Genomic DNA, 72,089 nt, shown 5'->3' with positions numbered 1-72,089 from the left:
GCATCAAAGGAATTATGTTTTCTTCCATTATGAAAGACATGTACATATTTTAGAATTTAAAGATAAATCTGAAAATGTATCACTACAATGTTATGAATAAATGCAAGTCATTAGCAGGCACAAAAATGACATCCAAAAAGTCAGAAAGAATAAAAATAAGTATAAACATTTCTGATTTTATTTACTAAATACAGTAAGGAATCAGGCTGTCATTACTGGGACTGAGCTAAGAGGTTATAAATCTTTAACCTCTTGGTAGCCATCTGACTGTACTGACTGCACGAATTGTCTTAACCAGTTGCAGTGGACAAGACAGTTCTGTGGATATTCATTTATACCTCTCCACACACTGGCAAGTCAATTATTCCCCACCTTTCCTTCAAAGTTGCTTTAAATAACTGAAGATTTTGGGTATTCTTAAACCAAGATAATTATAATCCACAGAGAATCTATCCAATGCTGCTCCAAGCCAGAGAGCTAAATCATAGTTACATTTTATGTCCCTATGTTCTTATGATCATATCTAAATTGTAACTGGGGCATAATAAATTCATCTTCTAAACTGACTCTGCTTTCTCTGTCTCTCATATTCATTTCTTGGAAAATTCTAGTGTTTTCAATCTACTTTTAAGTTTTTTGTTTTGTTTAGTAATCTTTGAGAATTCAGCTTACTTAATATTTAATTACATACTAGATGTAACTCATAGAATGTTATTCCAGAATAAATGCTCATTATTGTACCCAAAGGTAACGAATACCCCAATCTTGGTGCTGTTCCACAATGATAATGTCCAGCAGAACTTAGCATCACACTGTTTAAGACAATCATATAATATGTGTTAATAAGAAATACCAGTGTAAACAAAATATTATCCTTCTCTGTACCTGATTCATACTTCCCTCATTAAATTGGACTTCAGCAAGTTATTACTGAGATTAAATGGGGCTAGAGGACTGGCCTTGTATATCTGTCAACCAAGAATGACTTTTAATTGTTAAAGGATTGTAAATACTAGCCAGGAAAAATACTTGACTATAAGACATGAAATATTTGTTGCTGTCTTATTTTTCGTAGAAAGCTTGCTGAACTTTGCATTAATCTTTTAGGATTACAGTGAATTCTAGAATTCTGGGACAGTCGTTTTTATTGGCTATGATATTTATTAAGAAAGGCTGCCAAGAAATTAGGATCTCTAGTTTCAGAGTGGTACACAAATCTCCAGAACAGCAAAGGCCATGGAGAGAGCTTTAGTTGTAAAAATATAAGATAGATGTAATTGATGTACTGTACATGGAGATCAAGAACCAAGGTAAGGAATTTTGACCCATAGTGATCTGCTAAGATTCTTATGCTGCCTCCAGTAGACAAAGACAGACAGAGCATTAGGCTTTTAAATGGTGTACAGTCAGAAAATATCAACAGTGTGTTAGCAAAAAGTTGATAGTACCAAAGAAAAAAATTGCAAACTTTCATGTAGGTTATGAAAAGGAGTAAGATTTTAAATGAACATAACACATATTAAACGGAAGGTAATTGTCCTGGAGAGGTCTCTTACAAACCCAAGCAAATACATTCATTTATTTTGTCTTTTATAAATTTTCAAACAATAATTTATAGTTTTTAGTATGCAAGTTCTATTAAATGCATATTTAAGTATCTTATATTTTTAATGAAATTATAATTGTCTTCCTAGTCTTCTATTATACAGCTCTTAAACACTAGTATTTATTTAACTTTTGGTTTGGGGTTTGCATTTCCACTTTGAACATGTTTTCTACCATGGCCCAAACTGGGCTTGAACTCAGGATCCTGCTACTTCTGCCTCCTGAGTTCTGGGATTATAGGCATATCTGTACATCTATGAATTATATTGTCTCATTTAACAGATTACCTAAGATTTATATATAATATATGTATTAAATTATTTTTCAAAATAATTATTTTTTTAACTTTAACAAAAGACTATTAACTAAATTATTAAAGAGAAATAGCAGAAAATTGGCATGCTTTCACTTTTCCTGAACTTAAGTGGTGTAAGAGGTACTTCTGTAATTGTGTTGTTTTTATTGGTTGAATAAAGAAACTGCCTTGACCTTTTGATAGGGCAGCCCTTAGGTGGACAGGGTAGACAGAACAGAATGCTGAGAAGAAGGGAAGTGTGGGAGATGCCATGGTTCTTCTGCCCAAGATGGACGCTGGTTAGACTCATGCCAGTAAGCCACCGTCAAGTGATGATACACAGTAATGGAGATGGGTTAAACTAATATGTGAGAGTTAGCCAATAAGAGGCTAGAGATAATGGGCCAGACATTGTTTAAATGAATACAGTTTCTGTGTAATTATTTCAGGGCTAAGCTAGCTCGGCATCAGGACATAGCCTGCCGCTCCTCCTACTATGCTAAAGCAGTAAGATACATATATATACGTATATGTGCACAGACACACACACACACATATGTATGAATCACACCCACACATATATAGTAGAGTTGGACAGGTGGCACTCCTCAACTGTTAAGTGCACTTGCACAAAGGGCCTGGGTTCATTTCCCAGCACATGGAGACTCACTCTGTCTGTAGTACCAGTTATTAAGATCCATCACCCTCTCTAGTCTCTTTGGGAATTGCACACACATAGTACAGAGACATTACATGCAGGCTAAATATCCATATACATTTTTTTTTTTTTCGAGACAGGGTTTCTCCGTAGCTTTTTTGGTTCCGGTCCTGGAACTAGCTCCAGGCTGGCCTCGAACTCACAGAGATCCGCCTGCCTCTGCCTCCCGAGTGCTGGGATTAAAGGCGTGCGCCACCACCGCCTGGCTTCCATATACATTTTTAAAAGATTACTTTAATACGTTCTGTGTGAAATTACTGCTGATTCTTTTCTAGATAATTGCTAGACTTTTTTCATCAAAGTTTTCTCAGAGTAGATATTTTTATTAGGTGTTTCTTTCAATAAGAGCTCATACTTTGGACAGATGTGTCTGACTCTGATTAGATTAGGTAACCCTCTTGCATCAGCCTCGTAAGTGGATAGAGTGCCAGCTGAGCAAAGTTACACTTTTCTTGATCTTTTGCATTTCCTAATTTTAGTTTCTGCAGTTTTTCAGCTTCAATGTTTAATTTATGAATTATTTACAAGTATGATTTATTTAGAAAAATGTTACTGTATTTCTAAATGAAATATGCCTGCTGTTATTCTGGTCTAGCTGAATTCACTATAGGCAGAGTTCATATGTTTCAGTGTGTCAACTATTTTAGATTTGTTGAGATGAAAATACCAGGGAATTTCCTCTTGGTAAATATTCCATTTGCACACATAAAGCTGTATTCTATTTTTCTCAGTGAAGTAGTCTATATTATGGAGTAATCCGTCCTTTGATCTGGGAAATGAATTGACAAGGCTCTCAAACGATGCCTGAAACTACAGTTAGTGTCAAAACTTATAACTTAAATACTGTATTTTTCTTTGAGATAATCTATCAATGACACAATTTTAATTCATATAGGATACAAATAAGATACTAAAAATGATAATAAAACAGTACAATGTTATTAAAGTGAAATAGGATAGCTTAAACATAAGGATTATGATTTCTCAAGAATTTATTTGATGTACAACACCCACATTAACTGACCCATAACAGATAGTGTATCCAGTGTGAATACGCTTGACAAAACTATTTCATACTACAGGTGAGATGGAGAAGGCAAAATAAATGTTCATCGTTCTACTAGGATTTAGGTGATTATAACCTATTATTATTCATTTCAGGAATTTTGCAGTTCATATTTTTGATACATGGTAGATAGAGGCAAATAAAGCTATTTGACAATGAATTTATAAGTAAGCAAGATCCTTTGTACCATTTGAGACTTTGGTTCATTTTCTACAAAGCAGTTCTATAAATCACCAAAGAGAGGGTGAATGAGAAAGACATCCATTAAACTTATGTTGGAATGCTTGCTCCCCAAATGGCAAAACTATTTGGTGGAGGATTAAAAGGTGTGGTATTATTGGAGAAAGTGTGTCACTGGGTGTGAGCTTGGAGGTTTCAGAAGACTCACACCAATCCCAGTCTTCGTCTGCATCCTCTTAACATTTTAAGATGTGAACTCTAAAACACTGTTTCTGGTTAATGCTTGCCTGCCTGCCTGCTACCAAGCTCCCTGTGATGATAATCTTGGGCTCTAACATGGAACCATAAGGCCCAAACTGAGTACTTTCTTGTATGAGTAGGATTGGTCATGGTGTTTTTATCACATCAATAAAAATGTAACTAAGACTGATGTCTATAAAGTTGGTGATTAGAAATGAAAATGTGTATTTCTTTTCAGTCTTATGAGCTTTCATTGTATATGCATCTTTGGTAACATATAAACATGGACTAGGATATGTTCTACATGAATTGGTCTATCTTATTTGAATTAATTGAATGTTTTTGATTAATTTAATAAATACTTATATGATATATTTTTATTTACTTACTTTTTATTTCTCTTTCAGATTTTATCTTTAAAAATGCAACATAGAATTGAAGCCTGCATTTTTATCATACTGTAGGCAGAGAATGCTCGTTGCTTCCCAGCCACCCAGACCCAAAATAATTGCCCAAACTGTATTAATTTTAATACTGTTTGTCCAATAGCTTAAGCATATTTCAATCTAGCTCTTACATATTAAATTATTTTGTATTTCACCACGAAGCTCGTGGTTTAACAGCAAGTTCCAGGGTTGGGTATCTTCTCTGGTCTGTATGGCGTCTCCCTGACTACACCTACTATCTCCTCCTCTATCTGCTTGAAATTCCTGTTTTGCCCCATTCTGTGCTGCAATAGGCCCAAAGCATACAGAGGGAAATCCCATATCACCTCCCCTTTTCTTTCTAAATATAAAGGAAGATTTTAACTTTAATGTACTAAAATTACATATAACAAAACAGGTATCAAGAAAGAAATATAGTAATTATATCTGCTTTAACTTTTATCATAACTAAGGAAAACTGTAGTTATAACTATCTGATTTTTAAGTCCATCAAAGTCTCCAGAAAAATATATTACTTAGATAAATAGGAAGTGCATTGTAAGCAACTTCAAAAACTCTAGAATTGACAGAGACATCTCACTGCCTGGACAATCACCCAGAGTTCTTCTGTAACACATCCATCTTCACCCTACAGGCCCATAGTATCCAGCAGACTTTTCCAAGAAGCAGAAAATTTTAAAGATAGTTCAACATATATTGGCAGTTTGTCAGTCACTTTTTTTTTTTGAAATTCCTGCAGAATGTCAGAAGTAGGAACTGAGAAGGACTGTCTCACCATTATGGAAGTTCAGCAATCATTTTCTGTGAGTCTTGCGTGTCCAGTTCATACAATACAACATCAAATCCAAGCAAGAACAGTTTCTTGCTCAAATGGCTAGCAAACTCCATAAGGAGCCTCTTTGATGCCCATCATCGTCTTGAATGGATTGGTGCTTCCAGGAGCAGATCTGTCTAATTGTCATGAAAAGTACTAAGTTTTTAAAAACATTTAAATGCCATATTCTGTTAGTCTTTGATAGGTTTGAAGAATAACTGTTTCACTGAAATATATTTATATATATCTATAATAACATGACCACAGGCTTGACTATTATAGATAATTATTTATTAACCTATATTTCTCAATTACACATTACATTTTTAAATGAGCCACCCAAATATAATACCTTAATCAAGAGCAAAAATATACATATAACAAAATTGACTTTATTTTTTATTAATAAACCAAGATCCATAACAATACAAAGTATTTATCTCTGTAGCATATCCCCCTTTTAATGTAAAAAAAATTTATAAATATTATTTGGAGTTTTGAGCATAGTTCTTTCCAAACTGCTTTCTGATTTTTGTTGGGTGAAGTAATTTAAGGATTTTCAGAGGCTTTTCAGAGGACTTTCATCAATCAAACCACGTTAGCCTGGAAAGAATCTACAGGTTCTCATCTTCTGTGGAAACAAAGGCAGAACATGTTTTTCCAAAGCAACATACACATAGACCCAAATTTTGAAATCAAGATACCTTTAAAATATATATGTTATTTTAAATTAGCAGCCCATACAATGAAATATTTCTCTGTACATATCTCAATCGCAGTCAAAAATTTCAAAAAGAAAAAACCACAATAGTATACATAATTTAGACTCTCTGTGTATATTCTATCTTTATATGCCTTATTTTTCTTTACACTTTTAATCTATGGTTGTCTGTACTGTGTCTCTTAAAAGACTTTTTTATTTAAAAAAACATTTACTTCTTTTTATAACTGTCTATATTGTCTTTCTTCTCTATCTCAAGTCTAAGTACATTTATCCAACACTGTGACCCATTTAGAAGTCTTTTCCATCTGAATTTCTCTTTATTGTGTATCTGAAATCTTTTTATAGCAAAACACATTTTAAAATAGTAAGCTGTGTCATCGCCATGGCCTTGTCTATTACCTCCCCTTCAGTCGGACTTTTAACATGGCAGAGGTAATTCACTGACGACAGCTCTGGGACTGCCAGAAGGAAGCCGCATTCATGGGCATGGTTTCAGCTACTTTCCTTCAGACCCTAAGTGGGCACACAAGGCATGCAGATCTAAAGTGGGAGGCAGGCATCAGTCCCAAACATTTTCTTCTGTATGTTCAGAATCCTCAGAGTTTTTAAAAGTTTTATATGTTCATAGCTTGGTTGTTTTCTATGGTTTCATTTGTTTCTTTTTCTAATTTCAGTTCATTTTTTTAATATTTCTTAAGACAAGGCCACAATTGCAGCAGGTTATTCATGAAGTTAAGCAAGCCTCCTATCTCTGCCTCCTAAGTACTGGAATATTAGGTGAACCAATTTAACTAGTCAACTTTTCAGCTTTACTGGGATAGTTTTCACAAGACCTCATCATGATTGTTTATAAACTTCCAGAATATGGTTCTTCGTATATTGCATAAATTCTGTAAATCTGTATTTTCAGAGTACTTGTTCTGGATATCACAATTCACAAATGTCACATGTCACAATACAAGGGTAATGGCATTGCCCCACTTCAGTAGACTTATGGAAACCTAACTTTCAGTATGGTCCCTGTACCTTCTCTATTTCAATAGCTTCATATCCAGTACCTGATGGTGTTGGCATTCTTATTCCATTATCAAACATATTGCATATAAATAATGTTAAAAAGTTCAACTACATTTCTGCTCTTTCTGTTTTTTCCCATTATGATCATCCCCCTCCCCTTTTTAAATGTAATCTCTTTTTAATGTAATCTCTTTTCTCTCTGAAGAACTTGTTTTAGTCTTCATTTAAGGAAAAGTGTAATTGTAACAAAATGCTTCCATATTTTGTTTGTTTTGCTTTATTTTAATTTGAGAATGATTTATCTCTCCTTAATTATTAAGGAGATGGAATTCACTTCTGTCAGCTCTTTACTTCTATCAGTTGAAAAATGTGTAGCTTTCTTGTATCCTCCATGGTCTCTTGAAGCTTCCAATGTCATTCAAAGTGTGCTCCAAATAACGCACAGGACCATTCCTCCATTGCTGTTTTCAGAACTGTCTCCAGTTTTCATTTTAATACTGAAATGTATTACATACATTTCTTTGGTCTTATGTAGAGTTTCCTTAACTTATTTCATAGTTTTATCATCTTTCACTAAAATAAAGATGGTTTTGAAAAATACCTTTTTGGCTTTGCAGTATTTCTTTCCTGGAATTCGGAGGTACATCGATCCTTTATCATCTTTGTTCCTTTCGTTTCTGTTGCATTAATTTTAAGTTGTTTGTTCATGGCAGAACAAGGTGAGAATAAATGAGTCTACTTAACATGGTGAAGCATGATTATTTTCTTATGTATTTGAAATACTTTTGTTAAGTATATCTCAGTTTCAGAAAGTTAAACAATATATTTTTAAGGTAATATAACAATAAGGGTATTAAATACAATGTATCTGGCCTGGATATGTGTGCTAATGGTATTTAGCTTGTTATTCAAAGAAATTTTTGTCAGTAAGGCCAAACATCCTTTAGTTTATTGTTTATCTCTAAAGCAACCAGGCATGACAAAAGAATAGTAAATTTAGAGACCCACTCATAATAATACTCATGTTCACAGAATTCCTAGTCTGTAAAGATATTTTTATTTGATTCACTGAGGAGATTAGTACTGTTAGTGGCTTTTTTAAAAAAGTCAACTCTATGATGTTCACTGGGACTGGATATCCATCACTGTCTTATGTACTATTTGATTTTGCTTTTGTTGTTGTTTGTTTTTGTCTTAATAAATAATTCAGTGTTAGAATTAACTGTTCTCTAAACATATAAACTCACACCACGTAAAAACATACCAGATGAAGGGCTGAAAAGATAATTCAACAGCAGATACATTGATAGTACTATATGTTTTCTTTCCAAATGCACTAAATATACATACACATACATAAATACGCATGTATGCATACATACATACATACATACATATATCTGAATGTAGTAGTTCATGCCTTTAGTTCCCGTAATCATGAGGCAGAAGACAGTGGATATCTGTGAGTTTGAGTAGACAAAACTAATCGATATAGAGAGTGACAAATACATACATACATACATACATACATACATACATACATATATCTGAATGTAGTAGTTCATGCCTTTAGTTCCTGTAATCATGAGGCAGAAGACAGTGGATATCTGTGAGTTTGAGTAGACAAAACTAATCGATATAGAGAGTGACAAATACATACATACATACATACATACATACATATATCTGAATGTAGTAGTTCATGCCTTTAGTTCCTGTAATCATGAGGCAGAAGACAGTGGATATCTGTGAGTTTGAGTAGACAAAACTAATCGATATAGAGAGTGACAAGACAGCTGGAGTTTCCTCTACCCCGCCTCAAAATGCATGTGTGTGTGTACAAAAGTCATGGAAATATATAGACATAAAATTTATTTTGTATTACCTTTTATTTATGTTCTTAACACACACAAATAGAGAGAGAGCATATATACATACATATACATGAGGCTTATACAAACACAGAGAACACATATGAAAGGTATCTCAAAATATACTTTCATCTCAAAAGAAAAGCATAAACTCTAATATCGCAGGATGAAAATAAATTACAAACATGGTTTTTAAAAGATGTGCAATGATGCATTTTATCCTTTAGAAGCCTTGTCCTATCTAATGATATCTGTTTTAAAGTCTCACAATGGCAACTTCATACAAATATTTCCAAAAATCAAAAAGCCTTTCAAACAAGTGAATAAAATTCAGGTATAGAAAATACTGGCTATTTTAATTTGAGGTTGTAATTATATTTTGTTCATGGGCCTTACTTCAAATAAGATGAAATCTATCTACTCTTGTAACTTGTAACCATTTACGTTATATATAGATTTAGATTTAGAAGAAATGACATTTTATAGAAAAAGTAATTCTGGTTTCCTTATAAACTGATTGATGAACAGGATAGAAATTAACTTGTTATAGCAGGATTTAATGTTTCAAAGCTATACATTTTAACACTGGTTGTAAAAAGGAAGTTAACTTTATATGTACATAATGCATTTTTATGGACCTACCAGATATATGAAATAAGTTCTTTCTTTTAAATTGCAATTCCAAAATCATTCTGAAACTACTTTGCTTTGTTCATTAAACATTAGTATCCTTATTGACTATTGGTTTTGAAAACATTACATAGCTTGGATTTACTTAAAATTTCATCTACTTTAGCCTGCAATTCATTTTTTTAGTAATCTCATGTTTGTGCAATCATCTTTGTAATCTCATTTTGAATATTACCACATCTTAAAAGTTCTTTATTTTGCACATTTGCGCATCTAGTATAAGTAGCCATTATACTGATTTCTGGATAGATAACCTTCAATTATCTATTAATATACTAAAACAAAATACGTTTGTGTGTGTGATTGAAGTCCATCATGTGATAGCATAAATTGGTAATACCTTTGTGCTATGTTATAGCTTTGTTGTATGATTATGTAATCCACTCAGTAATTCATAAGCTGATCAAAATTTTGAATGAGAGTTTATCAATGTTATACTTATCTTACTAAGAAACTAATACATTGATGTACAGGGTAGTTATACCATGATACAATTGAGCATTCAGTTTCTCATCTACTTGCATGTTGCTTGGCCCTAGTGTCTTCCTCAGAGGAGGGGGTGAGAAGGTGCAATGTCAAAGTCTCAGACACTGGGAGTCAGGTAGAAGGCACACAGCAGACTTATTTAACAATGGGAAAAAAGCTTATAAACCCTCCCAGCCCTCAGAGGTTCTGATCCATTGACAGTTGACAACATGTGGTCATCCCTCATTGGCCAGGCATGATCAGGACCTCTGACAGCACCTGTTGCTAGGCACTCAGGAAATAAAATCACTTGTTTGTACTTCATTGGCTAGGCATTATCTTGACCTCTGACAACACCAGGCAGACTCCAGGTTTGCTGCTTTTTTTTTTTTTTTTTTTTTTTTTTTGGACTTGTAGGCCTTAAATTTCTACATATCCACCCTTTCTTGGGTGCTCAGTGGTTGGCAGAGTTCATTGCTCAGGCCTTTTTAACCCTGCCTCAGGAGGGCTCAGCAACTGAACTGTGTCTGTCACAGATTGGCCTGTTGAAAAGCTCTTACCCATCATTGACTATGAGACTTTGAAAAGCATTCATTCCTGGGGAGCTGCCAGGGTTGGGGTACTAGGCAGTAACCTTTTGAATTACAGATAGCCAAATGTGCATAACTCCATATGGAGGATTGTGAGAAGGATGCCTAAGAGCTATTAACACCTGAAGAGCCACCTTTTTTGTTGTCTGCCGATGTCGAGTCTGAAGCAGAGGACATTTAAAGAGAATAAGGATTAACAATACCACCCCACCAATTAGTGCATTTGTGAGCACCCAGGAGGAATCCAACAGCCCTTTTATATTATGCCAGATTTTTTCAAGAAATGCAGAGTCGAAGACTAAATCAATTTGTTTGTGTGGACATTGAAGGCAAGAAAGGGGAATATATACAGTGCCCATCCTGATTATTCCCTCTATGGTGGGAGCAGGCTGATCTTGGCCAGGCATACATCTCTTACCATGTCCCATATTGGCATCGTGGCAGTCTGAAGAAAAACACAAGCATACGCTCTTCCACAGGTTAGCATAGGGACTGGCAGCTACTACTGGAGAGAGATAGGATCTCTTCATCACCAGGGGCAGGGTATGTTCTTTGGCAGAGAAAACCAGTGCTTGTAAATTGGGTTGAGTCCCTTGTCATCAAAGCTGAGAAATTTCATGTAGAAAATGACCTCTGTTAAGGCCAGATGAGGATCTCTCCCAGCCTTTGGTGAGATAGTACTTGTCAACAGCTCATTAATAGTTCTGTTGGTCTTCTCCACAATGGCTTGTCCCTGTGAAAAATGCCAATGGTATAGAGAATCTTTTGGGACCCCAGAAAGCCATTGAATTGTTGAGAGACATAGGCAGGGGCATACATGTAGGCACATAGATATACTTAAAATGTAATAATATTCTACAGAATATATATATGTATATATATATATGTCACATCTATCACCATTCTATCTATTGTCTATCATCTATCTACCTATCTGTATATCATCTATTTATCTATCACCTATCTTTCATCTATCCATTTATGTTTTCTACATATCAGTTTTCCCCATTAGCCATATACCTCTCATCTTGTCTATCTATTTATCTGTCTATCTATCTATCTATCTATCTATCTATCTATCTATCTATCTATCTACCTATCTATTTTACTTCTCAGTCTCTCAATGTACACTTAAGTTGATTATCCAAAGAAAGGTACTAAAGTGTCAAAAAGTACTAAGGGGAGAAATAGAATTTGGGGGAAGTAACAGAGTTTTGATAATAATGGTTCCTAGAATTTTGGTTTTCTTCTGTTCCACACCAGGTGGCTCTTCTTAGATGAGACAGAAACTCTGGATTTTTCTTCTACTTGTTTGGTTTCAAAGTAGGAGAGAGCCATGTTCTAACTTCAAAGCCAGCTTTGATTTTCTATTGAGTTGGGACTACAACTTTTCTGAGAAGTAAAGACATATAGATGTTTAGGGAGTGATATCTAATATCTGACAGGTAGGTAATAGGGATCAGCCCTCTGAGTTTTTATTGGAATCTGAAAAGACAAGGGTACATGAGGGATGGAAATGGAGGATGGGGTTGTATGTGGCTGTATCTTGATTGGAAATATAGAGTCCTGCTAAGATCTTGGTTTTTGGCAAGTGGTTGTCAGTTTGATATTATATCCAAAATGATAGTATCTTATAAGCCATTCAGTCCAGGGATGTCCAGGAGATTAATTAGTCCTGTCCTGTCAGTCTCTAGAAGTGGTTTCCTAAGGAAGGAAATGGATAATGCTCCAACTAAAGGCATGTCACCAATCGAGGGCACCAGGATTACCCACCTTGTCCCATGAATCCAAATACTAGTCACACCAACTCAACAAAAATATTATTTCATCTCCAAATCAATCACAATTTCCTACAAAACTAATCTGAAAGTCAAGAATAACTTGTCTTTTATCTGCTTTTTCAATAGAAGCCTTAACACCATTGATCCTAAGGCACTGCTGACCCATGTTCACTTCTGTGAAGCGGAAGGTGCTGAGGTGGGCATTTGCTCCCCACACAGATGGTTCTAAGGTTTCTCAAAAGAGTTTCTCTATAATTTGAAAAATAAAAAGCCACATGGGCTTTACTATCTAATTTAGCCATTTACCTCTTTTGGAGTCTGGAAAATGAACCTAGGTGAGTAGATTTCAGGCACAAAAACCCAGGCACATGGCTTGCTCCAACAGGACCAACACATGGCACAGGCGGCTGACTCTGACGCCATGGCTCCAGCAACACAAGGCAAGAAACCCAAGCGCCAGCAGCATCCAACTGAAGATCAGCCCCCAGGTAACCGAGGGCATACACCTGCAGCAGCAACATGAAGTTGTGGCCACTGCTGCATCCACCAGCTACCAAGAGTCAAAGGGGACCAGGTGCTGTGAGGACACACTGGAACAGCCAGCTACAACCACTCTCTGCCATCCAGGCCCAAGGTCACACTGCTTGGACCACCCACCCAGTAGACTCGCTTATTTAACAACAGGGAAAAACTTTTAAATCCTCCCAGCATCAGGGCATTCGGATCCTTTGACAGTTGACATAGTGTGGGAACCCCTCACTGGCTAGACACTATCAGAACCTCTTACAGCGACTGTTGCTAGGCACTCAGTAAACACTGCATATTAGTCCTTCATTGGCTGGGTATTATCAGGACTTCGGACAGAGCCAGGCAGACTTCCAGGTTTGCTTCTTTAGGCTTTGTAGGCCTTAACTTCCTACACTTGCAAACACACACTTAATTTCTCTTATTGATGATAACCACAGCCATTAGAGTGGATGGTATACTGGTATCTAGTGATTTTAATCTGTATTTCTGTACTTAACCATTCATATATTGGTAAAATGTCTGTGTTAATATATCTGTTTTTTGAAGATGTATTATTTTGTTGTTTTTCTGGAGTCCTTTTTTGTCTAAAACAAAAGCTTCATCTTAAGCTTTAAAAACATTTTACTCGTAGAAAAATAATTTACATCAAAGTCACATGAACTAAATAACTCCTGTCAAAGTTATTGTTTATCAATAAGCTTTGAAGACTAAGTAATTAAACAAATTATGGAAATGTTATTTACTCCTTTAGAGATTCTGTCAATCATAATTTAATATGTTATAGCATGTAAGTAACATTCAACCATAATTTAAATTATAATTTATACTCAGTCTTGGAAAGAACAGCTTTATTTCTACATCCTCTAGACTTTTTAAAGGTCATTATGTGTCTGTAATTCTCTGTTCTTTTAGATCAGGAATGTAAGATCTTCCTGGAAATTTCCAAGCTTCCTCTTTCCTGGACTTAAATTTTCACAGCTATGCTCACAGTAGCCCCTCCGGAACACTGAGAGGGTGATGGTTGGAAGACAGCTTGCTCTCTGCCCTGAATTATTCACTTACCAACACTTTCAAAGAGACACATGCAAGCAAGATTTCATTTCCTTCAAAAAATTCTACTTTCTCTGTTTTTCCCCCTTCAATACAACATCTTTCTGCCTCATTTATTAGTACAAAACATTGAACTGCAGTTAATGCTAATTTTACTTTAAAATACAGAGAAGCACCTACCTCCATGGCACAATAAAGTAGAATCCATTAGATGTGAAAATAACTCAATTGTCTCTTTTTATTATATTGTATAAATACAGTAAAAAAAAAAGGCTTTACCTAATTTGTGAACTTACTCCTTGATCTTTTGCAGGTCTTCAGTAGTACCTCCTCTCAAATAGTCTATATCAGGTCTCAGATTCCTTCTCTGTTATCAAAAACTTAGTACTACAATTACAGCCCTACTTTACTACGTTGTTCATTTTTCATCTCTCAGACTGATTTCATCATCACCCATTGATATGCTAATATGTCTTGCTTTAACATGTTTTTAAAGTGTATGTGCTTTTCCTGATTTAACATCATTCTCCTAATCAAATATTCACTTAATATAAGAAACAGAGATAGCAGCATATATATGTATTCTCCTTCAGTTAGTTATGATCCTTTTGTTCATCTCAGTTGTTGTAATTAACTATTGATAACATCTTGCAAGCCCTACAAAACTATTATTAGCTTGTTACCTTTCGCTTAGAACCATGCCTTCTTTTATCATGACCCAAGGCATCGGAAATTAAGACAGAATGAATTATTTTCTGGCCTCACTAACTCTAAATATTAAGCATTATTAAACAGACTATAAAATCTTAGCCTCATAATTCCCCCAAATGAAGCTAGACAGACTATTTAAGCATCCTCTGTCACCATCTGCACCCCTCCGCCCAGCTATGCTTCTTAAAATAAAATGCTACAGAGACACCCATGATTTCTCTGTCTCTTCACAGCAGTGTCCACATTCACTGGTCTTCAAGTTTGGTAATGTGTGACTACTAAATAGTCTCTCATTTTCCTCTGTTGACATGCTTAAATTATTAGTTATCACGTTTGGTTATTGTTCTGAGTGTCTATTAGAAGCTTATTCAATTATAAAAAATAGAAACATGAAAATTCAAAACTCCAAGTTTCTTGAGCCTGGATTAATATTGTTCATTTTAGTTAGTATTGAATACAAAATTTAATTGAAATAGCATAATCCATTTTTAATGCCCTAAATCTTTTACAGCTAAAGAAAACTTTTTCCCCAAAGTGTATTTTGAGTCATGCTAACATTGTTCAAAGGCTTTTAATAATTTCCCTTTGAAGACTGTTCTTAAAACAAAAGTCTTTCAGGAGAGCTACAAAATGTCTCATTATATTAAGGTTATACAGCCCCTTTTTAATGTCTAATATCATGGGTTTTTCTTCTCTCCTTATCTTATCTCTTCATCTTTTCAGTTCCTACCCCAATATAATTCATGGCATCCAAATGAGCCCCGTAATTATAAAGGCTGAAATCTCTGCTGTAATTATGGATTGTTGAGTAAGAAATGAAGAGAATCACCTTGGAAAGAAGGTGAATGTTTGTTAGAGAAGAAAAATGGAATATAAGAGGGCACAGCTTCTTAGTTTAACTCTATTGTACATGTACACATTGGTGATAAAGTACTCCAAAGATTACCACTGTCTAGGGGATCTATTCTACCCAAGTGTTATGCATTTACAATAGAAAGCCGTCTAGGATGAGCAAGGTTAAAAGTGCTTCATTCAGAGAGTAAAAGGCTGTATTCTTAATTTGAATTTTATCTTTTTTTTTCAAGGCAGGAGGAGAAAATAATCGGAAATAGTTCATAAAATAAAGTACCAATGAAACTTCTTGAAGAAGATCATGTATAAATTAACCAGTTTGAGTTTATGGAGACAGAAGTCCTATGTAGTTTTATGCATGTTAATAACAGAATGAAGGAATTTAACACAGCATTTTCCTCACTCACTAAGATGAATGACCTTCAGGGTAGTATGGCCAATAAGTCTCGATTTTGTTTCAGTAACTACTCTGTGGCAGTATGCACTTGGCACTATACACTTCAAGGGATACAAAGCTTTTCATATTGCTATTACTTCAATGTATATGACTGAGTCGCCTTTTGTATAAAAACCACACTTCCATTTAAAATGAATGCACCTCGATCTGATAGAAATTTTCAGAATTGTATTAGAGTAAATTTGACTTCTTTATAAAATAATATAATTAATACCATGCCACTTAATAACAACCTCTGAAATATAATAAATGCATTAAAGATTTAAAACAAGTTTATAAGTATTTTATAAAATTTCCCTACAAATTAATTCATTCTATTTGTAAGTATATATATGTATATATATATGTATATATGTATATATATGTATATATATGTATATATGTATATATGTATATATGTATATATATGTATATATATGTATATATATGTATATATATGTATATATATGTGTATATATGTATATATATGTATATATATATTCGGTCAGTTGGCTGAAATATGACATGTTTTAATGAAGATAATTATGATTTTTTTCATTAGTAAGCCACCCAGATGTCAGTGGTTTGATGAAAAGTAATCTAATTTTGCCTTCATATAGTGCTGCATCTAGATTCTTTGGGCAAAGGTGGATGTTGGTTATTCTGTGATTCCGAAGACAGACTTTTCATTTTCTAGCTCTGGCTGCCATTCCCCTATATCCTTGAAATTCACTCCATCTATTGACAGAATAAAGACAAATGGAAAAAACCAAACTCTCCTTTTAAAAAAACGAACTAAGAAAATAAACCACGATTCTTCTAGTTAAGGTTTAAATTATCTACATTCCATTCACAAAACCAGATGCATGTCTGTACCCACTTCATTTCAGGGAGAAACCAGGAAGAGAAGCGACTCTGTAGCCACCTCAAGATAAAATCCCCTACTGTAGAATACAAAACACAGTTTTTTCTTCTCAGGAGTAACAGTAATGTCCATCAAACTCTTAATGCCATGTTTATTTCCACATCATTTCCAAATAAATAATATGTAAATAGCATTTAATTATAGTCTGTATTTAAATATTTACCCAATATGAACATTTTGCCTTGCAGATGTTTAATTGCAGTTCATTAATTGCTTACTGTGATATGATGGAGAGTACTCTCAAGAGCAATATCGTGATATAGTAGAACTATTTGCCTCCATTATAATGCAACATCAGTCTTATGAGTATTTGCCACCCCTCCCACTATGCTGTTATGACCTAGCATCTTTAAAGAGCACACAGGTTCCCAGCCTCATCAACTCAAGGATAAACACCCACATTCTCATTCAAAATATTTTGTTTGCCTTAATAATCATATGCATTACTTTTAATCTTTATCAAATTAATGAAAATTGTAGCAATAACAAAAGCTTATATTTCTTATTGTTTTTCTCATTCTTTTCATTAGCAAGTTTAATTAACTATAAATCTTTACTCTTTCTCAGTGTTTGCAAATACAATCTGTTTTACTGATTTTGTTAGTCTGTATAAAACAAAAGCTAAATTAAGCTAAATTTTAAAAGCCTGTGTTACAGGTCTCTCTTATATGTCTACAATTCAGGCTGTGAAAGGAAGAGAATGATCGTAAATTAGAGGTCATAGCGAGTTCCTCTCAGCCTTGGCCTATAGAGTTGGTGCTGTCCATCGTGGTTTTAACTAATAGTCATATTGTCAGTCTTCCTTCTACATGCTTACCTGTTTAGGTTTGCTCATTTTAAGAAAGGAACCAAAGAGTAAATTAAGTTTCTCCCGAACTTCAAGGAATAATTTGCACTCTAAATTAAAGAATGTAAGTCTATCAGTTGAAGAGAAGGAAGGAAGATTATATGAGCAAAGGTGTCAAGATCATGATGGAGAAACTCACAGAGACAGCTTACCAGAGCTACTTTGGATTGAGAGTGAGGAACTTGTCTAGGACCAAACTAGGCCCTCTGAATGTGGATGACAGTTGAGTGGTTTGGGCAGTCTTTGGTGCCACTGGTAGTAGAACCAGAATTTATCCCCAGTGAATGTACTGGCTTTTTAGAGCCCATTCCCTAAGAGGAATACCTTGTTTAGTCCCGATACAGAGGAAAAAGTCTAGGTTCTCCTTCAACTTGGTATGTCAGACTTTGTAGACTACACCATGGAAGGATTTACCCTTCCTGAAGAATGGATGGGAGGGGTTTAGTAGGGGGAGTGGAAGGAGGGAAGGGAGGGGTAGGTAACTGTGTTATGTAAAATGAAAAAAAAATAAACTTTTAAATTAATACTTTTTAAAAGATTGTAAATCTGTTTTGGGGAAGTAACAGTCATTTCCAGTCAGCCTTCTTCAGAGAGGATTCTTTTGCAGCAGAAAGTAGTTGATAAAGAAACACATAGCTGGCTGAAATGCTGAGAATAAGAGGTGGTGGAATAGCGGGCCCTAAAAGGATCATCTCTTTGTTGCAGAGGATGAGTCTGCATGAATATGAAAGCCAAACGATGGGGCAATGTGCAGCAAAAAGATGTCTTCTGGATACAACACAGCCCTTCTCCTCATGAAACCACTGTAGCTGTGGTTACCTGTGCAAGATGTACACTACCTGGAAGTAGCAGCATTTCTTCATGGAGAGGGGCTGAGACCCAGTCAAGGCTGTGGGGACTCTTGGCAGGTAATAGCTGCTGGATTAGGAGACACTAAGTTTTTCCTTAGGTGGTGTAACCGCCTTTTAAATACCTCTAATTAAGAACAAAGGATCAGACATGAAAAGAAGGTATGAAATTAGGAACTGTTGGAAAGAAGAAAGATTTCATTGGGAAATGGAGGAAGACGTAAAGGCAAGAAGGGGAGGCATGAAAATGACTAAACTTCATTATACGTGGGTAAAACTCTCAAAGAAAAACAAGTGGAAAAATTGTTTGAAATGTCCCTGTAACGCTTGCGCCTGAGTTACTCTCGGTACAGTTCACATGCCACTGTACCATCTGCCAGCCGAGCAAGGGCCTGGAGATTGAAAGAACACACAAGAGACCTGGGTCATTAGAAAGGAGATCGGCCGAATGCCGCTTTTTCAAATTTAGGAAAAATCTTACACACCTAGCTGCTGCACAAGGAATACCACCAAGACAGATGGGAAATTACCATGCCCAAGGCTCTATAGCTAACCACCCGGACGGCAGAGGGAGCACAGGAACAAACAGGATGTTTTAGCTGGCTGGCCAGAAACTGTCCTCAAGATGAACCCCAGGAGCAGGGGTAGATCCAGGGGCCCTACATGCCCGTTTTTTTTAAATGTGTTAATCTTCTGAATTTTGTATGTGTGGATGAAGATCTACTGTGTACTAGTAGAATTACACACTATAGCAATGCATTTAAGATTTCTTCCTTTAATTACAAATAAATGGTTACATCTATAAGTATTTAAATTTAGCGATACTTTTTAATATCTTTACATATGCAGTATTTTCTTTATAATTTAGTAAGTTCTTTTGACAAAAACTGAATCATGTCTGGTTTCCCATAAATTTGTTCCCTTGCCGGGCGGTGGTGGCGCACACCTTTAATCCCAGCACTTGGGAGGCAGAGGCAGGCGGATCTCTGTGAGTTCGAGTCCAGCCTGGTCTAGAAGAGCTAGTTCCAGGATAGGAAACAAAAAGCTACGGAGAAACCCTGTCTCGAAAAATCAAAAAAAAAAAAAATTTTTTTGTTCCCTTCCAGCTCTTTCTTGAAGAACTGAAAAGGGTTTAAGTACAGATATTTTTGTTATTTTTTTCTAGACCTGTTTAGTGGTCAGAAGTAGAAGAAAATTTGACTTTATATAATATTATATATTCATACCCTACTCATGTACATTCACATATTGAATATGAATATCATGTATTTTTAATTGCCCAAATTTGAAAACTTAAAATTTTTATGATAACAATATATATTTGTCTTTTGTTTTTTTGACAGAAACCATCATCCTCAAATCCAAGAAAAAGAATTAGAATACCCCCCAAATCACTCATTTGTTTTAACCCATATTTATTATCAGTTTCAAACCAATACTACTTATACTAATTTAGCCAAATAAAACTATTGAAAGTAGGCACATCTTTGTGTATGTTCTACCTACACGTCTCCATATTCTTAAATGGCGTTGCGCTGTCTACATTTTTGGAAAATGTACTCCACTCAGTTCTCTCCCTTTCATCCTTACCGACAAAGGGCTACATATTTAGCATTCATATGCTAAATATTCATATCAATATCAGTTGCCTTTTCACTATAGTGTTTCACTTCAGCTAAGCTCATTTGGATGTTCTTCAAGATGATACCTAGAAATTATTAATTTGATTCCTTGTATGTCAAAAACAACTTTTCTGTACATAGACTTAAAGACGGATCTTTTATGCTTATAAATTTTTTTTTTTTTTTGGTTTTTCGAGACAGGTTTTCTCTGTGGTTTTATGCTTATAAATTCTTGTCTCATATTTTATTCTATTGAATTATCTAACTTCTCTTGACTTAAAGTAGTGCTGTTTCAAATGTGTATGGTTATCCAATTTACTTTTGCCCTTTATAGGATACTTGCCTTGTTTGAATAAAATTCAATGGCCAATAATATCATGAGGCAAGATTGAACTCAAGTTCATAGCACATAACTCACATATACCTACTCAGCACTGACACTGAACCTGCTATGACCTATGTGTCTCTTCACAATACTTTTAGCCTGAACCTGCTGCTATACTCTTCAAGTGATTCTGACCACAGGCATGCTTTATCTGACTGAGTTCCACATCTGAAACTAGTATTGGAGTCTATAGTCTCCATTTGCAAGACCTGGCCTAGGGACAGAGTTTAACTGGATTGCCCCTGTTGTTTTGCAATGATCAGGCATTGAAACACAATGCAGAATGTTATTATGACATCTCTGTCCTGTGCTCCAGTGATCAGAAACTGTGCCTACGCTGTTTCCAAAAACTGGGGGGGGGGGTGTATACTGGAGGTAAAACTTATGCACAGTTGACTCCTAAGGATTACCTTACTTGTACTCTTTCTCAAGTGAAAAAAAAAAAAAAAAAAAAAAAAAAAACTCTTGCCTAATAAAATCATCTGAAGCTGGATAAGAGGTGATGGGAATATATTTCCTTTCTATCTTCATTAATACATCCCTTCCTATAATTATGCTGAACTCATATCCTGTGATCTCCCACATGATTTTCTTTTCTCTTCTAAAAAGAACATCCTGCATTTAGTTTGATGGTTCCATTGGTCTATCTCATGTAATAGTGTTTTCTAGGTTTGGCCTATGAAAACTAAAAGCAATCTTCACATTTTCTAAAGGACCAACAGAATAAACACTGGACATGGTAACATGAAAGGAGGCAGAACACTAGTATTAAGACCTAGTGCCTGTAATCCTACAGATACTGTATGGTACTCTGCACATTACCAAAAGATAAAAAAAAAAAAAAAAAACCCAGCTCCAAGTCCTTTCATCCATAAGAGTGATCCACCTGTAAGATACACTGGTACAGTAGTGGCACACAGTCTGTGAGAGTAACTAATCAATATCTGATTTTACTGAAGGCTCACTCAATACATAAGATGGCACCCATACCCAACACTGATTGGGCGCCAAGAAACTGAGACTAGATAGTTCAGGGACCTAGAGGAAAACTAAATACTGTTGTTGTGCAAGAAGATAATAAATGACTCTTAACATCATTCTGCTATACTCATAGAGCTGTGGCTTGCTCATTCATCATCAGAGATGCTTCCTCCAGCAGTAGATGGGATCAAATACAGAGATTCACGGCCAGATGATAGACAGAGAATGAGAGATCCTTGAAGACTCAGCCTGAAAATGGATTATATCTATCAAGTTCCTTCTACTAGGACACATGGAACACTATTGGAAGTGGAAGTAGATGGGGTTTAAGGGGCAGCGGAGATGGGGGACATCAAAGAATCAGGGTCTCGTAGATACTACCCGACTGGTACACATATGAACTCACAGAAAATATTATTGAGTAGAATTTTCTAATCCCTGCAATTTTGTTATTTCCTAGCTAGTTCAATTATTCTTTATTCTTTTCTTTCTCTTCTGGTCATATTAGGGACTTGTTGATTTTTTGATATTGATATGATTAATCCTTTCCTTTCCTTCTAAGACATTTTATTTCTTTTGTATGTTCTCAGGGGCTCTCACAAGTGGCTTCTGTGTATTAGATTCTTTTAAGTATCTTACGCACTTAAGTAGGTTTGGTCATAAATTATGTTTGCTCATGTAGGCCTAATCTACCCATCAGTTTTTCAACTTGTTTAAATAGGTAGTCATCTTGGCCGAGAGTTATTTAATATGGGGGCCTGCAATATACTATTCTGTATTTTTCTTGATTTGAAGGTTTCTGTTGAAAGTCCCAGTGATCCTCCAGTGTATATGTATTTGTGGGTTTACATTTTTCTCTTGCATCTTTTAACCTCATTTCTTTGTTTTGTAGTTTGAGTTTTTGACTATGAAATTTCACAGAGAAATTCTCCTGAGGTTTTTATAAGGGATTGTGTTAGTTGTAGTGCTGCAGGGATATCCTGACTTTATCAGGAAGCCAGGATATACTTAGAGATGCAATAGGACAGCTCTGGAGGCTAGAAGGGCAAAAGGACAGCTCTGCCCTAGAGGATAGAGCCGCAATAGAACAGGTCTGGAGGGGTAGAGCCACAGTAGGAAAGCTCAGCTGTGGAGGAAATGTATCCTGAATATCAAGAAGTCAGGCTACCTGAAGCTGGTATGCAGTGGGGGATGGTCTCCCCACAGGATATAGGGATCCTGCTCTTCTCCTGGAGACCCGCTACAGCTGAGTTCTGATCTATTCTCCCTTAAGGGAACCATCTAGTAGAGATATCTGCTTTTCTTCTGGACCAAAATGTTTCTTCTTTTGATAACACTCTGCAAAAGGGAAGCTGACCCCCCCACCCCCCACCACCCACCACCCGCCTGCGGAAGTGTAGCAATCTCTTGTTACTTTTTCCTTCCTGACTTTGCACAGCCCCCTAAAGGAGTGTCCTAGCAAGGTTCTTCAGTTCTGCTCCGCCTTGCTGAGGTCCCCTAGGGAGCATCTCAGCAAAGTTTTTCAGCTCAGTTTCCTAATGGACACCCTAGCCAGGTTCTTCTGCTCTGCACTGGTGGATGAATGTCATCCAAAACTCTTTTGAGCAAAAGATTTATCTGAGAAGGAGGAGTCCAGGAGAGTGGCTGCCTCTGCCAGGGAGGGATTAAAGGCAGCCTCATGTGGCATCCTTTAACTGAAGAAGTAGAGAGGCTTCTACAGGGCTTCTTAGGGGTGAAGTTTTCTTCTACAGGGCTTCTTAGGGGTGGAGTTTTCCTAGGGAGAAGGGAGGTTGGTTAGATTTTCCCTGGTCAGTCAGTTTAACTGGTCAGAGGCAGAGGTGGCTCTGACTTCATGGTCAAACTTTCAATGATCCTTTTTAACTGTTTGACTCTAATCTTAGGGCCAGACCATATTTCTTTCACTGGCTGTGATTCTAGAGACAAAGTGTGTTTCTTTGACACTAGTTTCAGAGCCAAAGTCCTTTAGTCCTGGTTTCAGGGATAAAGATGTTTATCTCCTTGGCTCAGGTCTCAAATACAGGGTGTGTTTCTTTCTCTGACTCTGGGTTTTGAGTCTGGGTGCTGCTCAGTGATTAGTTGGTTTCCTGCTTCAGCTATCTCTTTTAACCTACAGTTGTGCCTAAAAGGGTTTCTAAATTCCTTGTACTTGTATGTCAATTTCTTTTCCTTTGTTTGATAAATTTTTTTCTATTGTTTAATAGATTTTCTGCATCTTAGCTCCTTCATCTACCCCATGGGATACCATGTTTGTTCTCTTCTGCATCTTTCAGATGTCTTGGAGGTTGTGGTCATACCTACTTGCTTTTTGTTTACTGGTGTTTGGTTGCCTGTTTGCTTTCTGCTTTTAGTGATAACTAAATGTGGAATTTACACTGCTCTTATTTTCTGTCCCTGATATTCTCTTTCAATAGATCTAATGTGATATTTTCAACTCTATATTTTATTTGATTGGGCTTTTCAGCACTAACGTCTGTTTAGGTTTTTTTTCTCAAGATCTCAGTTTCATTGCTGAATTTCTCTTCCGTGTCAGTGTCTTTCTCTTTGTACTATTAACTTTACTGTGGACATTTTGAATTGATTTCTTTTCTTTATTCAGTTTTGTATATGTTTCATCTTTGAAATCACCTAATATTTTTGAAGTGAATTTTTTGATTCTTGGTCTGACTTTACAACAATCTCAGTATCTTTGAATTTTGAAATTAAGGAGTAATAATTTCTTAGAGACCTTCTGCTGTCTTGCTTTTTTGTGTTTCTGTATTATGATTATTGTATCTGCTGTACTGAATATCTCTTAAGATTTTATGAGTATTATAGTAAGCAGCCTACTCTTCAGGGGACATTCTTAGTAGCATTAAGGGAGAAGAAAACTAACTATTGCAACACCAAGACCAAAATGAACATCACCTAGACAAACAATTCAATAAATTGAAGCCAACTCATGCACTATCAGTGACTATAAGACAGAAAAATACAAAAATATCTACAGAGAATGTGTGCTATGAAATTATATTTTATTTAAATAAATGAAGTTAAGGGAGACTTGGGGAACAGAAAGGGAAGAATAATTATGGTCAAATTAAGAAAGGGTAAAAAAGAGTGGGAAGAATATTATAATAATAATAAAAGAAATAAGAGTGTTTTTTTTAATTCTTATTTTTCAAAAATAAGAAACTAAATTGAAAATTTATAATTATAAAAATAAAATTTTCTTTAAAGTAAAAATAAAGTAAAACTTAAAAACCACATAGTAAAAATATCCAAATTATAAAAATTACATGATTTGAAAGCAAAGAACCAGATCAGAGATTAAAGCTGTTTGCTACTCAATCTGTGATTCCGCGGTTCCATATCTATATTCCATCATGCATGCAGAGAAATAAATTTCAAATTTCATCTTCAAATCTCAAAACTGAATACTCTCACACTTCAGCAGGCAACTTCCATACATATGCTTAATAATAACCATAGGTTTTCCTAAAACAATGATTTTAACATGTTCAAAGTACTATGAGAGCCATTTTTAAATCAAAATACTTGTTCTTCTAGATTGTGTGTCAGGATCAAGTGTTATACTTGTGCCCTCCATTGTTCTCTATGCACTGGAATGCAAGCCGGTGCTTGATATCTAAGTCAGGTGATATCTGAAGTGAAGAAGTAAAGGTTTTCTATCCAAATAATAATAATGACTTCTTCAATCACCTCTACAAACAGTGATAAATGGGCAATTGTCAAGACAGTGAGCTATTCAGTTAATTTGCATGTGGTTCTCATTTACTTACCCAGTAGGGTTGTTTTTTGCAAAGTTACCAGATTAACTTTGAATAATTGACAGCATTCTCCAGCTGCCTCAGTTTAAAATAATAGTAATAAATGAGGATTTTGACAACTGCTTTCTAAAGTCTCATTTCTCTTGTACATCAAACAGAATATGCTAAATAAACTTAAAGCAATATTTAAATTGATTCTATGCTATGTGGAATTTGCAATTTTGAGATTATGTGTGATCTCAGAAGAATCATAAATTATTATTTGAGTGATGGATGCTTTTTTATTTAAACATTATTTATTCTCTTGGCTTAAAATTGCTTTCAATAAATTGCATGTTAACTACAATGCACACGAAATTTGAGGTGCTGTTTTTATTTAAAATAGGGAAGGTAAAGTTTAAAATACTTGTTAGCTATGTGCCTTGTCAAACTAGACATGTGATCTTTGATTTAATAACTGTATTTGTAAATGAACTGATTGAGTTAGTCCCCAAGAGAATGGCGTTTGGAATGGGAACCGTGATAGACAAGTTTGTGTAAATAAGTGTGGAGGCTCTACTGTAGTATCTTTAGAATTGCTAGGTGGTACCATATGGAGTGATAATACTCTGCCCAAGACCATAAAGTAATCCAAACCTTATTACCAAGCATGAGAACACATCCTTCAAGTTGTTGGTCAGTAGAATCCAAGAGATTCTCAAAATATTAAATCACTGCTTGGTCCATTAGTTCTAGCTTTTTATTGTCTAACTCTTATGTTAATTTAACACATTTCTATTAATCCATATATTGCCACATAACTGTGGCATACCCGGTAAAGTTCCCAGCATCTGTCTCTGGTGGCTTCATGGTCTCTGCCTTATTCATCCCATGCAATAGGCCAAGTCAATTTCTTTATTCATTAACCAATAAAGACAACACATAGACAGGAGGATCTCCCATACCCAAGGGAGTCTCAGTGAAGAGATTACCCTGATAATAATGAACTATGAGTTTATCTATGGGCAAATGTCTTGGTTGTTAGTTTATTTAGAAGGGTCCAGACCACTGGGGTCAGAACCATCCCTAGGCAGGTGGTTCTGGGCTTTATAGGAAAGCTAGCTAAGCATGGCCCTATGAAAAAGTAACATTCTTTTATAATTTCTGCTGTACTTCTTTAACTATGAGTAAGTTACCCGATGAGAATTAATAGCAAAGAGACCTGTTTTTGATGTCCTCTTTGACTTTCTGTCCTTACTTTTCTCAGTGATAGACTGTGACCTGAACGTATAAGCTAAATAAATATGTTCCTCTTCTAATTATGCTGTTTTATCACCACAACAGAATGAAACCAGAAAATAGTATAAAGAGGAAAATACAAAAAGAAACAAATGCAAGTTATTCCACTATCATGTATGGTCCTTACATGAACAATTTTAGTTATTCCTTAACCAGACCTTCAACAACACATTTGTTCTTTTTTTTCTTAATTCTTAAAATCATCTCCAATAACATTAAAATGAAACAATATATTTGTTCTGTTTATTTTGAAGATACATAGTTTTGATTTTCTAATTTTTTAAAATAACTCATTAAATATTTTTTCATGCAATATATTTACACCACATTCTTTTCCCTCTCCTGACCTTTCCTAGATCTTCTTCATTCTCATTATGCATCCAGCTTCATATTCTCCACCAAAAAGTAAAAGATACATAAGCCAAAAAATAAAACAAGCAAAAATGGTTCAAAATACCAAAACAAAACAAAAACAAGCAAAAAAAAAATATGAGTGTGCCCAAGACTGTGGTTGACTGTGACATTGCATAGAACTAATTTTCCCTTTCCAGAATGTATCACACGACTGGCTAACAGCTTCTTGATTAGGAACGACTTTTTTTTTTTTTTTTTTTTTTTTTTTTTTGTTTTTTTTTTTTTTTTTGTCCAATTTGAACCTCCATATTCTGACCTTCACTGAGACAACTTTAGTAAAATACTGTGCATACACTCATTCATTGCTGGTGGGAATGCAAACTTGTGGAACTACTTTGAAAAGCAGTGTGGCGGTTTCTCAGGAAATTCGGGATCAACCTACCCCTGGACCCAGCAATACCACTCTTGGGAATATACCTAAGAGATGCCCTATCATACAACAAAAGTATATGCTCAACTTTGTTCATAGCAGCATTGTTTGTAATAGCCAGAACCTGGAAACAACCGAGATGCCCTTCAATGGAAGAATGGATGAAGAAAGTATGGAATATATACATATTAGAGTACTACTCAGCAGTAAAAAACAATGACTTCTTGAATTTTGCATACAAATGGATGGAAATAGAAAACACTATCCTGAGTGAGGAAAGTCAGACCCAAAAAGAGGAACATGGGATGTACTCACTCATATTTGGTTTCTAACCAGAAATAAAGGACATTCGTGATCCTAGAGAAGCTAAATAAGAAGGTGAACCCTAAGAAAAACGTACAGGCATCCTCCTAAATATTAACCTTCATCAGGCGATGAAAGGAGACAGAGACCCACATTGGAGCACCGGACTGAAATCTCAAGGTCCAAATCAGGAGCAGAATGAGAGCACGAGCAAGGAACTCAGGACCACGAGGGGTGCACACACACACACTGAGAAAATGGGGATGTTCTATCGGGAACTCACCAAGGCCAGCTGGACTGGGTCTGAAAAAGCATGGGATAAAACCGGACTCGCTGAACATAGCAGACAATGAGGACTACTGAGAACTCAAGAACAATGGCAATGGGTTTTTGATCCTACTGCACGTACTGGCTTTGTGGGAGCCTAGGCAGTTTGGATGCTCACCTTACTAGACCTGGATGGAGGTGGGTGGTCCTTGGACTTCCCACAGGACAGGGAACCCTGATTGCTCTTTGCGCTGATGAGGGAGGGAGACTTGATCGGGGGAGGGGTAGGGAAATGGGAGGTGGTGGCAGGGAAGAGGCAGAAATCTTTAAGAAATCAATCAATAAATAAATAAATAAAAATAAAATGATAAAAAAGAATAAGTTAAGCAGTCTAATTCACAAAGTAAAATGGCAATATATTTCTTTGGTGTTTAAGAAGAGATCTATTGATAAAAAAATGAAATGAAGTTATTCAAAATAGCATACACAAAATACACATTTTCTAAATGCTCTGAAAACAGGCTCATGATTTCATATTTAAAATTAGAGTGTTTTTCGGTGTACTACTACTAAGTAAAAATTAAAGTGTGATGCTCCAAATGCTGTTTCTACAATGAGTTTGAATAGCCAAATATATGATTTGGAACATTTTCATATTTGCTACATGCAAGTTGGAAGTGATTTTCTTCATGTTGGAAGATGTTAAATTGCCAAAAATGATTTTTCTTTACCATATATTTTCTGGTGAATATATAGAGTTATGATGAGATTTGATTTCAATCAAAAACATTACAGGGACAAAACATTAAAAACAAATTCTGGAAAGAGATTTTGATTCTTGTATCATCATCCTTTGAAGAGTCAATGTTGTCTGTTTTTTTTATGTCACAAAGTAAACTTTACTTTATTTAAACTGTTGAACATCTGAAATTCACCATCCTAAACACAGCCCTACCGTTTTCTTTCCACTGGAGAGAAGAAGCATAGTATGATTCCCATCAACACAACAGGATAGAAAAATTTCCATAAATTCTCTCCAGGAACCAGATTCTTACACAGTCTATTTAGCAGATGCTGACATCAAAAAGCTCTTCAGAAGAAGTTATGACTACCCAAAGTGAACACCTGCTGATTAAATGTGGTAGTTTATATGACAGACAATATTCTGCTTCTTAAATCAACAAAATATTTTGCAAACAGTTTCAGTTTGAGCATATTCTAAAGATAAATGTTAATGCTGTATATATCCTTGTATTCTCTATGTACATGTTTGATAACTATCATAGAAAGTACATGTATATGCCTGATAAGATCACAACAATGAAGTCACAAATATCTACCAAATCTGATTTTCTCCAATCTTTCTTTTATCTACTTTTCTATACATAATATTTGTTTCTATGGCATCTATATATTTATTTCTGCAATATTTGTAGATCAAGATATTTGATATTTAAATAAGGTTTGATATGGTATCCCAAGGAAAAGAGAAAGAAAACTAACTATGGAGTCAAACATTTTGCCTTTTAATTTTTCAAAGGTGATCAAAACATCTCCTGGCATTCATAATAAAGACTGTGAAAAATATAGCATGCTGGACTAAAGCAAGGTGTCTGTCCAGAATGGAAGATGTGACAGGAAAGGCAATTGCATATTAAAACTGAGGAGTTCAAAGGATGTTTGACAGCAGGATACGCATAGACAGTCTAGAAAAGGGGAGAAAATTTCAATAGCATTTTTATATTTTTGCCCAATTTCATGCTTTATTAACTTACAGGCATTTGGAATAGACAGGAACAAAGTAAAGCAAGTCATAAAAGATATGTATACAAAAGCCAGATATAGAATATTCAGAAACCTAAGCCAAGAGTTGAAACAGAGTAATAAGGAAGATTTGCAAGGAAGGATGCTTATGTATCTTTCTGCATTTAGAGACAATTTTTATATTACTTCAATTGATCAAAATCTCAATTTGTTGAGCTTGTTGTATGATGTAATTATAATTACAATGTTCACTAATTTTTTTTAAAAAAATAATTACACGTAACTAAAATAACAAGACACACTTTTTCTTACTGCCATAAGTGGCAGACTAAATGTAAAAAATAAATATAATATGGGAAAGTTTTAGCTATGTTAAATTTAAAATTTCAAACAAAAAAATTGATTCAATGAGAATGGCAGAGCTATTATTCTTAATGGAAGCTAGATATTATGTTGTAAGCCATAGACTCCTGTGGATCAATTCATCCGACACTTCTCTATAATTTCGATGGTTGGTGAAGAGCAGCCCAGTTTTAGTTTGCATTTTAGACACTTTCAAAAGATAAACATATGTGCCCGTAGTTATTGAGGTTCTTTTTTTTTCAGTTTATTTATTTATTTATTTTGTTGTTGAAAAAAATTTCTGCCTCCTCCCCGTTTCCCATTTCCCTCCCCATTCCACCACTCCTCTCCCCCTCCCCCCACTCCATTCCCCCTCCCTCTCCAGACTGAAGAGCAGTCCAGATTCCCTGCCCTGCAGGAAGTCCAAGGTCCTCCCACTTTTATCCAGGTCCAGGAAGGTGAGCATCCAAACAGGCTAGGCTCACACAAAGCCAGCTCATGCAGTAGGATCGAAACCTAGTGCCATTGTCCTTGGCTTCTCATCAGCCTTCATTGTCCGCCATGTTCAGAGAATCTGGTTTCATCCCATGTTTATTCAGTCCCAGTACAGCTGGCCTTAGTGAGCTCCCAATAGATCAACTCCACTGTCACAGTGGGTGGGTGCACCCCTCGCGGTCCTGACTTCCTTGCTCATGTTCTCCCTCCTTCTGCTCCTCATTTGGACCTTGGGAGCTCAGTCCATTGCTCCAATGTGGGTTTCTGTTTCTATCTCCATACATCGCCAGATGAAGGTTCTATGGTGATATGCATGATATTCATCAGTATGGCTATAGGATAGGGTCATTTCAGGTTCCCTCTCCTCAGTTGCCCAAGGTACCAGCTAGGGACATCTCCCTGGACACCTGCGAGCCCCTCTAGAGTCAAGTCTCTTGTCAACCCTATGATGTCTCCCTTAATTAGGATATATACTTCTCTGCTCCCATATCCACCCTTCCTTTATCCCAACCATCCCATTCCCCCAAGCTCCCCCCATCCTCCCCTTCTCACGTTTCTCACCCCATTTTCCCTTACCCCCACCCCACCTCACCCCCATCTGCAAAAGTTAAATCACAAAAATAGAAAGTAGATGGGAAAGAAATGGGGATTTACTGCTTAATATAGTTTAAGTTTTGGAAAATGAAGACATTCTGGAAACTGATTCCACAGAAATGTGAATACAGATAAAACTACTGAACTACACTCTACAATATTGTTAATTTTATGTATTTTTTACTATAATTAAAACTCAATATTAAAAATATATCCCATTTTGCAAAGAGGCTTTCTACTGGTTTCCAATAAAGTAAAATTATTCTCGTTTCATATTGTTCCCTCTTGCCACAGCAAATAGCATTCAAAAATAAGAAAAACGAACATAACAATAAACAACAGAAGCCATCAATTGAAATAGCATAAGATCTTTTTTCCTAAAATAATGGATCTTATAAAAAACACATGGCCCCAACATGAGAAGGAATTTTTTAAAAAATTAAAAGTGAATACAAACAATTCAAAGAATATTCACCTCCTAGATACAAAAAAGATTCTAGTTTTAAAAAAGTGACTTTTTTTTTAACCAATTTAACTTTAGGGTCATAGTCTTTCATTGAACAATCTTACCTCTTAGGTTCCATTCTAAATAAATATTCTTATATGTATTTTAAATTTCTTGCTTTATTATTAATGTTTTATATTGACAAAATTTTTCATAAATTGGAATGAACAGGAGCCTGGAAGATGGATGATGTGTTCATTAAAACATACAATGTAAATGTGTCATGTTGACAAAGAAAGATCTCTATGACACTTGGGTGAAATTTAAAGCAGAGAAAATTTTAGTTTGGTACCATTTTCATTTAAATAAAAAACAGATGCATATCAACTGTTCAAGAATTTGTAAACTCAATGAGCATAAATCTACTAAAACTGCTATCTCCATAAAATAAGATATAGGTTCTGATTTCATTAAAGGAATGCATCCCAGTTTCTTTTCATATGGTTTTCAGCGATTTAACATGGAAATTCATTTTCTTTTGTTGAATCTTTGCTTAATAAACATGCAAAAAGTAAACAATAATATTAACATTCATTGAATAATTTTAAAGTATCCATTTTTTTATCTTCTAACTCTTTTATTAGAATGCTAGGCATTGCTTGGTTTATTTCTCTGCTCGTAAGTCACAAATCAATGTCTGAGCCAGTTTGGGTTGTCAGCTAGAATGCAGGGTCTTCTTCCTGCTCCCAAGGCTGAATCATGGTTTGTTCTTTGTATCTGTAGCGATGAGATCCTGATTCCATGCTGATTGGCAGCAGGTCACTGTCAGTTCCTAGAAGCAAAACCTTTGTTGACTTACAAAGAGCTTAATGCTGCAAACAGCTTGAGTATACTCTGCTGGAGAGTAAAATGTTAAGTATAACCTTTAGTTTGATCAGGTTCATGTAATATAAATAATTTTCTGAATTTAAATGATGTCTGTAACATAACCTAAATACATCGTTAATGATTAAACTACTTTTTTAGACAGGATTTTTCTGTATAACCATGGCTGTCCTGGACTCATTTTGTAAACCAGGCTGGCCTTGAACTCACAGAGATCCTCCTCCCTCTATAATGGCATGTGTCACTATACCTGGCTTAAAATCATATGCTTATTTCCATAAATTATTCTGTTTATGGAGGTGAGAATATTTGGGCAATTAATTTAAATCTATCTCTCTCACACATGTATTTCCCTGAGTACGGATGACCTTTTAATACAACTTCCTATGCACAAAGTTACTTAACAGTTTTTCCCGTATGATCTATCATCTAGGGTTTATATATACACTTCCAGACCTCTCTCTGTTTCACATTTACTTGTCAGCATCATAGCACCTAACCTAGAGCCTTGCATATGTAAGTTCTTCAAATACTCAGAAGAATACAGACTGCAGAAATTGGAGTTGGTGGGTTATTAAGTTAAATTTTAAAATGGGAATATGACCTTGGGGGCAAAAGGAATTTAAAGTGGATCTGATATTAGTTAAAGGGAATAGTTAGAATGAATATAATTAAAACACATTGTATGAAATTCTCAAATGATTAAAATGTGTTTATATTTTAAAGTTTAATGTTATTAAATGTCAAATAATGACAAAAATTTATTTGACTTTTAAAAATATCAAATGGTTGACACCTAAAATAATAAATATCCAAGAAAAACTAAATTTCAGGTTAGAAAATTTTAGTTATGATGCTCATAGTTATTTTAAATAATCAAAATAAATTACCTATAAGAGAAAAAATATAAAATATATTAATCTTTTCTATACCTACCCTTCTATGAAAATCAGGTGATTTTTTTTCTCAAGTTGAAGGAGGATGTTAGAGGTAATCACCTAGAAAAGCAAATAGACTCTAAATCGCTCATGTTCTGGGTTTTGATGAACTTGCAAACTTACTGGTAGAAGTTAATGTGATTTAGGACCAGAGTGAATAGTTAAAACGGGAAGCACTATAGGGAGATTTTCTGGTCTAACCACTGCTGACTTCTCATTGACCTGCCAAGGTTAAATATGTCTTAAATTGTGTCCTGTGCATATGTTTAGTCCAGTATGTATCCATCAGCTCAGAGAGGGGCTAAGCATCCTGTTGTCCAGAGAGAACAAATGGTCCCCCTCTCTGACTTTCAGCCTCTCCTACTACCATGTAGTCAGCACACATAGTGGCCAAGGAAGACTTTGGCTCTATTAATTTGAACATCTGTGTCAAATCTCACAGAAATTTAGGAAAATAGAGATACCTATGAAAAAGAATGAATCCACCTGCTGTAAAGCATGTCTCTCAGTGATGATATCGGCTATATTATCGGCTATGGCCAAGAATATAACTGATGAGTGATGGCTCAAACTAAGGCACTTTGTTTACTACCGAAATACCATGAGTTTTAAATTAATTTTCTTCTTTTTAGTCTTCCAGACAATCAATTCTTCAGGATAATTACCAGGGTAAATGTTTGTTAAAGATTTGTTTATTTACTATTTATAAGGTGTTCTGCCTGCATTTATGACTGCATTCCAGAAGAGAGTACCAGATTTCATTCTAGATGGTTGTGGTCTAGAATGTGGTTGCTTGGAACTGAACTTAGGACTTCCATGAGAGCAGCCACTGCCCTTAACCTCTGAGCAACCTATCAAGCTCCCAGGGTAATTTTAAATAACATCAACCTCCCATGGTTTGGTGCAGCCCACTTTCTCAATGCCTTTACACTGCTTGTTTCTGGACTTGAACTACTTTGCCCAAAGACACAGAGGCTTCATTTTCTCACAGATTTACATCTTGGCTCAAATGTACTAAGGCAGATGTTAATTAAGTAACTTGGTTATTTCCACGGGGTGGGGAAATCTATGGGGCACATTATTTGATGGAGTTACTATTGTGGGTCTCCTTCTTCCTTGACATTAAGGACCACCAGTTCACAGGCTGAGGGGGCAGAAATGGGGAAAAGATTTTGGGCAGCTGTGGCCGGAATGGAGAAAAACCTTCTGGAATATGACTTCAGTGAGTTACTTCCACTTTTTTTTCGGAGTGTATGGAATATATAGATGTGGGGACAGTAGCTGGGGAATCACCTAATATACAATAAATAGCACCCTCCTATCATATAACTGGGGTAGTAGCAGCTATGAAAATAGCTAGAGCATGTTCATTTATGCTGTGGTCAGCAAGGGAAGAGGGTTTACTATGTCAAGGGTCTATGATAGTCAGGCGTCCGGGACTAGAGACACCCTTCAGACAAAGGCAGGTAGAGAGAAGGAAACCTCACTCGGGAGGGAGTCCTTCATGTTGCTGAGCTTGGAGAAAGCTGCCAGGCCATCATAGATTGTGACCTCTGATCATCAGGGCCTCCCAATAACTACTATGTAATGTATTTAGCTTTTTTGATACATTTGTAATGGATATTCAGGGAGGATATTGTTAATATATTGAAAATGCATAGCTATTAGTAGGGTGCATGGATATATGAACTATTTCTACAAAAACTTAACAAACAAAATGTGAAAACAAATCTCAGAAGTGTAGTTTTGGATAGTCAATTATAATTCTGCAGGAGCTTCGGTCACCCTACTCTCTGAATTAGTGGAACTGTTTTATAAACTTAACCAAGACCTCACATGGTTACATCATAGTCTGGTTGGTTCCTTGGGTCAGTGGTAGTGATACAGCACTTCCTTGTTGATTCATTTAAGACATAGAGAGTTGATAAATTATTTCTTTATCTGTAACATGAGAGTCTGCTTGTTGGAGTTTCTGTCTTTCCCAGTTCCTACATCTGGTAAGTCCCAAAGAAATTACACAGAGAGTCTGTATTAATGATAAACTGTTTGGCCCATTAGCTCAGGCTTCTTGCTAACTCTTATAACTTATATCAACCCATTATTCTTATCTATGTTAGCCACATGGTTCAGTACCTTTTTCAGTGGGGAAGGTCACATCCTGCTTCTTCAGTGGTCTGGGCAGGACTGGGGAGCAATGGGCTTTGTTCTTCCTAGAATTCTCCTATTCTCATTGCCCTGCCTCTAGTTCCTGTTTGGTTGACCCACCTATACTTCCTGCCTGGACAATCAGCATTTATTTAAAACATGACTGACAGAATACAGACAATTCTCCCACACCATTTATCAACTTGCTTCCAGTATGAGAATTTAATTTTGAAATGTCGTTATGTCACTTAAGCATCTTATTTTAAAGGAGTATTATTATTATTATTTTCAGATTGTATATTACGTATTATATATGTATGTATGTAAAAAAACTAAAAACTAATTCAAAACTGTGATATAAATATTTTACACTCTCAATGTGCACTTTTCTTTTAAAATCATTCAAAATACAGAAAAAATGTTAAATATATTGTGTACCACTGCATGTTCCAATGATTATCAATTTAATGTCAATCTTATGGCATGATTTTTATCACATCTGAAATTAAAAAAATATAATAGTGAAGATATAGTCAAAAGATAGAAAAAGTTACAATGATGTCTATATTTTAAAATATAATAGCAAACTGTGAAGCATGAAACTATTCAAAATCCTGACTCAATTCATTACCATTAAAATACTCCTATATCATTATCTCAATGTATTTTTATATAAAGACTCCTTTACACTCTATGAGCAATTACACTGCAGAAAGTTGTGGGACCTTCTCTACCTAACATTGCTGTTTTCTTAAGAAGTCTCTCTTGTTTGGTATTACAAAAGAAACAGCACTGATGATTAGTATCTTAGAAATGCAGATAGTTCTGACTCTTCGTGACAATATAATTTGAATAGTTGGCTCTTCTGAGACTCTTCTGAAATGCCAGTCTATTGGGGATCGTTTCTGTGCTTAATTTTTGAACTTTGCTGACACAAAGTCTCTGTCACAATCATAGCACCTTCCTCCTTTCCGGAATGCAGCTATTGGCAATGGCAAATGCCAAGAAAAAAAAAAAAAAAAAAAAAGCTTAGGTTTTCTATTTCTGGGATAAAAAACCATGATAAAAAAAAATGGGGGAAGACAAGTGTTTATTTCAGCTTCCATGACCTGATCATGTCCATCACGAGAGGAAATTAGGGAAGAAACTGAAAGCAAGAACCTGGAGTCAGAAAGTGAAGCATAGACATTGTATTGCTGGGTTTATCGTACGGCTTGCCCAGCCAGCTCTTTGCCTAGCAGTAGCACCAGCCCCTATGATTCAGGACACCCAACATCAGTCATTAATCAAGGAAAATGCCCTTCTGGATGGAGACATTTTCTCAATTGGGATTCCGCACTTCCCCGAGAATTATAATTAGTGTCAAGATAAAATAACAATAACAACAACTTTCAAAACAATTGCCACATTCAAAAGAAATTGCCTTTACAAAACAGATAATGGCCACATTGGTGCAATTGCTGTGATTTGTAGAACCCTGATTATTCATTTCATAATGTTATAATAATATTAGGCAATTGAACCAGTCTGTATGGAGGTCAATTATGGACAAAAATGGCAGGGGTCAGGAGAGTCAGTGTCTTTATTTCTTGTTTTAAACTTAAACCTCTATGCCATGAGTTGAATTTATGATAGATTGTAGTTGAATATTACTGCCTATCTTTTAAGTGTAGAATATAATTCCACATGTGTTAACCAATATATTATTATAACATAAATTGTATAGACTAATTAAATATTTGGATCTAGATTATCAAAGTAAGGTGTTCACACATATTAATGATACTATGAAATAGAATTGTTATAATTATGCCCCTTGCAAAAATGTATTGATTGGATTTTCATTTGAGTTTTAGTTAGTATTTTATAGTAAAAATAATAGTAGTAGCTGTGGTATGATTAAAATGCCATAATAATGAAAGCAAATCCCTCATGAAAAGAAGTTAAATTATAATAATTAAATAATGAAGGAAAAATGTAAAACAGCCTAATAAACCTAGAAAAGACTGAGATTTTTAAAGTTTATATAACAATTATAGCTTTTCAAATTTCTAGTAGTAAAAAACATTGATCCATAATTTTTTAATAAATTAGAAACATATGGAGTGTTAAAATTATTTAAATGTAAGAGGAAGTTAATATTTTGTTTCATTTTATTTTAGCTTTTGAGTCTAATTTTCAATGTACAGCATTTAATTGTTTCAGAAGAAGTTTTAAATGACAAGTTTTCCACATATCTCAACCTCTTAGATAATAAAACATCAACTTTAACTTATTTTTTAAGGAAAAATTATCAGGTGGTTGCTATGGCTAGCAGTGTATTCAGCCAATGGTTCAGCTATTTAACGAGTGTGGAAAAAGCCTCATCTCTCAATAAAAGGGACTCACCAGCACGGAGAACTTCTCAGAGAAACATGAAAGGGAAATGGTTCCTTTCATATAAAAACATTTTTTCAGAATTTAGGAAATATAGAAGTATAATGAAAGTAGTTAAAATTCATCTTGACTGGGTATCCAAAAGAAATATTAGATTCCCCCAGTATTTTAGCTTTTAAGCTACTACAACAATGTGTATTTGAAAACTTAAAGGAACAATCTTATCAAAATGTAGTAACATGGTTACCATTTATTACAACATTAGTACGTCACTAATGTTGACCTAACATAAACACTGTCATTTAGGTAATAAACTACTTAAAGAGGAATGAGAGCACAGTGTTTTGTCTAAAATCTTTCTTTGTATCTTCTCATAAGGCTCAGGATATACTCACAGCAAAATAAGCAAGTATGACCATCAGATAATGAAAGGAAAAGTGTTTCAAAGCTTTGAAGCTTCTCTTCTGCATGCCAGTCGGCACATCATATGACTACCGTTGTTGTATGCAACATTCCAACTCATCGGAATGCACAACTACTGCTATAACAACCAGTGTAAAACACCCACTTCTCCAATCAAAAAGAAGTCAGATGGTGTAGGAGGTTCTTCTGTTTGTGTGTTGCTTTCATTGGTTGAATAAAGAGACTGCCTTGGCCTTTTGATAGGGCAGCCCTTACGTGGGCAGAGTAGACAGAACAGAATGCTGGGAAGAAGGGAAGTGTGGCAGATGCCATGAAGCTCCAGCTTGAGACAGACATAGGTTAGAATCTTTCCTGGAGAGCTAGGACCTCGTGGTGCTACACAGATTATTATAAATGGGTTAGATCAAGATGTGAGAATTAGCCAATAAGAGGCTAGAGCTAATGGGCCAAGCAGTAATTTAATTAATACCATTTTTGTGTGGTTATTTCAGGTATAAGCTAGCCAGGTGGGACAGAACAAGGGGCCCCACTCCTCAGGAGGCTAAGCTAGCCCAGTGCCTGGAATGTGGCCTGCTCTTCCTACAATAGTCAGAAACTGAAAACATAATTTGATAATAATTTAACTATATTACTTTTTATTCATCTAACCTGTACCTTAAGATTTTTAAATAAACAAAACTGTAGAATACGAATATGCTGCCTGGTAACATTTAAGTATCTTCTCTCTTTTGTTTTGCTTTCAGCAATGCTTCTATAGTAATGTAAAAAGAATCAAGTTCAAATCCAAAATACAGATAGTTTTATCATGCCAATTTGATAAGAAATATTAGAGTTGTTTTACATCTCACATTAGAATCTGACATTTTAGCATCTTAATTTTATTGTTCTTTGAATACATGAGAAATTATGTGCTTCCCAGTGCAGAACTGAAGAAACATAAGATCAATACTTACTTATTTGTCATAGGCAGAACCTGGAAACAACCTAACTGCCCCTTGACCGAAGAAGGAAACTGTGATACATTTACACAATGTAGTACTACTCAGCAGGAAAAAAATGACATATTAAAATTTGTGGCAAATGGATGCATCTAGAAAACATCATATTGAGTGAGGTAACCCAAATCCAGAATAACAAATATCATATGTACTCACTAATGAATGGCTTTTAGACATAAAGAAAAGAAAAACCAGCCTAAATTCACAGTCCCACAGAACATAGACAACAAAGAGGACCTTAAGAGAAACATACATGGATCTAATCTACATGAGAAGTAGAAAAATACAAAATCTGCTGAGTAAATTGGAACCATAGGAATCATGGGAGAGGTTAAATGAGGATGGGAGGGAAAGGGAGAGGAGCAGAAAAAAAAATATATTGTTAAATAAAACAAATTTAAAATAAAAAAATAAAAATTACCAATGCTTAGAAAAGGACTACTCTCATGCTTTATTAATTTGTTCTCATTTTTATATTTTCATAATTTTAAATTTTCTTTTATATTTATTTTATATTTGAAATTACTACTATACCATTTCCCCCCTTTTTCTTTCCTGAAACCTTCGCATATACCCTTCTTTGCTCTCAGTAGATATGTCAAAGAGGACAGGGGAAATACTACAAGGCTTCAACCCCACACAAAAAACTACAGGCAACTGAGGAACACTGAAGGTGGGAGAAAGGATGTTTCTAGGGTAATGCCACACCAACAGGTTATCAGTCAGTCTGGAATAATACAAACAAACACTTTCCAGACTGAACAGGTTATATTTAAACATATATATGCATATGTGCATGTAAAAACAATTTATGACAATTTAAAGGAGACACAATTATATACCCTTTACCAGGGCAGTGATTGTAAGACAAAAAGGTGCTCAAGTTACCATGAGAAATAACCCAAAATATCTCATCTTCCAGGGATTACCTAGTTATAGAGCACAGTAGGTGGTAAATGAGCTAATAAAGTAAGTAATATAATTCTATGCTGGAGTCCACATTTTAAGTGTTAAAGTAACATTTAACATCAAAATTGTGGCTAATTATATAAATAGTTTTAAGAAAAGAAAACATTATGTTTTGATAGAAAATAATAGCAAAATAATCCCAATATTATGCCATCTAGGTGGCATGAAATTTTGTCTATGTTATTTGGACAATGGAAGATTCATGTATGAGAAACGTTAGAAAGCAAGAGCAAGTACAAAGTGAGCTTTGTTACATGTTGTCTGAGCTTTTAGAGAAGGTCATTTCTCATGAATATAATTGAGCTCCAAAATTAACCTATTCACTGACATTAATTTCTAGTTGAATACTGACTTACCTGCTTGGGGAGAATGTAATAACTCTTGTTTTTTATACAACAATTTTGTTATCCTATCTCTATTCTCCACATAGAACAAACTGCCTATGTTTCCCAGAAGATTTGGTATCTGAATCCACTGTCACTGTCTTTAATGTTTGATTACAGCCTCATACTTCTTTCAAATGTAGCTCTGCACGAGTGACCTGAGTCTTCATAGTAACAGAAAACCCTTCCTAGTCTTTTTGACCAGGTCACATCTCTCCTGTGTCATGCTTTCTAGACAAGCATCAAAAAATATTCCTGTTCTAAGCTCGATTTGTCTATCTCTAAGCAGATACTATATTACCCTTGTATTTATCAAATTTAAAGTTCAAAAGGACAAAAATTATCTCTGTTGTTTTTCATTCAAACTGTGTGGAGTAATTTCGTGCATAGCTGACAGTCAAAAGATTTCTACTTTTTATGTGTTATTTGGTCTTGCTCTTACTCTTTCTCTCTACCTCTCTCTCAGAGTGTGTGTATGTGTGTGTGTATCGGTGCCACCTATGTGTAGGCATTCACTGGGGTCAGAGAACTATTACAAGAGCTGGTTCTTTCCTTCCACTTTGTGGATCCTGGGGTTGAATGTATATAGTCATTGTTGGTGGCAAGAAAATTTAAACGTTGAGCCTTATTATTTACTCAAACATTTTTTGTCTTTTTAAATTATTCATTAAGAATTTCACAGTGTATTTTTATAATATTCTTTTTTTCTTTTCTTATTGATTTTATTGAGCTATACATTTTTCTCTGCTCCTCCCTGCCTTTTCCCTCCCCTTCAGCCCTTTTCCATAGTCTGCATGCTTCCAATTTATTCAGGAAGTCTTATCTTTCACTACTTCCCATGTAGATTAGATCCATGTATGTCTTTCTTAGGGTTCTCATTGTTGTCTAGATTCTCTGGGATTGTGATTTGTAGGCTGGGTTTTTTTTTTTTTTTTTTTTTTTTGCTTTATGTTTCAAAAACCACTTATGAGGGAGTACATATGATAATTGTCGTTCTGGTTCTGGGCTAACTCACTCAATATGATGTTTTCTTGCTCAGTCCATTTGCCTGCAAATTTCAAGATATCATTTTCTCTCTGCTGTGTAGTACTCCATTTTCCTGAGCCATTCTTTGATTGTGGGAAAGTTAGGTTGTTTTCAGGTTCTGGCTATGACAAACAATGCTGCTATGAACAAAGTTGAGCACATGTCCTTGTGGTACAACTGAGCATTCTTCAGATATATAACCAAAGGCGGTATTGCTGGGTCTTGAGGAAGGTTGTTTCCTAATTTTCTGAGAAATCATGATACAGATATCCAAAGGAGCTGTACCAGCTTGCATTCCCACCAGCAATGCAAGAGTATTCCCTTTACTCCACAACTTCTCCAGCACAAGTTGTCATCAGTGTTTTTGATCTTGGCCATTCTTATAAGTATAAGATGGAATCAAAGAGTTGTTTTGATTTGCATTTCTATGATGACAAAGGATGTTGAGCATTTCTTTAAATGTCTTTCAGCCATTTTAGATTCCTCTGTTGAGAGTTCATATTGAAAAGCAAAAAACCCAAGATAGCCAAAATAGTCCAGTACAATAAAAGAACATTCAAAGGCATCACAATCCCTGACTTCAAACTCTACTACAAACCACAGTACTATAAAAAGCCTGGACCAAAGGAACTAAATCAAAGACCCAGATATTAATCCACACACCTATGAACTCCTGATTTTTGATAAAGAAATAAAAAATACAAAATGGAAAAAAGAAAGCATTTTCAGTAAATAGTACTGGCATAACTGGATATCAACATGTAGAAGAATGAAAATAAATCCATATCTATCATCATGCACAAAACTCAAGTCCAAATAAATCAAAGACCTATACATAAACCCAGCCCCACTCACCCTCAAGAAGAGAAAATGGGAAGCACCACTTGAACACATAGGCACAGGAGACCTCTTCTTAAATATAGCACCAGTAGCACAGACACTGAGATAAACAATTAATAAATGGGACCTCCTGAAACTGAAAAGATTTTGTAAAGAAAAACACATTGTCAACAAGACAAAACAGCATCCTACAGAATAGAAAAAGATCTTCCTCAACCCCACATCAGACACAGGTCTGATCTCCAAAATATACAAAATACTCAAGAAATTTTTCATTAAAATAACAAATAACCCAATAAAAAATGGAGTACAGACCTAAACAGAGAACTCTCATATTCTTTTCCATTCCCTATTCCCCCAAGTTTCTCATCCTACCCACCCAACTTCATGATTTTTCTCTCTCTCAAAAAAAGAGAGAGAGAGAAAAATAACACTATAAAAACATTAAGTCCAATTTGTGTTGGCCTGCCCTCAGCTATGGTTGAAATACCTAATGTCATTTCATTGATAAACACTTACTTTCCCTTTCTCAGAAATTGCAAATATCTTCTTGTATAGGAGTAGAAATTTGTGGCCACTTTTCCTCCTTCACACTAGGATTTTTGCATGAAGCAAATAGTGTATGTTATGTGAATACTGTCACAGTCTCTGTGTCTGAAAGACTGTGTTTCCTTGGAAGCATTCATCACCTGTGGCTCTTACAATCTCTGCCTCCTCCTTTACATATGTTTGTACTTGTACATATATGTATGAATATTTATATGCATATATTATATATGTAAATATATTCATATTTATCTGAATGTTGAGGAGAAAGGTTTGATGAAGATACTCCATTTATGACTGAGTGCTCCAAAGTCTCTAACTCACTGGGTTTGTCCATGTATGGGTCTCAGTGGTAGCTCTGTACTTCCAGAGAATCTTCTCTGATATGAGATAAATAGTGCACTTATCTATGGACAGAGAAAGAGATGACTAAGCATTGATTTGTTCCTATGCTTATGTAACAGTTTTCCCTTTAATTCAAAAGCCTTGAATGAAGGAATCTAATATCAACTGTCTAGCCTCATTGTCAAAATCAAGTATTGTTTTCATCTCATGCAATAAGGCATAAACCCAAGATTAAATCAATAATATTTCCTTTTCTTACATTTCCCAATTCATAAGTGACATTTCAATTCTCCCTTTTCCAGTGTTTAAGAATATGATTATCCATTTCATCTACTTCTTTTACTCTTGAAATTGTTGCTTCCTTTGTTCTTTTGAAGTCCTTCCGAAACTTTAGCTTTCAAAAAACTTTTTATTTTCCTGGCCATTATTCTCATTGTCATCCTCACGCTTTGTGTACTTTCTCATTTTATTCTTTGAATATGCTTCTGTTGAATTATTAGAGTAGGCTGTCCACTGTTCTTTCAATTCGCCATCTTTAAGTCCACCACAAATTATCATTTCATTTAGCATTTCATGCATCAGTTCATTATTAATATACATACTCACTAAACCTGAACAAAAGATTGATGTAATATTCATCTCACCTTACATTTTAAATTTATTTTTTTGACTATTTCATTCATTCATGCAATGTAATATGATCAGAAATGATCCTCGTTTTTCTCACTCCAACACCCCCTAATCACCATCAATGTGTCCCTTCCTCTTTAAACTTTGTGTCCTCTTTTAATATTTTACCAGTCTGCTGTGTCTAATTAATGCTCCTCGCATGTACATAGGTGAGTGGGCATCCTTTGAAGAATGCCCATACCACCAAACTAATATGACTCCATGGCAGCTAACAACTAGAGAAAGTTACTCAATTAAAGTGTGGTATCATGCATTCCTCCTCAATTTCTCGAAGAAGTTTAGCAGTTTAGATATTATGCCAGTCGTATGCAGGTAACAGCAGTTATAGTAACTTCATGAGTGCAATAACCAGCTCATTCCCAGAAACCAACATTCACAGCATGCCCTCCTATCATCTGGTTATCATGCCTTTTATTTTCTTTTATGATGTTCTCTGAACATTGAAGTTAGAATTGACAAAGATGTCTCACTTATGCAAAAACAAAGATAAATTAACACCCACAAAAATACATATTTTCACCACTTTGTCCAACTATGAGTTTCTGTGACAGAATGCCCAGTATATGAAGAAGCTTCTACAACCAAGATTAAGAGTAGCCCAGGTTGAGAGTTAAAATATAAATACTTTGAAGGCTGTTAAATAAGAAGAATAATAGCTTCCACACTAGGGACTATGACCTTCCTGAGCTATATTTGGCTTTTGACAAGGTTTACAGTAGCAAGTATGAATTCTTTCCTGTGGAACAGGTCTCATATTCAATCAGAGAACCATTGATTATCACATCAGCCTGTTTGGTAAATCAGTATTGTAGTAGTATCATGGGGTGCAGATCTATAGTTATGCCATCTCATGAAAGTGTTCTTAGGAAAACTTTAAGTGCTAAAACTATCGGGGGTAAAAATTGCCTCTGGTCACTTAGACCAGCTTTAAATTCTTATGATAAACTAGTTTCTGGACCAGCCATAAATTTCTATACAATGCATCCCAGAGCTAAAGGTTAGCTGCTTTGTCATTTAACTGCTATCTCTCCCCTTCTGTAAACAATGCTCACTTGTTGCAGATATCCTGAGCTGCCTCTCCATATTGATCACAATTTGGGGGATGTTGTCTTTAAAAATGTGAACAAATTGGAGATTGAGTCTACTTCCACTATTCTACTGTGGCTATTCCATCACCTTTGAGTAAAGATTCCATTGGACTTATTCAGGCCTCTTGGGAGATACCCCATAAGAGTATCAAAGATCCAGCTTTGGGTAAGCTCACCTGTTGGGGGAGGCTACTTGTTCATTCCCAACTGCAGAGACCAAAAAATAATCATTGAGAAACTATATTATCTGCAATACTGTTTTACCAATAGCTTAAGCATATTTCTGACTAACTCTTATATCATAAATTAACATATTTCTATTAATCTGTGTATTGCCATATGGCTGTGGCTTACTGGCAATATTCCAGTGCATCTGTCTCCTATGAGCAGCTACATGCCTTCTTCCTGACTCCTCTCTCTCTCTACATCTCTGTATGGATTTCCAGCCTGGCTTTACTCTGTTAAGCCATTGATCAAAAATAGCTTTATTTATTAACCAATAAAAGCAACACATATGCAGAAGCATTTCCCACATCATTTCCCCTTTTCTGTTTAAATAAAAAGGAAGGTTTTAACTTTAACATAGTCAAATTACATATAACAAAACATATATCAAGTAAGAATTATAGTTACAATATTTATATCTACTTTATCTTTTATTACAACTAAGGAAAACTATAATTATGACTATCTACTCTTCAACTCAATGAAAGACTCCAGAAGGACATAATATTACCAAAGTAAACACATGAAGTCCATTGTTAGCAACTTCCTAAATTCTAGAATTGACAGAGACATCTAGCTATCTGGACAGTCACCCAAAGTTCTTCAGTAATGTTGCAGGCACTCATCTTCAGCCTTCTGGCGCATAGTATCTGGCAGAGTTTTCCAGGAAACATAAAATTTCTAAGACAGTTCTAGCTATATTGGTAGTTTGTCCATCACTTTTTTGTGTGCCCTACATAATGTCTGGCAGACACTTTCATGAAGCAGGAACCCTGAAGGAATGTCTCACCTTCTTTAGTAAACTTCAGCAGTCATTCTTCTGTGGGTCCTGCATGTCCAGTTCACAAGAGCAGTTTCTTGCCAAAATGGCTAACAAACTCCATAAGGAGCTTATTCTATGCCCATCTGCCAGGAGCAGATAAGTTTCACTGCCATGAAAAATCCTCAGTTTTTAAAACATGTTAAATGTCATATTCTGTACATCTTTGAAAGGTTTGAAGACAATCTATCTAATTAAAATATAGCTTTATATATCTAGAAAACATAACTAATGTTACTACAAGCTTGACTGTTATAGATGATTCTCTATTAACCTATACTCTGCTTACTCTTTCTCCCTCTACTGTTGTTTGGATTTAAACTTTACTCTGTTAAGCCATTTGCTGAAAGCAGCTTTATTTATTAACCAATAAAAGCAACACCCCTACAGATGGACTTCCTACACCACTCACCAATGGCTTTTATCTCCAGGACATCAACATAATACCTTTCAGCACTATGTCATCTAGCCTGCAAGAAGGATGTTTCCTTTCTCCCTCCCTCCCTCCCTTCCTTCCTTTCTTTCTTCCTTTCTTCTTTTATTCTCTGTGGCTCATCAAAGCATCATGTAGATTAAGATTTTATTTTATTTATTTATTTTTTTGTTTGGATTTACATCCTGACTGCACTTTGCCCTTCATTCTCTCCTCCTAGTCCTTTTCCTCCCCACTACACTCACTCATTCCACCCCACTGCTCCACTCATCACTCTTTCCTGCTTCAGTTTTTCTTCCAAAATGGGCATGCCTCCCATGAATATCATCTAGTCATAGTACATTAAGTTGCAGTGAGACTTGAGGGCCAGGACTCTGAGGCAGGATAGTCAAGAGACATAGGATAGAACCAAACATGACTTGGGGGAAAAAAGCAATGAACCGATTCCTAATGATGTTCATAGAATGGTGCCTGGACCAACCTGCCATCAAGGAGGCTTCACCTAGCAAGAGATGGAAACATATACAAAGACCCACAGCCAAACATTAGACTGACTTCAGGGAAATAGGGAAGGAAGGGTGACAGTTCAAAGAGAGGTCAAGGAATCCATAAGGAAAACTGCAGAATTGACTAATCTTGGACTCAGAGACTAAACCTACAACTAGGGAGCCTTCATGGGACTAACCTGAGTCCTCAGCATATATGTTATGTTTTTGTAACTTGTTCTTCATCTGAGACTCCTAACAGTGAAAGCAAGAACTGTCTCTGACTCTGTTGCTTGTTTTGAAACATTTTTTTCCTACTGGATTGCCTTGCCCAGCCCTAATAGGAGATGAGGTGCCTAGTCTCACTGCAACTTGATATAGCAAAAAGGATGTTTCTTACCTGTCTTGACAGTGATTTCTGTATGCCCTGTGGCAAAAGTATGTGACACCTTCAGTCATAGTGTATTACCAGGTAAGTTATTCTGGCTAACCAAGAGCAATGGAAATAGGTTGTGTTCTCTTGTAGACCCAGTGGGCCTCCCTGACCATTAACTTATAGGGAGCTTTCCAACATCTGAAACTGCAATTTTTGTTTAATGTTCTCTGTCATCCATCCATACATTTAGAAAGATTATTGAAAATTATCCTCCAAACTAGTAGGTTTCCACAATGTTCTTTCATGATCTTTTCTCTTGTTATTACCCATCCTATACTCTCCCACATGCATACTTCCTAAAATAAATTTTTAACCGCAAGAATCTCTTCTTTTTTCATATTGCATATATTCTATCATCCTTCCCAAATGTTTGGTTTATAAGACAGTATGCTTCCTTATTGCTTTGCCATATAGCCTTTTCTGGGTTAATACTTTACCTAAGACCCCGATTTCCCCACTATTCCCACAGCCATCCCTGATTAAGTTGAACTGTTCCCTGAATTCTCTGTGTGTTTTAATTTTACTTACAACTCATGTTCCTTCCTCCATGAACTATATTCTCTCATATGCGGTTTTTATTTTGTATTTTACAATTACTTTTCCACTAAATCAAAATCATTTTTGATACATGATATATTTTTCTTGCAGTTATAATTTTATTTTCAGGCTCATATTAAAGTTTTAAACCCAGTTTTAAAATTCTTTTGAAAGGTACCACAGAGCAAAAACATAACTCCTTAATACATTCATAAACTGCAGAAAATGAACATTTTAGAAATGATATTTTCATGAATTCTCTATTCTTAATGAACTATAAAATAAAAGTTGCAAATATAAACCAGTATTTCCTCTTCTGCAGACAAGTTCATAAGTGGTAATGATGTGATATTAGTAAATTTCTTCAGTGATGATTAAGTGGAGAAAAGTACTGAAACTGTTTCTAAACACATCATAAAATGCCTGTCAATCAAATAAATTCATACTAGAAGACTACGAATTCTGATTTCAGAGAAATGATCATTTTATAAACATTCTTAAGCAGCAAAATGTCCCCTTGAGGAAGTCCAAGGGAAGAGTGTAGTCCCCTCCTATCCTTTGAAAACATGAGTACTTACAAGAAATGGTTAGTTTTGCAAGTAGATGACTGTTTTTTAATACCAATTATGCTGAAGTAAAACTAATCATTGTCTAGTATAAACCTACAACTCGAGCTCCATGTTCGATTATTAGAAAATTTTTATTTTTATTTCAAAATGCATCACAACTCTCATTTATTGACAGACTCTCAGACGAAGCCATTTGGCCACCTTCATCAAGTGCTCTGATTTACTGGACCAGCAGTGAAGATCCTAAAGTCGTTCATGTTGATTACTTAACCTTGTTCATTTATAGCACATTTTCATGGGCCTCAACCTAAACTAATCTGAAGCAATAAAATGACTATAAACACTTTAGCAGACTCACTAATAAAATTCTAGGACTGAGCTCCATTAATTATTCTCAATGATGATAATAATCTTTGTGCTTAATCAGTTTTATATTTTCTATCCACTTTGTTATACAAAGTTTTTATGCTCATGAAATGAACATTGGAAAATAGTTCAAAAGTAAAAAAATATGCTACTGAAAGACGTTTTCTTCATGATATAATTTATTTAATATAATTTAGTTTCACTTCATGCCTGCTATGTTCTCATCTCTGTTGGGAGAGAAAGAATGTGTGGAATTTATCAATAATCCTCATGTTACTGCACACCTACACAGACACACGCTTCATATTTCATCCCCGTTTATCTTGGGTTTGTTATTGGACCATATTCTTTCCTCTGAAATAATTTCCTGCTACATGGAAAGCATCCTTTAATTTCCTTTCAGGAGTGCCTCCTGAGGTGCAATCTTATTTTCCCTTCCTGCCAGCCCCATTTTCATCTGTACTTGACAGACGCTGTCACTGCTAACCAGCTCTGAGCAATGAAAACCTTTTCGGTTGATTAAAGGCACCATCTTGTTGTGGCCATCAGCTGTCAGTCACTAGAAAGAGAGGCTCCCATCTGCTTGTGTAATTTTTTTCTGATCTCTGTGATCTCAGCCACATTTGTTTAACTATTCACTTCTTGTCGTGGCTTTGATACATTTTATTAATTCTCTCTGCCTATTTGCTTTAAATTTTAATTTTATGTTGGATTAAACTTTCTCCTAGAAAAAAAAAAACTTCACCTGACTTTTTAGATACATTTCATGTTTTTTTTTTTTTTTTTTTTTTTTTTTTTTTTTTTTTTAAGTTCTGTTGTGACTTTTTAGAATAGTTTAAAGTTAGGCAGCTCCATGCAGCTATAAAAATAAAATTACTTTCTTTTCATGTTTTCAAAAGGATCATGGTCAAAGAAATTGCTGATATTTAGTTTCCCTCACTCTGCAAGGGAATGAGAGAGAAGCTTTCAGTTTCTATGCAGCATGGAAAAACATTTCAGTTTATATCCGATAACCAGACATGATTTTCTCAAGCAGTTTGATTTCAACATGTTTGATTATTTTATACAGTGTTTTGAATCTTTCCACCCTTGTTTATTAGAAAATTACCAAGTGGAAATCAGTTAGCTTCATAGCAGCACCTAGGTAGACAAACATAAAATAAAATGCCCCTCGGAAGTAACAGAGAGCAGAGAAGGAACTTTCAGATGGTAACAGTCAAGTATTTCAGAAACAATTCACAGTTAGTTTTAATTGTTCACCTAAATATTCCAGGTAAATTCATAATATAAAGTAAGAAAAACATGATTTAAAATTTACTAGGAGATAATTTTAACTATAAAAATATAATATATCTTTCTGTTAGAAAGTTGCAAGGAGGTGGTGGTGCACACCTTTAATCCCAGCACTTGGGAGGCAGAGGCAGGCTGATTTCTGAGTTCGAGGCAAGCCTAGTCTACAAGAGCTAGTTCCAGGACAGGTTCCAAAGCTACAGAGAAACCCTGTCTCAAAAAACCAGAAAAGAAAAAAAAAAGTAATCATACAACCTTTAAACATTATTCATATGCCTAATTCAATAAAGATTATTTTGAAAATTATAATATAACTTGATCTATATTGCTTCTAATTATGGTTAACTTTACCCAACATTCTTTCCAGCATAGGCTGTCATCAGTGTATTTGATCTTGGTCATTCTTACAGGTGTAAGATGGCATCTCAGACTTATTTTGATTTGCATTTCTCTGATGACTAAGGATGTTGAGCATTTCCTTAAGTGTCTTTCAGTCACTTTAGTTTTCATCTGTTGAGAGTTCTCTGTTTAGGTCTGTGCCACATTTTTTATTGGATTATTTGTTCTTTTGATGATCAATTTCTTGAGATTTTGTGTATTTTGGAGATCAGTCCTCTTTCCAATGTGGCAATGGTGAAGATCTTTTTTTATTCTGTAGGCTGCCATTTTGTCTTCTTGATTGTGTCCTTTGCTTTATAGATGCTCCTCAGTTTCAGGAGGTCCCTTTTAATAATTGTTTTGTTCAGTATATGTGCTACTGGGGTTATACTTAAAAAGTGGTTTCCTGTGCCAAAGTGTTCAGGTGTACTGTCCACTTTTTTTTTCTAGGGATTCAGTGTGGCTGGCTTTATGTTGAGGTCATTGATCCCCTGGACTTGAGTTTTGTGAATAGCAATAGATATGGACCTATTTTCATTTTTCTACATATTGATAACCAGTTATACAAAAACCATTTGCTGAAAATACTTTTTTAATTTTATATTTTTTGTTTCTTTGTCAAAAAATCAGGTGTTTGTAGGTGTGTGAATTGATATCTTCATCTTCAATTCAGTTCCATTGGTCCTCCTGTCTGTTTTTATGTCAATACCAGGCTGTTTTCAGTATTGTAGTTTTCTAGTTGAATTTGAAATAGGGGATTGTAATACTTCCAGAAGTTCCTTTATTGTATAAGATTGTTTTGGCTATCCTGGGCTTTAATTTTCCATGTGAAATTGAACATTGTTCTTTAAAGGTCTGTTAACAATAGTGCTGGTATTTTTATTGGCTTTGCATTAAATCTGTAGGTATTTTTGGTAAGATTGCCGATTTTACTATGTCAATTCTATCTAAATATTACAGGAGATCTTTCCATTTTATGCTGTATTCTTAAAATTCTGTCTTCACAGTCTTAAAGTAATTGTCATATATGTCTTCCACTTATTGGTTAGAGTTACTCCAAGATTTTTTATGCGTTTTTGTGTCTATTGTGAAGGGTGATGTTTCTCTGATATATTTCTCAGCCTATTTTCATCTGTATAAATGAGGGTTATTGAGTTTATCTCCTATTCTTCCACATTACTGAAGGTACTTTATGAGTTGTATGTTGTAGGAGGTCCTTCTGTCTTTGTGTTGCTTTTCATTGGTTAATAAAGAAACTGCTTTGGGCCTGTTGATAGTGCAGAACTTAGGTAGCCTGGGAAATGGAACTGAACACTGGAAGAAAAAAGGACAGAGTAATAGAGATGCCATGGATCCACCGCCAGAGTAAGATATGTTACCAAAACTTAGCTGGTAAGTCACTGCCACGTGGTGATAGACAGATTAATAGAAATGGGTTAAAGTAATATCAAGAGTTAGTCAATAAGAAGTTAGAGATAATGGGCCAAGCAGTGTTTTAAGTAATATAGTTTCTGTGTGGTTATTTCAGGGCTAAGGTAGCTGGATGGCCAGGACAAACAAGTGCGCCCTCCTCCAACCCTTGTAGAAGTTCCTTAGTAGAATTTTTGGGGTCATTTATTAAACTATCATATTCATCAACAAATAATGAGAGTTTGACGCCTTCTTTTCTGATTTCTATCCCCTTGGTCTCCTATTGTTGTTCTATTAATATAGTTAGAACCTCAAGTAGTATATTGAATAGATATGGAGAGAATGGACAACCTTGTTTTGCTCCCAATTTCAGCAGGATTGCTTTGAGTTTCTCTCCATTTAATTTGATGTTGGCTGTTGGCTTGCTGTATATTGCCTTTATTACATTTAGATTTGTTCCTTGCATCCCTGCTCGCTCCAAGATCTTTGTTATGAAGGGATGTTGTATTTTGTCAAAGGCTTTTTCAGCATCTATGAGATGATCATGTGGGTTTTTGTTTGTTTGGTTGGTTTTTTTTCAGTTTGTTTGTAAGGTGGATTATATTGACAGGTTTTCATATGTTTACCATCCATGTATATTTGGGATGAAGCCTACTTGGTCATCGTGGATGATTTTTTGGATTTGTGCTTGAATTCAATTTGTCATTGAGTCATTACTGAGTATTTTGGCATCAATGTTCATGAGCAAGATTGGTCTGTAATTTTCTTTCTTAGTAATATCTTTTTTGTATGGTTTGTTTATCAGAGTAATTGTAGCCTCAAAAAAATTTGCCAATGTTTCTTCTGTTTCTGTTGTCAGGAACAATTTGAGAAATATTAGTGTTAGTTCTTCTTTGAGAGAATTTATCATTTGTCTTTAAGGGCCTCAAACATTCTCCTAAAGTTATTTTTAGATCATTTTTTCTGTTTCATTTGTATTTGGGGTGTTAAGTTTTGCTGTTTAGAGTCACTAGTTTTTGTTGGTGTCGTGTTCTTTGTGGTGTTATGTGTTTTTACCTTGTCTACCAATCTTTTCCTCTGATTGGTGTAGTTGGTGCCGTGTCTCTCTTGATCACTCTTCCAGGTGCTAGTGGGTCCAAGGCTCAGGTGGTTGCTCCTCGTGGTGTAATCAGGGGCCACAGTTCCAGTCACACTGGAAGTCATTCTGCAGTCCAAGAGGTCATTCAAGCCTGCTCCCTTAGAGGTTATTGGCTTAGGCCTAGTCCTGTGGAGGTGGTTGGCTAGGGCCTGCTCATGTGGAAGTAGCTAGTTCAGGCTTTCTCTGGCAGAGGTCACAGGCTTGAGCCTTCTCCCAAATATATCCCTGGCTTGGGCCTGTTCCCTTAAAGGTTGATGATCTGGGCTGGGGCCTGGTCCAACAGAGGTCACTGATACAGGCCTGCCCCCACAGAGGTCACTCACTGGGGCCTGTTCCAACAGAGATTGCTGGCTCAAGCCCAGTCCCACAGAGGTCTCTGGCTCAGGCTTGCAATCTAGGAGGTTGCTCTCTCATACCTGATCCTGCAGAGGTCTCTGGCTCAGGCCGGGTCTGGCAGAGGTCACTGGCATGAACCTGCTACCAACGATGTCCCTATCTCATACCTGCTCCCACGGAGGTCCCTAGCCTGGCTCTGCTCCAACAGAGGTCACTGGATCAGACATGCTCCAACGGAGGTCGCTGACTCAGGCCTGCTCCAGTGGAGGTCACTGGCTTTGTCTTGTACCCACAGAGGTCCCTGGTTCAAGCCTGCTCCCATGGAGGTTGCTGGCCTGGGCTTGGTTCCACAGAGGTTGCTGGCTTGGTTCTGTTCCCATAGAAGTTGTTTGCTTGGTTTTATTCCAGTGGAAGTCGCTGGCTCCAGCCTGCTCCCAAATAAGTTGCTGGCTTGGGCCTGTTTTGGAGAAGGTCACTGTCTTGGGCATGCTTTTGTCGAGGTTGCTGCTTCAGAAGAGGTTGCCTGCTTGTGCCTGGTCCCATGTAGGTGTCTCACTTGGGTCTGCCTCTTTCATTCTTTTAAAGTAAATTAAGACCAATGTTCTTCAGATAACTGAGTCATGTGGTGTTGTAGTGAGGTTATTAGTTAACCTCATAGTACCACTCAAGAGGCTTTTATCACAGTTAAACTTTCTGTTCATCATCATCTGCTTTCATTTCTCTAACCACATATTGATTTTCGTAGATTCAGAATATAGAGTGCTCTAATTTGTCTCAAAAATTAAGTGAAATAAACAGCTGTATTTCTAAATTTCCAAATTAAATTATATATGCTAGCAGGCATCATTTGCTCATCAAGTATTATTGGGATATGTGTTTCAGACAACTCTGGAGCTCCCTGCCCGTTGCTACTGGAAGATGTAAAAATTTTAGTGATTCATGCCTACAGTAGAAATGGAAAAATGTCTTGGCACATGTGGTGAGCTTTGTGTATAAGATGAAATACCAGGTCAGGTCATGTGTATTCTTCTATGACTGAAGTTATGATCTTGAATGAAGAAAACTCATTAGGGAAAGGCTCTTGGTGCTAAGCCTAATGTCTTGAGTTACAATAATTAAAACTACGTGGTAGGAGGAAAGAACTAGTTTGTTTGCTTACCATTCACATGCCAATACTTCACACACACACACACACACACACACACATGCACGCACGCACACATACTCAACGCTATACTAATTTCAAAATACTATGATCTTGTCTGCTTTCTGAAAAGCTTCACCTTCTCTTAGAGATTAACCATTTAAATGTCTTTTTTGATGCAGCAATCCTGGAAAACGTCTCACTGTTCTTTGTGGAATTCATCTCATTTTTATACAGCGGCAGATTTTAAGTAACAAACTCTATGTACACTCTGATGTTAAAAGAAAAAACCCTGAACTAATTGGATTTAGTAGAACCTGAGCCAAGAGTGTGACTCAGGAATTAGTGAAAGCCCAGAAACCAGAAAGCCCGTCTAGGCAGTATGAACAGAGGGTTTTATAGGACAAACACGAAAGAAACCTGATATGCTATAATTAGGCAACTGCCTTATTTGGACATGCTCTAAATAATTGCTGCTTGTCTTCGGCTAACACTTGAGGGAACGATTTCTGACATTTTCTATTTGTTGTCAGGATTATAATCTCAAAATCAGTTGAAGTTTACTTAATGCTAAATTACACTCCAATTTCTTATATGGGAAGTCAGTTTAATTCTCTTGTTATTAAACTTTAACATTAGTAAACCTAGAGTGGGCTAGGATGTAGAAAGGAATATAATAAAATGTCCCTTTTATTGTTTTTTCTTTCATATATATATGAAAACACAGAAATCACCATCTCCATACACTACTCTGACCATATATACTTCCTATGGGTCAAGGATCAAAGAATCCAAGAGTTTTTTTCAAGTCACTTTGTTAAAACTCTTTGCAAAAACACCAGTGATTTTTCTTTAGTTTTCCAGGTGCCACTTAAAAAAAAAAAAACTAATTGACACTTATATGTAATTTTGTTTATATAAGTGCTATCATTTTTATATATAAGAATTAATATTTTCAACATCACTACCTATGCATCCAAGTAAACCAGCAAATGCTGTAACTGTTACTATTCCATATGCTGCAACTAAAATGGATATAAAGCAAAATAATGAAACCACACGAAGAACACACAGTATGATTACCCTGTGCTGGTGGCTCCTGAAGTAAATGGAAATGTGACAGTTGTGCTTTGGAAACTGGTTTTAAAAAATGTACTTAGAATTTATTGGGCCAGGGCTCCAGTATATCGAATATTAAGAATCTTTATCCAGTAGTGCAATGAAGAATAGATGCTTTTGCAATTTTATAACAATACACCATGAGCGTTCTGCTAAGTCATTTTATTTCTGTCTGAGAAAGTGCAAAATAGTGCCTTCTGGGGAAAATGTTTTAAAATTTATCTCTATAAAACCAGAGTCCAAAAACCACATAGCCATCCTTCAGAACTGTATCCATCCAGCAAAAACAGATAAGGCAGCATCATAGCTAAGAAGGCTGCAAAAGTAAGCACCTTGTTACATTTGTGCAGAAAGAAAGTTAATTTCCAAGTTCTTTCTCTAAAAGGTGGTACTGGCAACCAGCAGTGACATCAATAAGAAAAAGTATGTCTCGTGCACCAGCCATAAACCATGTAATACTCTGCAAGGCTGGCCTCTTAGATGTCCTCTGCCCTAAAACTTAGAAACTGAATCAATAGTCTCAGGGAGATTTGAGAGAAATGTCTTGAAATAAAAAAGAAATCAACTTTTTTACTAAAGCATATATGAATGAAGTAGAATGAAGTTATTTGTTAGTTAAATGAAATTAAATCCATACTAGAAAAACTTATCTTCATTTTCATTGAAATAAAAATCCTAAGATCCTAGATTGTCTTTATTTTCTATTCTTGTGTATTGAATTACTTCATATGTAGAAAACATATATTCAATGCATTGTGATTTCTGTAGATACACCCTAGATATCCCTCTGCCATTTGTTCTTAGCAACTGTCAATCATGTCAGATAGCCTGGATCTTAATAGATTTCACATCCTTTTGATTCAAGGTTTTCATTTGTTTTCTAAAAGTTTGGTATTGTGGTTTGAATAAAAATGCCCAGCATAGACTCACCCTGGAGTGAAACTATTTGAAAGGGCTAGGAGGTATAGCCTTGTTGGAGTAGGTGTGGCCTTGTTGGTATAGGCGTGGTCTTGTTGGTGTAGGCGTGGTCTTGTTGGAGAAGCTGCAGCCTTGTTGGAGAAGGTGTGGCCTGTTGGTGTAGTTGTGGCCTTGTTGGAGAAGATGTGGTCTTGTTGGAATAGGCGTGGCAATTTTGGTGTAGGTGTGGCTTTGTTGGAGAAGGTGCAGCCTTGTTGGAGGTGTGGCCTGTTGATGTAGTTGTGGCCTTGCTGGAGTTACTGGGGCCATGTTAGAGTAGTTGTGGCCTTGATGGAGGAAGTGTGTCACTTCAGGATGGACTTTGAGGTTTCAAAAGTACAAGGTCCAGTGTCTCTCTCTTTCTCTTCCTGCTGCCTGTGGATCTGAATAAGAACAAGCCAGCAAGTTTGCCTGCGTGCTGTCATGCTCCCCAATATGAGGATAAGAGACTATACCTCTGAAACTGTAAACAACCCCCAATTAAATGTTTTCTTTTATATTTTTCCATGAGCATGGTGTTTCCTCACAACTAATAGAACATTCATAAGACAGGTATCATTTTGTTGTTTTATTTATTTATTTTTTGAGATTATAATGTAATATCATCATTTCCCTTCCATTTTCTCTCTTCAACCCCTCCTACACAGCCCTGGCTGCTTTCATCAAAGCATTCACCTCTTTCTTAATTCATTGATGTTTCATTCATTTCTTGTGGGAACTAGCACCCAGATTGTAGGAGGTGCTCTTACCAACTCACCCCCAAAGGATGATCTAAATTTTAGGTTGAAACTTGGCAGGGTCGTGCATCACAGAATCACAGTGCTGGAAAGACTGAGGCAGGAAGATGGTGGTTTCAGGGCCACTTTGTTTACACAACAAGTCCTTGTATAGAAATAAATATTAAATAAATTAAATGGTGCCTTTAATCAAGCTTCTATTCAAATGGTTATTGATAATTAAAGATCTCTCTTTGTAGAAGTATCTACTGGCATATCTAATGCCCCTATTTAATTTTGGAGAAAAATTTAGAGGACGCTCTAGAACCAAAGGATAGTTTAGTAGAAACTATTTTACTTCTATTTCAACCTATATGTGGTTACTCCCTGTAGATGCTCATTTGATTTGCTAATGTGTTGAGAATTTTTGTGTTTATGCTAAGAAATTACAGACTTCATCATACTTGCAAAGTCTGACTTTGAAATTAAGAAAGTGTTAAGCTCATGTTTTAATTTAGAACCCTTTATTGCTTTTCTGTTTGTGAGGCATATTTTTTAGATTTCTTTTAAAAACAAACTGTGTAGAACACTATGTCACATATCTACAGCCCAACATCTGGGAGGCTGATGCTGTAATATTTCAAGCTGAAGATCAGCCTGGGCTCAAGAGGAACACCCCAATATCAAGATAAATAAATGATATTTAGCAACAAAATCATGTGGATTTGCTTGTATTTTAATAAATATTTGTAACACAAACATAGATATTTGATAGCTGTGTGGTCACTCAGAGTATCTGTTTCTTCTTGAATGCAACATAATAATTTTTATCACTCAAGATATTTATTTACTTGACTTCTACAAGTTATGGACAGATATTTTTAGTGCTCAACTTTTAATCTTTTAATAGCTGTAGAATCAGTTAGGATTACCTCCAATTACTATTTAATACCAAAATTCACTTTATTTTTATGGAAGATTCTCTTAGAGCTATAATAATTTTATTAAATGCACAAAACGGCTTTGGTTTCTTTGATTCACTACTTTGTGTATAGTTTCAAAACTAAAAAATATAGCAATGATCTCATGGAGTTTGTTCCTTTTTTCATGTCTGTGGGGGGTAATGAAGCTGTATTCATGATGATTAAATACATACCATAAATATGAGTAAGTAAGATCAGTAATTATAATGTATGTATATTATATAAACTTTAATCATGAGCAGAACTTGTCTAAAGGTGAGATGATCTTTCGGGGTTCCTGATTCATGAAAGAGTCTGAGAGACATTCTGCAGGACACAGCAGATAGTGACTGAACTGCCTTTGCTTTATGGAAATGTCTGCTAGATACCATGGACCTGTAGGCCGAAGATGGATGCCCCAACGGTACAGAGAAACTTTGAGTGACTGTCCAGGCAGCGAGATGTCTCTGTCATTTCTAGAGTTTGGAAGTTGCTTATTTCTTGTTTGTTTAGATAATATTGTATCTTTCTGGAGTCGAAGAATGGTTAGTTATAATTATAGTTTTCCTTTGTTATGATAAAAGATAAAGTAGATGTAAATATTGTAACTGTAATTCTTGTTTCATAACTGTTTTGTTATATGTAATTTTGCTATTAAAGTTAAAGGCTTCCTTTTTTTGTTTAAACAGAAAAAAAAAAGAAATTAACTTTATCACTGAATAACAATTTTGCATCTAATTTGAAATTATTTGTTCTATAAATATTGCCATCTGTATTATATGAAATATGCTGATGTTCTTATTTAAATGATAACTTGAGTTAAAACTTACATCCCTCTTAAAAGGAGTATTTTAGAATAATATTACATCATTGGTTGAATAGCCAAGCAATATTATGGCCTTGAGATATTCTAGTTCTCAAAATATCAGAGAGAGAATTTTTCTTCCCTGGAGACTTTATTATTTCCAAATACCAGACTCTGGAGTTGCATTACCATCACAGAGCATCATTTATATGTGACATGCATTTCACTCTCAGAGCAAAGCTTTACAAAGGTTCCTCAGATGTTCCCTGGTGGATTTAGAAGAGTAATACAAAAATCAGAATAGTTCTTTCAAAATTAGTTTCAATTTCTGCTAAGTTAGTCTCAAAAAGAAAAGCAAGAAAAAAGACCCAAATAAAGATGCCAAGTGTAAAAATGGGTTCTTCTACTATTCTATTTCAACTGCAACGTTTCCCATGTTAATGGTGCTTTGACACATTTTAATAATATTCTAAAATTATGAGCTCTATCAACTATTTTACACTCTGAGTATGAGATTGTAGAATTTTCTCTCTTCTAAAGTACTAAGAATAATAACTAACCTTCATCAGGCGATGAAAGAATACAGAGACAGAGACCAACATTGGAGCACTGGACTGAAGTCTCACGATCCAAAGGAGGAGCAGAAGGAGAGTGAGCACGAGCAAGGAACTCAGGACGGCGAGGGGTGCACCCACACACTGAGGCAATGGGGATGATCTATCGGGAACTCACCAAGGCCAGCTGGCCGGGGACTGAAAAAGCATGGGACAAAACCGGTCTCGCTGAACATAATGGACAATGAGGACTACTGAGAACTGAAGAACAATGGCAATGGGTTCTTGATCCTATTGCATGTAATGGCTTTGTGGGAGCCCAGGTAGTTTGGATGCTCACCTTAATAGACCTGGATGGAGGTGGGTGGTCCTTGGACCTCCCACAGGGCAGAGAAACCTGCTTGCTCTTTGGGCTGAGGAGGAAGGAAGTCTTGATTGGGGGAGGGGGAGGGAACGGGAGGTGGTGGCGGGGAAGAGGCAGAAATCTTTAATAATTAAATTAATTAATTAATAAAAAAATCAGCAAGAAAAAAAATAAACAAAAAAATAAAAAAAAAATAAAAATAAAAAAAACAAAAAAATAAATAAATTTTCAATGACTTAACAGTATTTCCCATTTTTAATTATTAACAAATTATAAAGTCATATCATCTTAAATTCATTCTTCTAGAAATTGGTCACCAGCTCCAAATTTTTATGGCAAACAAATTAGTCATTTTGATAAAGGCTGTTCTATTTACTATGAAAGGACATGGTGATTGTGACTAATTAATTGAAAGGTACTAATTCTTTAATCTCCACAAAATTGTAGTATGAAAATATCAAGGCCAGATATGGAATATTTCTCCACATGCTGTTGGTCAAGGAAATCCGCTAGGAACCCCAAAGAGTAGAAGCTCTTTACATCTCCATTAGCTGCCCAATACAACTAGGTGAAAATCCCATATTACTGAGGATACCATAACCCTGCTTGCACAAAAGAATGCTGGAACTGTGCTGGAAACTCCTTCTCAGATGTCTATTTCCACAGTGTGAGAAGGTAGTGTGTAGGCTGCATGGAGAGAGAAGGCAATGGTGGTCTAACTTAGATATGAATACAGAAACTATAAACAAACCTATCATGCAAGGTATGACCATTGTAGTAATAGTGGCACACTGTTAATGAACACCCAACCTCTCTCTGATGGTTTTCCAGGTCAACTCTTCAGTTGGAATTTTAAAACTGATACTGCAACCTAGTCAAGAATCCAAGACTGAGAAGGCTATAAGCCCTACAAAGGAGCCTAATATTTTCATTTAACTAAATTGACACAGTGTCAAACTTCCTTTTAGAAATCTATTTTAAGTCTATAGACATAAACTACTCTAAGCTTTAATTAGGGACAATGGTGAATCCAGGGAGTCTTGGCTACACAATGTGTAAGAAAGTGGATTATTGAGAATTCAGCTCTAAACAGAAAAATTATAACACCCTTTATAAGACTCATGAAAGAGAAGGCAGAAAGAATATAAAAGCTATAAGACAGGGAGCAGGACAGGAGAATGCTATCTTCTGGGTGTGACACAGCTACCACAATCATGAACTCACAAATATTATACTAGGCTTATATAATCCTGAACTTATCAACATCCAGACCTAGATAAGGAGGGACTCATGGGACTCTACCCGCATTTGCTGAGCTATTGGAAATAAAAGATTCTAGAGAAGAGTGAGTCAGTCAGTATCTTAAGTGCCTACCTGTCTCCACTAGATAACTCTGTGTCCACGGCCACACAAAAAGCCTTGGTAAACTGCAGTGGATCACAAAACAATACTGAGGCAGGTTAACAGAAGTGGGAGATGTATAAATGAGTACAGGGTAGGAGAATTAGAATGCATTACATACATGTGTAAAAATTTTTAAACAATACTTTTAATTATTTTTAATCTATTTTTTTCTCTTAACATACACTTCATATCATATATAGGGTCAGGATTCTTGGAGGTTAGTGCTGATTTCAAATCCCTGAATTCTTCTGTGCAAAACATCATTATTTCATGATGCTCAGCTCTACCACCCTCTCTCCATTCTTTCGCTGTTCCAAACTCTTTTATATTATTCAACCTTATTGTGAAATCATTAACATTTTTTTTCTCATAAATAAACTTAGCTACTCTTTGTGAGCTCCAAGTTACATATAATTACCCTGTGTATCCCACTGACTTCTAAATCTTTGGTCCTTTGCCCCATTTCAAGTAGTGCTATACTTTCATATTATACCACAGATGCTACCATCAGTATCTCCATTTCCTTCAGCCAGTTTTCTATATAAAAATCCTTCAGAAGTAACCTCATCTCATTTATAGAAGCATTAACTGTGTTAATTACTTTAATACATTGAGATCCTTGGTTTCTTTCAAAGTTACAAATTATAACATCTATCTATATACCTAAAGGTTAAGTTTATTTAATATCCTTTCTTCTTAAAAGCATCCTAAAAATTTTATCCTTCCATAAAAATTACTTGTGTATTACTACAAGATTCCTTTTATATCATTCATTATTTTATTTAAATTACAATCTTTTATTATACCTTTCTAAATAGAATTAGCACAAACAGGTTTTTTTGCTTGTACCCAGAATTACTGTTTTTCAGTTGGACTTGATGTATACTTAAGCAAAGCATAGTACAATTGTTGAGAAATGAAATAACTTAATGAAATTTACAAATATTCAATACTACACAAGCAATTTTATAGAGACTAGGAAAATTAAAGCTTTTCAAATGTTTTAAAAATGTTCATGAATTTAAAATGATTTCTCAGTAATTACTAAGATGTTTATGACTGCATTACATATGTCAGCTAATTAAAGAAAATATTTTCAGCTTGGAGTTTTGTACCCAGTGACTATATCTTTCAAGTAGTAAAGTAAAATAAGTATGCAGTTTATAAAATTTTCTCAGAAAGGTCAGTATAGAAACATTATTAACTGAAGCCACTTAAAAGTGACAAAAGGAATGAGAATTATTCCAGAAAATATCATAAAATTACAAGGTAAAATGAAAAGAGTTATAAGAAGTATAAATACAAATGCATGCTTACTGAATAAAACAGTGATAATAATAGAATTGCATGGAATAAAAATTTACAGTGATGTGTTAGTTTCCTAGGGCAACATAATACATTAACATAAGAAAAATTTTAATATTTCTTGGACTATATTAATTAAAACAATAATACACAGTACAAGCAGGCTACCAAATTTCAATATTCAAGAATCTGTAATAATAAGATAAGAAGTAAAACTAATATAACTGTACCAAGATAGCTCAAGAAAATTAGTATAATCTCTATAGTAAACAATTGAAATGAAAAGATAATTAGTCAGTTAACACAGGGAAAATGAAATAATAAAAAGACTTTTGTGCTGAATTAAAGCATAATAAAAAGCCTTGACTATAGTTGAGATGGTAGAATGTTTGTCTAGCATGGGTGATTCCTAGGGTTTTATCTGTAAGAGAGCATAAACCAGGAGTGACTCACTTCTACAATTCCTGGAAGTACAGAAATTCAAGGTCATTTTCAGCTACACATAGAGTTAGAGGATAACCTGGGATACATGAAAACAGGCAAACAAATAAAAATAACGCATATTAGCTTATTAAGGAACTATAAAATATATTTGGAACTACTTTTGAATATCAAAATGAAATACTATTGAAAACATTGGAGAAAATTTCAAGACTAGCTGAAAGAAGAGAAATGTCTATTTTTTGAATGTTTAATTAAACAATTAATTAATGTGTTTGTATGTGTATACTTGTGGTCACATAATGCAGTTGTTTGAATAGGAATGACTCCCATAGACTCATCTGTTTGAATGCGTGGCCCATAAGGAGCGCTTTTATTAGGAGATTTGGCCTTGTGGCCTTGGAGGAAGTGAGTCTCTGTGGAGGCAGGCTCTGAGGTCTTGTATGTTCAAGCTTGCGTTTGTGGCACACAGCCTCCAGCTGCCTGTCGATCAAGATGTAGAACTCCCAGCAACTTCTCCAACACTGTCTGTCTGCATGCTGCCATGGTCCTCACCATGACAACAATGATAATGGACTAAGCCTCTGAAACTGTGAGCCTACACCAATTAAATGTTTTCCTGTATAAGAGCTGCTGTGAAGGCACAAAGAGACTGTGGGTCTTCACAAGTTAAGGCTTAAGGAACCAAAGCAAGAATGTCTTGCTCATGGTTTAGAGACCAAGGGAATAAAACAAGATCTTATCAATTGACTCCAGGCATATTTTAAAGAACATGCCGAAGAGGAAGCAGATGAAGTTGATGTTCTGGGAGAAGAAACAGAGCAAGAAGAACCAAAGCCCATAGAACCGCCTATTAAAGAAGTAGACCCTCTTGAAAAGGATGTTGACGTGCCATCAAAAAAGAAGGTAGGAAAAATTACATCTAGACTACCTCGGACCGAAAGAATGCAGAAGAGAGATAAAGGCCTCAAAGTACCTTTAAGCTTTTAAGAAGGCAATTCTGGAAGCTAGGTTTAGAATTTCTTCAGTTCCATCTAAAGGTCTGTCATCTGACTCCAAGCCTACGGTTAACAAGGATAAACTAACGGAAACAGAACAGATATTTGGTTTCCATGGTTCTTCCATTTCTAGAAAGTCTGAGAATGATGAGAAGCTGAAAAAAAAGGAAGGAGAGCTTTGGGGTTGTGACAAGTTCAACTGGAAAAAAATGACAGAGAATACAAAGACGAGAAAAAGTACAGAGTGTTGGGGATTGCGCAGTGAAAAGCTTTCTGCCCCATAGTGGTTTCCATGTCTCTAACTCATCTTAGTTCTTGCACACACACACACACAGTCACACACTCACACACATACATATGCACACTCATGCAGACGCACACACATGTACACTCACATGCACACACACCCACACACTTACACATACGCACGCACACACACGTGCATGCACACACACTCACAGTCGCGTGCCTCACTCTGAGGCAACTTGCACCTTAGGAACATTCTTTATTTACAGTAGCAGTTTGATTTAGCTGCTGCTCTGCACTTAAGGTTGTTGTATTTTGTTTTTAACTATTTTGCTTACTAATACAAAAAGAAAGAAAAGAAAAAATGAATTGTTGTAGTCATAATGTCTTTTCATAGCAACAAACCCCCGAGACACACGTGTGACACAGAGTATATCTGGAGGTCACATGACACACACAGGAGTCACTTCTCCCATATTGATGTGTATTTTGGGGATAGAGCTCAGATTTTCATGTCTGGCTTCAAGAATCTCTAGCCACTGAGGTATCTTAATAGCCCAGTGTAACTATTTTAATACCTGGGCTTGATGGAAGTTACCAGAGAGTAAAAATTAATAAGAAGAGAGATATTTCACAGGGATAAGCTAAGCTTTTAAAATATTTAGTCCTCTGTGTGTTTTTGTTTGTCACCATACTTTACCTTAAAATAAAGTCTAAACTCCATTCAAGTTACTATTAAATAAAAGTTAGCCTACAGAAATATTTTCCTTGATATTGTGTTATATATATATATATATGCATAAATATAAAACAAATGCTCGTGAAAATAAGAGCAGATAAGCCAAATTATTATTTTATTTTTATCATATCTTTTAAAATTGTTTATGTTTATCTTTTGTGTGTGTGTATGTGGTGTGTGTATGTGTGGTATGTGTGCTTGTGTGTGTGCTGTGTATGGTTTGATGTGTGTTGTGTGTGTTGTTGTTTTTATGTGTGTATATGTATGATATGTATATACATGGTGTCTATTTGTGTTGTGTATGTATGGTTTGTAGGTGTGGTGTGTGTATGTTTGTGTGTGTGGTGTGTGTGTGTCTCTATATGTGTGGTGTGTGTGGTGTGTGTGGCATGTGTTTGGGTATATATGTAGGTGTGTATGTATGGTATATGTGTATTTATGTGTATTGTATGTGTTTGTGTGTGTGATGTGTATGTGTGTTTTTTGTGTATGTGTATATGTGTGTTTTTACCTATACATATGTGCACCATGTGTATAGTGCTTATGAAAGTCCAAAGAGAGCATAGGAAGCCCTGGGACTAGAATTCAGTCAGTTGGGATTTAGATGTTGGAAACCAAACTTGGGTCTTCTGCAAGCACAGCAAGTGCTCTTAACCACAGAGCTGTCTCTGCAATCCCTTTACTGATTATATTTAACCTACCTGTCTATCTATCTAGCCAAGCAGCTCTTAAAGTAGTATTGATCCTAAGGAATAACTTAACAATTTTTGCATATCAATAAGTCAGTGTTATGATTTCATAACTCATTTGCCATGCTCATTCTATATCTATGGGTTGGGGTCCTTTGGATGATGAATTTTATGGGCATACATAAATAGGACAAGCATTATCCAAATGCATAATCTACTCATAACTTTGTTCAAACAACACATTTGTCTCATTTTAAACTGGAGCCCAGTACTCTTTTTCACTTCCTGTATTAACAACAATCCCTAAATTATGTGGAGTAAAGTAATTTCTATGATGTATTAGTTCCCTAGTTCCTAGGGTTATCATAATAAATTATCACAAACTGAATGTTTTACAAAAATAAATAAATAAAAATTCAGTCTTGTTTCATTATAAGGGTCAGACGTCTGAAGTGAATTTATTAGCAGGGTCACCCTCTACACACGATAGGGAGAGTCTAGCCTGCTTCTTGCCATTTCAGTGGCTCTCTCATTCTGTAGCTAGAAACACTATTGTTCCAATCCTCAATGACCTGTCTTGCACACCACTTTTTTTTTTCAATTCTAAGGATAAATTACCTGCTTACCCCTTAGCCTAGCAAACAAAACAGGATTTGAATCAGGGCCTGGGATGAGTAAAGCCACAGTAGATATAGAAAGACTCGATCTTGAGATTCCCTCAGAAGTACATGTTTAAAGCCAACATTTCCATGTCAGTTCACAGGCTGAGGTTCTATGTAAACCTGAGTTTGGTGGAGTCACTGTTCAATATTCTCTGTCTAGCTCTCATCTATCTATCTATCTATCTATCTATCTATCTATCTATCTATCTATCTACCTTCCTCTTGTCTTTATTTTCTGTCTCATATTTTATAATCTGTATCTTGTGATAATTCTTAAAGTTAAGGTAACATAAGTAGATTCCATACCACAGATAAATCTAAGGTTAAATACTAACTATAGCATTCCAGTTACTCGATTTACCTCTGACTGTGTCTTCACTGAAAAAAAAAAAAAACATTACTAGCAACAAATCTTATCATAGAGGGGTTAAAATAAAATAGTATGTCAATGTGCAAACCACATGCTTCTTTAGTGTAAAAGACCTTGATGTTCTCCTCTGGGAAGGGAGACATTTATTACACGATTTGTGAAATAAGTAATGATAGTAAGCCTGCTAACGTTTAATGATAGTATTGCCCATGTATGTTCTGCTACAATGTAACTCATTCAATATGTATTGCACTGATTAGTACCCCATAATCTCAAGTGTGTGATTTGCTCTGTGAATAAAATCAGACAAGCAAAGTATGTCTAGCCGCCCTAAAGTATATGGATATTAAGCTTTGATGCATCAATCTGACAAGGCAAATATAGAGTATAAAACCTGGTTCATCACTGATTGTATTGTCAACATTCATGTTCAGTTATGGACCTCTCTTTTTGCTGGTTTTCCCTTTATTTATTGAATTTATCATAGTAAATGAAATTGTAAATTTTGTGAAATTTTTCTGAGCCAGAAAAAAATATATATTTCCAGGTGTATCACAAAAGAGAGTAACATGTTAATCTAGAAAAATCACAAACCATGCCTTGTTTCAAATGACCATATTACTGATTCTTATTTAGAACAAATCTTACAGTTGATCCAGTCCAGAACAGTTAATTATAATTGTTTGAATTATGAGGAAAAAATAACTATGTCATTTCCCTTACTTTTAGAATTTCACATTTATAAATTAATAACATGTGAACTTAATAATACTAACAATATTCTCAGTTTCTCACCTATAGAGAACAAAAGTGCTTTTATGTCATCAAATACATGAATGCATTTTCTAAGATGTGCAAGATGGAATCTTCAGATATTAAAGCTAAGGTCTGTGTCCATAAGATAGGAAATTCAACTCCCCCCTTTTAGATCAGTAACATTACATTGAATCTCATTTCCTGATCACTTAACATGACAGACAGCTGAGAAATACGCTCAGATTTCTCACTCTGGAAATGTCAATCTTTAGCACTTCACCTGGTCCCTTTCATTCTGTGGCAGGTGTTTTGCTTTCGTTTTCATCCAAGAATTTTTCTAAGAAATATGCTCCCTGGCCTTAATATAATTGTTTTCAAACTCTCTACACCAAGAACAAATATGATATGTGTTTCAAGAAATAGTAAGAATTCCATCTATCAACACTTCATATTTAGTTGATTGAATGTATTCTTTCACAAGTCTCTATGTGTATAATACAGTGTACTTATCCTTGCTACCCCTTCTAACCTCCCACATCTCTGTTATCCCTGCATCCTTCCCCCTGGCTCCTTTCTCACACCAATACCTTTCTCTTTTCTGTTTTGATCCTTTGATTCTAGTCAAAGGTTCCCTATGTGGTCATAAGTTTGAACTCTCATTTGAAAATTTTTGACTCATCCTTTGTTACATAATTGAAATCATTCAATTATGTACCCTTACCTCAGAATCAATCAATCAACTGCTATTAGTTCGGCAAGGAATTATAGTGCCACATAAACCTCTCCCTATCCATGATTGTGTGTTGACTTTTCCAGATTCTGGCAGGCTCTGCATGGTAACCATCATCAGTCACTATGGGATTGTTGGCTATGACTGTGCCACGCCCTGAAGATCAAATTTTTCATCACTCTATTTGTTGGCTCTTACATTCTTTCTGCTATTTCTTCTGCAATTTTTCCTTTACCTTGGAGTGAGTGTTATCAGTGCCCTTCTTAGGCTGAGCACTATATTGCCACTATAAACATATAAACTGTCTCCAACAGTCACTGATCTCTGCACTTAGTGGTGATCATTAGCAATCTTCTCTAAGAACAAGGACAGCATTTGTCTACGGCACAAAGATAAATATTTACATTGCAGTTTAGTTCCATGTCATTGTCACTAAACCACAGTAGAGAGATCTCCTCTGTACACTGTTAGTCACATAGCCGTGACTTTTCCTATTATCATTAATTTATTGGTGTGTGTATTTGTTGGTGTGAGTATAGTATCATAGAGGCCAGAAGAGGGTTCTGAAGTACCTGGTGCTAGAGTTAGTAAGAGTTTGTATGCAACCCAGTATGGGTGCTGGGAACCACCTTTCAGTTCTCTAGAAGAGCAGCTGTAGAAGGAACAGCGGGCTGCCCAGCTCCCAACCACCTGGCTAGCTTATGCCCCAAAATAACAACACAGAAATTGTATTCTTTTAAACACTGCCTGGCCCATAAGTTCTAGCCACTTAATGGCTAATTTTCACACCTTGATTAACCCATTTCTATTAACGTGTGTAGCATCACGAGGTGGTGGCTTACTGGGAAAGATTCAGCATGTCTGACCTGGCGGCTGGCTCCATGGCGTCTGACCCAGAGAGGAGAGGCATGGCGATTGCCCCACTTCCCTCTTCCTCCCAGCATTCTGTTCTGTCTACTCCACCCACCTAAGGGCTGGCCTATCAAATGACCAAGGCAGTTTCTTTATTAACCAATGAAATCGACACAAAACAGAAGACCCTCCCACAAGCCTTTATCACTGCTGAGCAGTCTCTCCAGCACCTCAAATATATAGATTTTTAAAAAGGAAATGAAAATTCTTACTGCAGCAGTCTTGTGTTCAATAATCAAACTTTTATCCATTATTTTTACTTATAATATTTTCAAGCATTGTGCCTGCAGGTTTAGATTTCTGACAGTTATCCACCTCTTAAAAGCTACTTCTCCACTGACACTAGAATATACTAAAAACCACTTTAAATTTTGTTGAATTTGTAAAATGTGGCGGAAATTTCTTATTCCTTATTTTTAAAAGAATCAAAAATGTGTGAGGTGTTAAATTGATATATGAGCAAGATTTTTTGATAGAAACATTTTGATTTTATTTTGAGAATAATTTAGTTTCCTGTTTGACTGACATTTTTTATTAGGTCAATTTTAACAAAGAGATTGCTAAGTGCATTATTAGATTTCTCTATTTGTTTATCTTGCCATTATTTTGAAACCATAGTGTATGGCTTGAGTTCTTAGAAACACATCTTTTTCCCAGGATTAGTATTGTGCTCAGTGCTGAGCATGTCTATACTTCATACGTCACAAAGCTGAATTAAAAATAATTTTTTAATCACATATCTGCCAGAATATGTTAACTTTGACTAATATTTTATTTTATTTTAATTTTATAAGTTCTCATTAGTTCTAAAATTTAAAATCCTGTTCTGGAATGCACAAAAAATGGCATAAGAAGTATGTTTATCTCAGATATATAATTGTTTTGAGCTGGGGTCTATAATAAAATCTTAGTATGAATGAAACTGATAAACATTACATTTTTATTCTATGTGTGTTCTCAGTTATGTGGGGTGGATAGGTAAGAAGGTAGGAGGGTGTTGGAGTGGGTAAGTACATATGGAAGCCAGAGTACAACTTGCAGAAGTAGGTTATCTCATTCTCCCATACGGGACTCAGATTAAGTTTAGGCTGACTGGTTACACAACAGGCATCTTTATCTGCTGACTCAGCTCACTGCCACAATGAGAACAAATTTAAGTGATGTTAAAATCCTTGTTGCCCTTGCTTTTCCTACAACAGTACAGCTAATAGTAGGGTCAGGATCTGTATGACTAACAGTAAAAGACATTTAATATGTGTGGTTTGGGAATGGCTCTTTTAAATGCATGTATATACATAACAACACATATTTTCAGTATCAGTCCTTACCATCCATTTTTGTTATTACAAGGTATCTTCTCATTCATCAGGCTAGTTTCCCCATGACTTTAAAAGGACTCTCCTCTCCTCCCCCTGCCTCCCTTTATGCTGTAAGAACCTTAGGCACAGATTTAAGCTATTGCATAAGGTCTTATGAGTACGGCCAATCCAAATAAGGTCCTCACAGATGCAAAGCAAGCGTTTTCCCTCCGAGTCATTTCCCCAGCCTTTATTTATTTCTAGTCCCTTAATGTTGCTTCAGAAAGGATGCTCTTTTAAAATAGCTTAAAAATTCACCCTAGCTCATGCAATTTTATTTGAGATGAAGATTACAGATGAATTCTGTACAAGTAGGCTTGAGTCAAAAATTGTGATTATAGACTAATTTCTTCCTTTTTACCTTTCCTCACAAGTGCACATCAGCTTCTCAGTTCTCCTGTGCTTCTGAAGTACAAATTATATGAAGTTTCATTTATTGGAGGTCAAACCACATGTCAACAATTTAGCATATATTTTGCTATGTAACAAAAAAATAATAATAGAACACATTCTTTTATGACTCGATTCTGGCTTAGTAATAATACAAACTTGTGTAAAGATCTTTCCACATGTAGGCATATGGAAAAAAGAAGTTTAAGAACTTGAGAATCAAAGACTCAAAAGATTGCATGTTCAGCAAAGAGGACATCTTCTGTATTAATTATATGAGGGACTACTATTTAAGACTTTTGAAAAATGCTTTTCTGTGTTTGGGGGTGGACTGGATGGGTGGGCATGTATACACACGAGTGCAGGTGCCTTCAGATGCCAAAGGATACCAGATACCCCTGGAGCCAGAGTTCCAGGTGGTTCTGAACAGCCTGATATGAATGACGGCGTTCAAACTTGGGTCCTTTGCAAAAACAATAAGGACTCTGCTGCTGAGTCTTCTCTCCAGTCATTAAGGGAATATTTTAGAGAAACTAAACTCCAAAGAAATACTGATAAAATAACAGAATGAAGTTGTTTATAGAATTGAGTTAGGTGGACATATATTAACATTTTTCTCAGATAAATGTTTGTTTATTTAGCTACT

The 72,089-nt window shown here is 35.6% G+C and overlaps 1 pseudogene; it reads left to right on the top strand.

The window, feature by feature from the left end:
* The first annotated feature begins 12,923 nt into the window (after positions 1 to 12,923).
* LOC130863214 (SAP domain-containing ribonucleoprotein-like) lies at positions 12,924 to 64,804 on the top strand (annotated as a pseudogene).
* The last annotated feature ends 7,285 nt before the right edge of the window (positions 64,805 to 72,089 follow it).

This window comes from Chionomys nivalis, chromosome 20, assembly GCF_950005125.1.
Source record: "Chionomys nivalis chromosome 20, mChiNiv1.1, whole genome shotgun sequence".
In the NCBI taxonomy this organism is placed as follows: domain Eukaryota; kingdom Metazoa; phylum Chordata; class Mammalia; order Rodentia; family Cricetidae; genus Chionomys; species Chionomys nivalis.
Note: the sequence above shows the minus strand (reverse complement) of the source record. Positions and strands in the feature narration are given on the sequence as shown.